The 72,089-nt window shown below is 44.6% G+C and overlaps 1 protein-coding gene across 1 annotated transcript; it reads right to left on the bottom strand.

The window, feature by feature from the left end:
- Positions 1 to 20,383: 20,383 nt before the first annotated feature.
- Positions 20,384 to 53,707, bottom strand: HIF1AN (hypoxia inducible factor 1 subunit alpha inhibitor). The gene is made up of 8 exons (XM_083148497.1): positions 53,410 to 53,707; positions 39,808 to 40,058; positions 33,112 to 33,260; positions 30,669 to 30,814; positions 29,085 to 29,191; positions 24,766 to 24,829; positions 24,460 to 24,570; positions 20,384 to 23,669 (listed from the first exon to the last, which is right to left on the bottom strand). Exons 1-8 carry the CDS (start codon positions 53,593 to 53,595, stop codon positions 23,625 to 23,627), a joined length of 1,059 nt encoding a protein of 352 aa, XP_083004623.1. The 5' UTR covers positions 53,596 to 53,707; the 3' UTR covers positions 20,384 to 23,624.
- Positions 53,708 to 72,089: the final 18,382 nt, after the last annotated feature.

The following is a 72,089-nucleotide window of genomic DNA, read 5'->3' as shown; positions in this document are numbered from 1 at the left end:
CAGCCACTGAACCACCTCAGGTAACAGAGACAGAGGCCAAATGGAACCCTGTTGTTGAGAAAATATCATTGCAGGACTTTGAGGGTGTGCCATATTTTGTGTTGAAAAATAATTTGTTATAGTGTGTTACCATTTTACAGGGGAAAAGAGTAGATCAGCTGTTCCCTGAAAATTCAAGCAGCTGGTATTGGGAGCTGCATATAAGCATTTGCGGAGGGGCCATTTAGGGCAGAAGAAAACCCTCCAATGTATACAGTTAAGATTTTTTTGGTCATGTATCTATCCCTCAGTCAAGAGGTATTTTTTTTGGTCATGTATCTAACCCTCAGAAGAAGGCACCTTGGCCAGAGTTTAGGGCTCCACTGATATCCATCCTTATCATTTCTGTGCCTTTTGAGCAAATTAGGGCTTGTAGAAAAATCTGCTCCAGGGCATCAATATATACTTGTGGATTATGCCACTGGATACCTAGAGGCTATACCTCTGCATAATATGAAATCTGCCACTATTTCCAGAGTGTTACTAACTCTAAATACCTTCTTCGAAATACCGAAGGAGGTTATAGTGGACCAAGGCACCCCTTTTGTTAAAAGAGGGGTGGGAAAAACAACCCTGCAAATGTAATTAATTTTGTGTCTAAGGCAGATTGCACCACTCCTGAACGAACACATGGAAAGGTCTCAACAATGTAAAAAACATAGCCATGATGTCAACACAGTCAACCAGTCCTTTAACCCAGGAGACAAGGTGCTAGTGTTTGTGCCCACTACTGAAAGCAAGATGTATGCTCAATGGTGGGGCCCTTATGAGATTATAGCCCTCTTTGGTTACAAAAATGGCTCCAGAATGCCAGGTACCCATTGATGTCACACTTAGTCCTAATCAGTAACAGGAAGTGGCTAATTTAAAGGCGCAGCACCAAGATGTGTTTTCTGCCATTCCGCAAAAGACTTACATCATACAACATGTTGTGACTCCACCCAGTGGTAATTAAACAAAGGATGTATCGCATATCCGAGGCAAACCGGGCAGCAGTAAATCAACCAAAGACCTCCCTCATCCGGAAATGCTGGACAAGGAAAGGGGTTGTTAATGATGCCCAGGGGCGCGCATTGTTAACAAAATCAAGCATACACACTAGAAGATAAAGTAAAAGATATCTTTCACTTTATCTGCAAGTGCAGGCATGTCCAACCTGCGGCCCTCCAGCTATTGTGAAACTACACGTCCCAGCATGCCTTATCATAGTTTTAGCTTTCCTTAATAGCAAAACTATGGTAAGGCATGCTGGGATGTGTAGTTTTACAACAGCTGGAGGGCCGTAGGTTGGACATGCCTATTATAGTGTGTTCGGGGTTTCAAGCATTTACACAACTGTGTACATTGTTCACTTTGTATCTATGTTTATCTTACTAATATGACGTTACAGAATCCTTGTGGCACCACACACAATAAATACAAATGAAACTGCTTGTGGCATCATATAAATAAAAAAAATTATAAAATTTCTAAGAATGTATTTGAATTCCAAATAATTGTCTAAATTATTATTATTGTAATTTTCCAGATTTCCTCCAGTTTTAGCATACATGCATTTTCTTGGTTCTTTCAGCTGGGCCCTTTGTAATGTACCATAGGACATCTTGCGATTTAAAATAGTATGCTTTGTGCAGACACAGCACAGTTGAAAAGGGGATTTTGGTCCTACCTGTAAAATCCTTTTTTCTGAATCCATGGTGGACACTGGGACAGTGGGGGTGTGGGTGGAGCTTCAGCTACAGGCACCAAGTAGAATAGAGTTCTTCAAGTGCAGCCCAGGCTCCTCCTCCTCCACGCCCCTACAGGCTTCAGTTTGTTCAACAGCTTACCCGCAAGGTACAGGAAAAGGAAGAGAAATAGGAAAGAAACCAGCAACCCAAAGGAAGAATAAGTTTCAGGAAGGTGTAAGCCGACCCCCATTACTGTAGATCAGTGTGCGAGGGCGGGCGCCCAGTGTCCACCATGGATTCAGAAAAAAGGATTTTACAGGTAGGACCAAAATCCCCTTTTTTCATTCATGCCAATGGTGGTCACTGGGACAGTGGGACGTCCCAAAGCTGTCCCTTTTACGGGAGGGAACGCACCTGAGCTGCACTGATGACGCGTTGCCCAAAAACAGAATCTGCCCTGGCGAACGTGTCAAAATGGTAAAATTTTAAAAAGGTGTGTGGAGAGGACCAAGTGGCCGCGCGACACAACTGTTCTGCTGAGGCTCCCTGATGAGCCGCCCAAGAGGCTGCTACCGAACGCGTGGAGTGGGCTCTGACAGAGGATGGAACTGGCTTATTAGAAGATACATAAGCCTGTTTTATTGTTAGCCGCAACCATCGAGCCAATGTCTGCTTCGTTGCCGGCCAACCTCTCTTGTTTGCATCATAGAGCACGAACAGGGCCTCTGTCTTGCGCAAGGATTGAGTCCTATTAACGTAAACTTTTAAAGCTCTTGAAACATCCAAAGAGCGTAACTCTGGGGAGTCCTCCAACTGGGAGAAGGCAGGGACAACAATATCCTGGTTTATGTGAAAACTGGAAATAACTTTGGGCAGGAACTCCTCTTTAGTTCTTAAGACTGCCCTGTCCGGGTGGAACACCAGATACGGAGATGCACTGGATAATGCTGACAGGTCGGAAACTCTTCTGGCTGAAGAAATAGCCAGTAGGAACACCGTTTTCCATGTTAGCCACCTGAGCTCTGCAGATTCTAGGGGCTCAAACGGTGGTTTTTGCAGTGCTGAGAGTACCACTGTGAGGTCCCAAGGCTGGATTGGGGGCACAAAGGGAGGTTGTATGTGAAGGACGCCTTGTAAAAAGGTCTGTATAGCCATCCTCTTCGCTAATTTCCGCTGAAACAAAATAGAGAGAGCGGAAACTTGGACCTTTAAGGAGGACAACCTAAGGCCCAAATCCAGGCCCGCCTGCAAGAAGGCCAGGATCCTGGAAAGACGAAACTCCCTAGGCGGAAAGTTTTTCTTTGCACACCAGGCGAAAAAGGCATTCCAGATTCTATAGTAGATCCGGGAAGAAGCCGGTTTCCTTGCTGCTATCATGGTTTTTATGACCGGTAAAGAAAAACCTTTCTCTCTTAAAACTTCCGTTTCAAGAGCCACGCCGTCAAAGCTAGCCTGCCTAGATTCGGATGAAGGCATGGTCCTTGTACTAGCAAGTCCGGACGAGCTGGCAGCCTCCAAGGTGGCTGCAGAGACATCTCCCGAAGGTCCGAGTACCAGGCTCTGCGGGGCCAGTCTGGGGCTAGAAGGATTGCTGTGGTTCCTTCTTGTTTGAGGCGCCTGAGGACTCTTGGAAGCAGTGCTACTGGGGGAAAGATGTAGACCAGGGAGAATGGCCATGGAGCCGACAGGGCGTCCACCAGATATGCCTGCGGGTCCCTTGAGCGAGCCCCGTAGCGGGGTAACTTTTTGTTGACGCTTGAGGCCATTAGGTCTATTTGCGGGAGACCCCATTTGTTGACTAGTTCCTGGAACACGTCCTCGTGGAGCCCCCATTCGCCTGACTGTACCTCCTGGCGGCTCAGAAAGTCGGCCTCCCAGTTCTGAACCCCTGGGATGTGTACCGCTGACAGAGCTAACAGGTGATGTTCTGCCCACTGCAGAATGGATGTTACCTCCCTCATGGCAGCTAGGCTCCTGGTCCCCCCCTGGTGGTTGACGTATGCCACCGCAGTGGCATTGTCCGATTGTATTTTCACCGGTTTGGAGTGAATCAGAGGGCCTGCCGACTTGAGGGCTAGCAGGATGGCTCTTAGCTCCAGTATGTTTATTGGGAGCAGCGCCTCCTCCCTTGACCAACGGCCTTGGAAGGAGTGTTCTGCCAGAACAGCTCCCCACCCTCGGAGGCTGGCGTCCGTCGTTAACATCACCCACTGAGGAATGATAAACTGGCGCCCTTTTTGAAGGTTTAGAGGACTGAGCCACCATGTGAGCGATAGACGTGTCTGCCTGGACAGGACAAAGGTCTGTGACTTTAGGCCTGGTTGGGAACGGTTCCAGTGACGCAGCATTTCCCTTTGCAGTGGCCTGGAATGGAACTGCGCAAATTCCGCCATGTCGTAACAAGAGACCATCTTGCCTAGGACTTTCATGCACAAGTGCACCGAGACTCTGTGCTGCTTCAGGAAGAGCTTGATGAGGTCTCTGAGAAGTATCCACTTGTCCTCCGGCAGGTAAACCCTGAGGGTTTTGGAGTCTATCACAGCTCCGAGATGCACCATCCGCTGTGACGGGGTTGTTGAGGACTTTTTCCAATTTATGAGCCAGCCGTGTGTCTGCAGGAGGGAAACCGTTAGCTCCAGATGCCCCTGGAGTGTCTGTGCGGATTGAGCCAGTATCAAAAGGTCGTCCAGATATGGTAGTAGACGAACGCCCTGGGCCCTCAGGGCCGCTGCCATGGTGGCCATAATCTTTGTAAAGATTCGTGGCGCGGTTGACAGCCCGAAGGGGAGGGCTATAAACTGGTAGTGGTTGCTCTTGACCGCAAACCTGAGGTAGCACTGGCTGTCCGTCCGAATTGGCACATGGAGGTAGGCATCCTGGATGTCCAGGGATGCCATGAAGTCCCCCGGCTCCAGAGCTTGCAGGATAGACCTGAGGGACTCCATCCTGAACTTGGGAATGCAGAGGTGTTTGTTCAGGCCTTTCAAGTTGAGGATGGGCCGGAATGACCCGTCCGGCTTTGTCACCAGGAACAGGCTTGAGTAGAAACCTGCTCCTCGCTGAGAAAGCGGGACAGGCACTATGACCCCTGCTGCCAGCAGGGAGTGAATGGAGCTGGTCAGAGCAGCCGCTCTGTCCTTCTCCCTGGGCATGCTTGTTGTGAAAAACCGAGATGGCGGACGTCCCTGAAAGGAGAGGGAGTAACCCTGGGTCACTATGGTGTTTACCCACCTGTCGGTGGTAGTGGCCTGCCAAACCCCGGCAAATGACAACAGGCGACCGCCCACCTGATGTGGTTGGTGGGCCGCCTGATCCTCATGCTGAGGGCTTGTCGGCCTGTTTTGGGGCCTGACGGCGACCCGCCCAGGACTGTTTGGTCTTGGGAGCGGATGGACGCCTTGTGGCGGGCTGCGCCCTTGATGAAGGCTGACCCCTGGGTCTCCCCTGTGGACGGAAGGTCCGAAAGGACTGAGATCTAGGCCTAGCTGGTGCCGAAGGCAGAAAAGCTGTCTTGGACGTTGCAATGGTGGCTACAATCTTGTCCAGCTCAGAGCCGAACAGTACCTCCCCTGAAAATGGAAGGGCCTCTAATGCCTTTTTGGAATCAGAATCTGCGTTCCAAGTGCGCAGCCACAGTGCACGTCGGGCAGCAATTGAAGAGGCAGAAATTTTTGAGGAGAGTGCCGCTGCATCTATCGCTGCCTCTTCCAGGTATGTGGCCCCTTCCCTAATGAGGTCCACCGTTGATAACAATTCAGAGCGACGTGTACCTGAGGATATCTGCTCCTGTAGGGAGTCAGCCCAAGCTGCAATCGCCTTTGCCACCCAGGCTGAAGCCATAGCCGGTCTTGCTGACACGCCAGCATTGGAAAACACAGACTTTAGGCAGTGCTCAATCTTCCTATCAGTAGGATCCTTAAGAGAGGCCACTGTAGGGATGGGAAGGGTAGTAGCCTTAACTAGGCGGGCCACGTGAGCATCAACCTGTGGAGGCTCCTCCCATTTCTTACGGTCCGCTGGCGCGAACGGAAAGAAGGAAATCAGGCGTTTGGACACTAAAAACTTTTTGTTAGGGTGTTGCCACGCTTCAGATAAAACCTCATTTAAGTCTGAATTTGAGGGAAAAAGAGCCAACTCCTTCTTTTTCTTTTTAAAAAGAAGTGTGTCAGGTGTTGTGGCCTGGGTGTCCTGAATATTGAGAGACATCCTAACAGCCTTAACTAAGGAGTCTACTCTGGACTGGGTCATCCTTTCCTCCTTGTCAGGTTCATCTATGTCGACATCATCTATGTCAGGATCATCGTCTGTGTCGACCCCCACCTGGTCGTCCAGGTCATCCCCAGCATCTGATTGATTAGAAGCTAAAGGGGCCTGTGCTTTGCGTTTAGGTGGAGCCCTCAATGCAGACTGCAGAGAAGCAGACACTTGGACTAAATCCTGAACAGAGGAGGATAAACCCTGTACCCAGGATGGCTCTGATGCAGCAACAGCAGGCTGAGCTGGCAATGGCTGCGCAGCAGACTCTCTGTTTGCAGCTAACTGAGTTGCTAACTCCTTCATGGCTGCTGAGAGAGTGGAAGCCCAACTGGGTTCCCCATGTGTTGGGACTGAGGGGCCCCCCAGGGAGTCCTGTGCAGAACAGCGTTCACACAAACCAGCTTGCTCCTGTATGGAGGAATAATTCTCCTTACAGTTAGCGCATGTATAAGCATGCAGTTTAGGTGTATCCCTAGCTGGCTTTGCTTTGGGGTTTTTCTGTGACATGTTAACACAGACAGGCCCTGTGTGCACTGAGTAACAATAATACAGTGGACAGTAACACCCTCTGAAACTATAAAGGTATACAGATGGATGACAGTAGAAAAGACACTATACTCTCTGACTCTCAGCTAAATACTGAGGTACAGAGGGCTGCTGAAAAACCTGTTCCTGTAGCGTGTAGAGGAGCAGGGATTCTGGTGCACTTCTCCCACCGTGTAGTCCCGCGTAATGGCGTCTTCAGTACGCTGCTGGGGCGTGGGGAAGCTAAGCTCAGGCGGGAAACCAGCGTTATGCCGCTCTGAGCGTGGAGGCGGGGAGCTGTGGATCAAGGTCCCGCCTCCCCTGGAACCATCAGTGCCCTGCGCCATTAACAAAAATGGCGCTCCACAGTACGGCTCCCTGATGGTCTAGTGGCCGCGCAGAAAGGACTGGGTGCCACTGCCAGGGTCACCCGGGCTGCACCCCGCCCGGTGACTCGACCGCTAGCGGTGCGCACTTAAAAGGTGTGCGCGTCACCTTCACATGGAGGGCCCGCTTACCTGTGGTGGAGCGCGGTGTCCTCCGTGTCATGAGGAGAGCGGCGGGTCTGGCTATGGAAGTCAGCGCGCCGCTGCCAGCCACAGGGGAGCAGCGTAACGCTGTCTCCGTGTAAAAATAGGAAAAAAAAAAAAAAAAAAAATAAAGATATCAGACAGGGCACGGAGCCCTGTCCCATGGTACCTGTGCCTTGAGGCACCAAGAAACAACTGAAGCCTGTAGGGGCGTGGAGGAGGAGGAGCCTGGGCTGCACTTGAAGAACTCTATTCTACTTGGTGCCTGTAGCTGAAGCTCCACCCACACCCCCACTGTCCCAGTGACCACCATTGGCATGAATGAAAAAGTGTCATAAGACCACTCAGGAACCACACTGGTGCGAACAAATAGAGCTCACTAATCATACCTTGCTCAACAGTATTTGTAAACTATGGTTCAATCATGTCTTTTTTTATGTATTGGAATCAGATATCAAAAAAAATATTGTCAATTTTAAGGCTTGTTAGTTGCTTAATCTTGCCAGGTTTTTTCATTAATTAGTTCCATTAACTGTTTTATACCTTGGAGATAGCGACATTTCTGGGTGAATTATATGAGTGGATAGGTTTTTCTCTTAATCTAAAAACATAATAAAAATGTGATAAATGGTTTAGGAAATATTATAAATCATCAGTGTACATTGTCTCAACAGAAGTAAAAGCAAAACGATCTAAGGTGATGGTAGGCGGTTGGCATTGCAAACCTAGGCAGTAATTCTGAGTACATACTAACAGTTTCACATAAGCTGTTTCTATATTTATATAAAGTTGTACTTTCTGTGATTTTCAATGTCCGGCATTGCAGAGTTGTATGGTTTTATTTACTAATACATGATGATTTAGTAAAACATTCACCAATTTCTTTCCGGCAGTTTGTATGGCAGATACATTGGCAGAAACATAAGTTATATTGCACTAGGAATTTGTACTTTTGTTGTCTATTTGTTCTTTTTTGGTTTCTTTGGAATATTTTTGGTGTTCTGTTTCTCTAATACTTCCATCCTCTTAACGAAGATTCAGATTAATGATCCCTCATTCCTAATTGTCAAATTTCTTTTACTTCATCCTGTGTCTAATCACCAGTGACAGAAACCATTACGCAAATGAGAGCAGACGACTTGCCACAACTGTTCTCTTTGGTAAAAACCTTGTAATTTAAAGCTCTGATTTGTAAAAAGAAAGCTGTGTTTCCCCAAGGCGTGTAGGCATCTGTTCCACATACACAACGACACCACGCACTTCCTTTCCTCTTCCTTTCACCCCCGCCACTACCGCTGCCAATTATTCCTCTGCTTGCAACAAATATTTGACTTTGCAAAGCAGTAATTAGAACTTACTTGACATGTGTTTATCAGGGTAGGATCAGATGTTTTCCAACCCATCATCGCCTATTACCAGTATTAAGGTGAAAGGTGTATTACCAACAAAGTTTGGGTTTGCATTTAAGTGCCCAATTATAGATTGATTTTATTACTGGTTATTAATGTGGCACTAACATATCATGCCGCACAGCACTTAGAGCGTTCTATCACATGGGAGCTCCACTGTATTTCTGCTACCATATGCACACACTTTCACTTCTTGGGTGGCAAAGCTTCAGATATTCCACACAAAAATGGGAGATGGAATAAAGCTGGAAATTTGGGGATTGGAATGAAAATACCTTTTGCTCTAGCTTGCTAGAGATAGGATTGAATGGCTGATAGTTTATAGATACTGAACCCATTTGCTTCCACCCGTAAGTCCATGATCATTATGTGCATGCAGATACAACTAGTAGATTTCGGGTTTACATGGCTCAAAATGGGATTAACCTCCCTACTGTGCAATCATTGATGCAGGTGCGGTTGTTCATACCACTACTTAATTTAGGACTAGGTTGTTTTATGATTATTTGATTGGTATATATGTCTCCCAGCCGAGTAGTCCCAGGCAGAATCAGCCTCTTATTTGGATCATATATCTGCTATCTCTAGCCTACCAGAAGTGATTTTTTTTTCTCCATTAAATCTTTCCCTGGTGGTAAGGCTCCTGTATTGATGGGCCTTTCTATTCACCTTTATTATACTTATCCCCTTTTTGTCACTAAGCTGACTGAAAAGCTTAGTAATTGGTCTGTGGTAGTTTTCAATCTCCTGTGTTGGAGACCCTGATAGTCCAGTAAAGTACGACTTGTCTGGTCGATCCTAGCTCTCTGCAGTCCACTGTCCAAACTTCTGTCTATTCATTTAATTAAATTGATACTGGAGATAATTCATCCTAAACCAACTGGTTTCATTCCTGGCAAATCTACGATAATTAATGTTTGACTTCTTCATTTATATCATTAGTTACAAAAAGTGGATGGAGTGAATGCCGTGGTGGTGGCTTTGGATTCCATCAAAGCATTTAACTCAGTTGAACAGTTGTTTTTATGGTCTGTATTATTTAGGTTTGGGATAAGCCATATTTTATCATTCAGAAAAAGCACAGTGCAGTAGATCTTGCTTAAGATATTTTAAATCTAGCGATTTCATTCAGTCTCTGGGGGAACCAGTCACAAGTGCAGATCAGGAGTTATAATGCATGATTCTTGCCACTGAGTTCATTTTTGCGTGTTTCTGGACATGTATTGATTGGGATTTCCCTCCCACACTTTTTTGCGGGTTGCGCTCTGTTCTGCTCAGTGGAGTTAATTTTTTTTTCTAAAATGGAAACTAGCAATATTTCTCCCAGTGGTATCAAGCTGGCCCATTCAGAAGACCTGCCCAGCATTTCTCTACAGTTCAATTGCCTGTATTATTTAGGATCCCAGAGCCCTGCTAGTATGTCTTCATGGTGCAACTAAGAGATTCTATTTAGAATATCTGCAAACTTTTTTTTTTACTATGTAATAACCTATGCTATTTGGGAGATCTGGGTAGTTATATATATATATATATATATATATATATATATATATATACAGTGCAGTTATTTATGCTATGCAATTGTTACCTGTCAGCACTACTGTGTAAACTACCTGTGCCATTTGGAAGATTGAATTATTGTATGCAGAAAACCGGTTAGCAGAGTTTATCAATAGTTAAATTATCTGTGCTATGAAGAAAACCTGTACAGTTTTAGTATTCCTATTTAGTTGACATATTTAGCTAGTGTATTTAGTGCTTAATATCATCCAACATTATGGTAAATTTAGCTAGTGCTTTTAGTGTCTTATGGTTTTGCTACTGACTCTTGGGCATTAGGCCAAGATAATGGTTAGGGCTGTCCGCTGTTCTGGTCACTGTTTGCGGTCACCATAGATCTAATGGCCTGTACTATTCATGCTTCTCCAAACATTTTGTCATTCTGGTGATGGCTTTGGAGTAGAAATTGTGGTATACAGCATGGGGATGATACACTTATACATTTGTAGCCCCCGAGGGGAGGATGGTTAGCATTTCCAGACATGCACTGCCAATATTTGGCTGCATAACTGATGTAACTACATGACTGGATGACTGTTCCAGAGGCTGGAGCTGCTCCATGGGCCTTACTTCAACAGGCTGGTTTGGCATTTACTCCCCTGCAGATTTACTTGAGGTGTCCATTCTCACAGGATGTCCTCCAATTACAGTCAAGGCACATACTGTTTGGTTGGTAGCCCATAATTGTGCTGATGGCTTAGAATAGGCCTGGCCCTTGGGGCATACTGCCTTCTCAGAGTTGCTTCCTTTATGTGTCTCATGGGGTGCCCACCATAGGTCATATTTATGGAGCAGCTATTTTTACTCATCTTGGTCTTTAGTTTGCACTCCCCAGGATATCTGTAGCTTTGGAATGCACTTGGTTGATTCAAGAAAAGTGTTTAATGTCTATATTCAGCCCTTAGGTCGGCCATTGATTTATGGATGTTACAGATGCTCTGGGCCAGGAGGGAAATTGATCCTGCTCTGTATTTGATGAAAAATAGCCTACTGTTCCTGGCTCTTCTCAGGTGACCAGGGTGTATGCCAGATTCCAGCAAATTCAGGTTTGTATCCTTCATAGGGTTTATTGGACACCACTGCATTTAGCAAAATTTGGGAGGCTGGCATCCGTATAATTCCCTAAATGCAGTGGCTCTGATGCTTTGTCCTGTGATTTCTTCCTTTCGAACTTGTGTACTAGATCATATAACTCATCCAGGAATACAGCTGCCAAGGTCTACTCCAAAGCTTTATATTTCTGGTTTTGGGATGCATTGAATCACTACCTACAAACCTTTGTTACACTTCTTACCACCAACTACATGTACACACACACAAACATACACTGAAAAGATCTTTAAAAAAATATGGCAAAGAACAGGGCTTGCTTACTGAGGTCATAGGGACATACACATTGATGCTCCATGCAGGCGTAGGGCCAGTTTCAATCCACATTCCATGAGTTACAAAATTCAACAGGAAAGGATGCCGCTTTTGAGAACAGAAATAGAGGGACCTCACCAGATATCAAGATCTCTGTTGCAGTCACCCCTTCTTATATCCAGGGGATACTTCATTTTTGATGGTTTTTCCCCTTAACATAGGTTTTCTGGTGATATCCACAAAAATGACTGTTGAATATGCCCCTTGGCAAACAGTATAAAAGTGCTATTGAATGTTTTGAAAACAAATACTAATTCTTTACTGAACAAATAGAAATTATAGCACAAATGTTTTTTGGGCAAAACAGGACAAGATGCAGAAAAATAAACAATAGTGGAAACCTGTGGATCTGCAAACACAATTGTTTTGGATTTGCATAGCAATGTACATCTGTGCTCTTACAGAGCAGCAATAGGACAACAGGAGCACTGAGGCAGAGAAACTGCTGAGTTCTCGGTTTCAGCCTGGAAAAACAGCAGACAGTGATGGCGACTCAAGTATTTCTTACTTGCTAGAACAAGAAGACAAGCTGTAAAAAAATTTTTTTAGGGTGAAGTTGATCCAGGCAATAGTTCATTAAGACCATTTAGGGATAAGAGCAGGGCAAGATTCACAGGATATTGTGTAGTATCCACATGTTCCTGTAAACGTAGTTTTCATGTTATCCCTTCATGTTATCAGTCACTTACTCACATTCACAGTCTCCACCGGTCCCCCATCCAGATCACTACAGCTCCTTCAATATCAAACCCCCTCATGAAATTACAAGGGAACCTTTATATATATATATATGCATGCACGCAAAAAAGGAGAGAGCACACAAGTGGAGAGAGCGCACAAGCTAGTTTTGTCACAAGCTACTGATAATTTTGCAAAAAAGGAGAGAGCGCACAAGTGAGTATTTCAAAGGTAAACAAATGTACTCGAAATATAAGCTCACATACATCATAGTTTAAAATAATCAGCTTGCCAGCACATCGATATCACATCGGAAACAGCGTGGAAGGACACAGGAACAGACACTGCTGGATACAGCGCCCACGCCAGGAAGTTCAGTCCCCACACTGATGTCGGATGGTAGATGCTGGAGGATCAGCAACAATGGTCACCCTACCTCTTTACCTCACCTGTCCTCCTGTCCTGTTCTTCCCTTCCTCTACTTCATCTTCAGTCTCCTCGACAATTTTGACACCTACTGAACTGATGCTGATTTTATTTCTACCAGCTATACCCCTATTCATACTGTATTTTTCAACACACCCTGTACGTTACCTTGTCATTTGTTTTTTGTTTGCTATGTACGGCGCTGCGGACACTTTGCGACGCCTTATAAATAAACGTACTACTACTACTACTATTGCAGATGGGATGTTGCCCATAGTAACCAATCATATTGTACTTATTTATTTATTTAGAACCTTGTAGCTTTGTGCAACATATCATCTTCAATAAAACTCCCATTAGTAAATTTACGCTATTGGGCCTGATTCAGCTTTGTTAGCAAAGCAAAAAAGCATACAAATGGGCAAAACCATGTTACACTGTAGGTGGGGCAGAAGTAACAATTTAGATTGTGTGTGTTCGAACTGAAATCTAAATTGCTGTGTAAAAATAAAGCCATCATCTTTGAGCGACATGCAAATGCAGTTATTTTCCCGATACAGAAACAACATAAATGTATTTGCTCCCCTTGCATAGCAACATGGTTTGTTTCAGGTGCAAAATTACTTGCTTTTTAGCTTCACTCAATTTGGCCGGTAAAAAAAGCTCCATCAGACTCCTCCCTCACTTAAGAGATCCCCAACACACACTACACTGTGCTCCTATGTATGTATGTATGTATGTTACTTACTTTGTTTTAGAACTATTTTTTTAATGATCCCATGTTACAGACATTAGCCCCAACATTGTCTATTTATATTATATCTGTCCATTAGTGTATATGTAGGACATAATCAATTTCTCAACTTCGCATTTATTTTCCTACATCCATTAGGAGTTCTGCTATCTACATTTAAAGGGTGCCCATAGAAAGCGATTTGCTCCAAGCATTTTGAACTATAACGCATTGCATCTACAGTAGTTCAAAATGTATGTAATCTGATACAGCAATGTGCCTTTTGTGCAATGCAATCTAGTACAAAAAGTACATGTGCTATGCGATTTACAGTATGTGGGAGTGCACATTGCAGGGGCAAAATGCACCATGTATGGGCCCCATAAGTGTTTATTACACACCCTACTTCTACCATCTTCGCTCACTTGCTACTTACTGCCTGAGGAAGCAGTTGAACTGTGAAACGCATTACAAGGTTCTACAAAGTAACACTTTATATTTTTGCTTCTAATTTATTTAAATTTATTTAATAATTTATTTACATTTTTACATGGTTTCATATTTTATCAACAGGCTAGTTCATTCTAATATTACTTTATTTACTTTTTTTGCATACATTAATCCATATAACCAGTACTTGTCCCATGCTCCAGGACATAATCAAGTTTTTATTTTATTTTTCCAGAAAATACTATTAAATGATTGTATTGGACTTTCACCCATGTACTTGTGTGCACAATGCTGATAAGAGGAAGCTTATCTTTAATGTTGGGTGGACACATAAGTGATGGGTCAAACAGCTGCCCGATGTGCGATTGATCCAACGAATACAACACTTGACATGTCTGGCCACAAGGACAGGTAGCAATCTCTGCCATTGTTAGTCGTTCCTGGGCAGTTTTGGGGGCGTAAGACAGCCAGATGTGTCAATAATCGCAAACAAAATATTTAACATACATTGTTGTATTGAATTCAAGTGCTAATATTGTATTTAGAAAAAAAACTAATGGAATGATTTTACATAGCAGTTGCAGCAGCCTAAAGTTAACAAAATACTACAAAACAGATTTTGTGCGTGACTGAAGTTTTGCAGTAAAAGCAGCTATGAATGGTTTCTGGAACCTAATAGGACCTACACCAAAAAGGTCCTTGGAGTTGAACAAATTTTTGCCTTTGCTCTTTTTTATTTTTTCATTTTTTACCCAAATGTTTTTATCTTTTTTGTATACATGTATTTGCATTGTACGTATCTGTAGTCCAATTATGGACTTTTTGTAAATTAAAAAAATTCTAGTCTACCCATCATTTTTCTCTTTGTTTTCCTGGGGTTACCAACACCCACATTGAGAGACTCTCTGTGGAAATAAAATACAAAGACCCTTTTTGATATTACAAAGAAACCTTGATGCGCCTGGCTCCAGTCTAAAACACCGTGAGTGTGGTACGCTATCCTCTTTAAGACTTCTACCTTGAATTATACATAAAAGATACCTTGATGTGCTTTTATTCACCATCTTGGATGTGAGTGGGGGTATGCCAATATATATTCATTCACCTGATATATAAGTTTTGGGATAACTTCCACAAAAGATACCCTGATGAGATTTAACCCACCGAGTAAACAGGGAGTGGGGGTACGCTTATCTATCCTTTCCGTCAGAAAATTGTGTTTGAAAAAGATACCTTTATGGGATTATAATATATAACATTTAAGTGAGTAGAGGTACGCCCCTGAAGTAAACTTCGTGACGAAATATAGAAGTCGGGAGAAAACCAATTCCTCTGCCAATATCTTGAACTTTATGATTTATCTGTATTGAATTTCATTTGTTCACACAATGTACATTTTCTTCATTTCATGCCCTTTTTGAGAAAAATACGAAAACACACGGATCTCACACTTTAAAAGAATTCCTTCAAGGGACCGATCCTCTTACCTCCCTCCCATTGAAACATATGAAAGGGAAGTACTCTTGATCTTGTGCACATTGATTTTGTTCACTTTATTTTTCACAATATTTTTGTATTTAGTTTGTTAGCGCTGTGTACTGTTTCTGGATCTTAAAACCAATTTTCCATTTGTTAACAAAATACTATTCTCATGAAATTCCAGAGGTGCTGGCATGGCATTTAAATAGACGTGTCTTGATTGTTATAACATTTAAATTACCAACAATATAAAATACAGATGTGTATTCATGCCAAACAACCCCACTTAGTGTTTTAGGTTATGAGAAACACTGTTAATGTCTTTGTGTCTTTTGTCCAGAAAACACTTTTTTGTCATAAATTGCCAACATGCCGATGTATACGGTGATATGACGAAAACAGATTTAAGTTTGTTGCACTGCCTTTAAAAAAGGACAGACGTTCAAGATGAGCAGCGATGCAGCCAGCCAAGCATACCCACCAAACCAGTTTTCGTGACATGATGCTACAGCAGGGGTGGCCAAACCTGTCCTCAAGATCTACCAACGGTGCATGTTTTCCAGGCAACCTGTGGATCTATAGTAGCAATGAATGCAGTTGTGATCCAGCTAGGTAACCTAGAAAACGTGGACCATTGGTAGATCTCGAGGACTGGTTTGGCCACCCCTGTGCTACAGTATCTGTGAATGTGCACTTTAGCCGTAGAACACCGACCACACTAATGCACCTCAGTGTTTGACCATGTTTGGCCAGCTCCACCATCTTACAGCTGATATTGGGACAGTATAAGTAACATGATGCATAGTCTAATGCAGTGGTAGCCAACTCCAGTCTTCCAGAGCTACCAACAGGTCACATTTTCCAGCTCACCTCACAGGTGCACTCATTACGCACTAACATTTTTAAAGATCCACAGATGGGGAGCTAATTACTTCACTTGTGATTCTGTGAGATCTGGAAAATATTAACTGTTGGTAGCGATCGAAGACTGGAGTTGGCTACCCAAGGTCTAATGTGAGTGAGGGAAAGCAGTGGTCCACTTTCTCTGGTCTGGTGGGAAATTAAATTCAAATCGAGAACATTACGAGAGGTCATGTCGCATTACTTCTTGATCAACCCTTGTACTTTATTCCCTAAAAAAAGCTTCTAATACTTCCATCCACTTTGCCTTCAGATAATTAACCTTGCAGAAGAATAAAAAAATACATTGTTACAATATAATAATCAATAAACAAGCTGATAATGTATATGGAGATATTTTAAAATATTAACGTATAGTTACCAAACTTAGATTAGAGGCTCTCATCCATATTAAACCTACTGTTAATGGGTTCATAAAGGCATTTATCCACATTTTTGTGCTTAATAATGCTCTTAACGATCAACTGCTAGGGCAGGTTCAAAAAAGTTAAATCTACTCTTTATTCTCCATATTAAAAATAGAGGTAAATCAATCTCATATGTGCAAGAATTACATACATTAACACTACATACAATTTAATCAGTATAAAATCTCTTGGCCTTGCAGGATTTCAGACACAGATTTGATGCAAAAACATCTTCTAGAATGACAGTACTACAAGCTCAACAATACACAGCCACAACAATATCAAGATCCTGTACCTTACACAGCACAGTGCTTTGGATGATGAACGACAAGCTTGCCATGCAAGTTTTAAATTAAGATTTGTAAAAGGGCTGCTTTTTTAATTTTATTAAAGCAAAGATCCCTAGTTTTTGTTCTGACATTCTACATCTGTAAGAGGTGTCACATAAGTACCTTCCCAATTAAATAATTCAAGTTGCATTCAAAATGGCCACCATTCTTGTGACCCTTTCCCCTACTTCAATATCATGTGTATGCCACTAAATAAGGTATGCGATGGGACCCGATTTGAGCCTTTCCCTGGGCTTGAGTATACAATTTTAGTATCGCATTGCATGCCATTATAATGGTTTGCGATGCGATGCATTCATGCCCGATTTGGGCTTATTCCCATGTTAAATACCCCTCCCGACCCGATTTTTTATTGTATACCCACCCTGATGGGTAATGACTATGTTAAATGCCCCCCCATTGTTAACACCACCCCTCTATCAACGCCAACCCAAAGCGTGGCGGTACGCGCCCTACGACCTTTTCATACCCCTGCTATCCACGTCAGCGTGGAGTTGAATGTATATAGTGTGGCGAGCGCAGCGAGCTACCGTGCCCAAAGCGTGGCGAGCACACCGAGCCCCGTGGAATATATGTGAAGTCATCCGCGTGTGCTCGCCACGCTTCCGGCTCTGTGGCTCGCCACACTATATAAAATCAACTCCACGCCGACGTGGATAGTGGGGGTATGAAAAGGTCGGAGGACGCGTACCGCCGCTAGCCACGCTTCGGGCTGGCGTTGATAGTGGGGTGGCGTTAACAATGGGGGGGCATTTAACAGTCATTACCCATCAGGGTGGGTGTACAATCAAAAATCAGGTCTGGGGAGCATTTAACATAGGAATCAGGAATCTGGGTGCCTGTACAATTAAAAATTGTGTCCAATCGCGTCGCATGCGATGCAACGCAAATTTTTGGGTTGTACAATGCCCTACGATGGAAAATGTGGGCGCCGTGATAATACACAAGTACCAAAATCTGCAAGACCGATAGTTGCACTAACTTGTGGGAGTGAGAATATTGCATATAACAGAATCAACATTATATGTTGAGGTTAGATTGTCCATTATATACAGCAATAAGTAGAAACCCATTTACTATGGGTGTGGTATATGGTCCTGACTGTCGGGATCCTAACAGTCATTAGCCCAACGTCGGGATCCCGACTAGCCGGACTCAGACAACGGGGCAATTGCAACAATGCACCTTGCGGGCTCGCCACGCTGCGGACACGGTGGCTCGCAACCTATTCTATTCTCCCTCTATGGGGGTCATGGACCCCCATGTGGGAGGATAGCCAGTGGCCGTCGGGAGCCCGAGTGTCGGCGTAATGACTGTGAGGACCCCGAGTGTTGGGGGAATGACTGCCGGGATAATGACTGTCCGGCACCCTTTACTACACCCATAAAATCCCATTACAAAGCATATTTATCATATTTAAAGAAAATGGTAATTAATGCAGTGTCATTTTAATAAATGGTATGCTTTATTTATATGGCTATTAGCAATCTACAGCACCCAATTCCAGAGTACATGAAGTACATGCTGTTGTTTGGAACTGACTATTTTTTGTTAGTTTGCAGAATACATCAAAATAAGTATAGGAGCCATTTGTTCTATTATACCTGCACTAAAAGGGCATATAGCCAATTACAAGTGGTATTGGCATTTTGCTAGTTATAATGCAACCAATAAATTGTCTTTTAATGTCCTTATTTTGAGTAAACAAAATGGTTCCATAATAATTACACTACTGGCTAAGATTCACGCAGTAAAACAAAAATATTAATCCTCACTTTTAAATGAATATTTAATGGAGATGTTTTTATAATTTGACTTGTATGAAACACAGGAGTACAGTTTTACTATAGCCAAGTACATAAATATAATTTTCAGAGCTTTAGTCATTCTAATTCTGCCCTCTGGTGGTAGCAAGAAGGCACTGTATATATATATATATTTTTTTTTTAAAAGCTGCTCAAGTGTTCTTTTATATCATTCTTTTTTAAAGTTTTTCACATTGTCGCTAAGTCACCTTCGGTCCTTTTGAGGACCCCGCCCACCTCAAGTACCTGCATTGCTGCAGATCACTCATTAATCAGTCAGCCTGGCAGTACCCCACACCTAGTGGCTGCAGACATTGCAGCTATTAGGAAATGTGAAAAAGCAAAGACCTTACCTTAGACTCCAGAGGCTGCGGAGAGAAACAGGTACCAAGAAAGTTTAACAAAAACTAGTTTTTTTTTTCTTTTTTAATATAAAATCATAATAGATATATTTTACAATCGATGTTCTTAACCAAATTCCGTAATTAACAAATAATACACAATTGCTTTTTGTAAAAAACATATTAGCCAGTGGTTAAACACATACCTAAATACTTAGAATTTCTTATAAACTTCATATATGTGTTCAATGGTGTAACTAGGGAAGTGTAGGGCGCACGGACCGCACACTGGGCCTTATTTTGGTTCATTCTTTCTGACAAAATCCTTCTTAGATAGGCAAAACCATGTGCACTGCAGGTGGGGCAGATGTTACTTGTGCAGAGAGAATTAGATTTGGGTGGGGTTTTACTTCAAAGTGAGATCTATATTGCAGTGTAAAAATAAAGCAGTCAGTATTTTCCCTGCACAGAAACAAAATTACTCACCCAATTCTAATTCTCTCTGCACATGTTACATCTGCCCCCCCTGCAGTGCACATGGTTTTGTCCATCTAAGAAGTATTTTGTCAGAAAGAATGAACCAAAATAAGGCCCACTGTGACATTAAATGCAGCATCTCCAGGAATAGTAAGTACGATCCGGAGTGAGGAAAACAGGGTCAGGCCACAAGGCAACATCAGAGTAATATACTATGTGCAAATCAGATGTTGTACATCACATAATTCCTTTCTGTGAAAGTCTATAAAATAAAGAGCCAGTCCAGTGGTTCCCAAATGGTGTGCTGTGGACCCCTGGGGTGCCTCAGAGCACTTGCAATGGTGCCACGGGTTGGTGGTTAAGGACCAATTCAAACTTTGTATGGTCAATGCAATAGGTAGAACCAGTGCTGGTGGCCTCCAATGATAAAATGTGTGGACAAACAGAAGTGAATCCTGTCCTTTGCCACATAAATGAACCTAAGGATCACATGAACACAATTAACTTAATAAAAAAAAAATTCTGGCATAAATTTTTTTCTAATACTATAGGGTGCCGTGATTCTAAAATGTAAGGGAACCATTGGAATAGACATGAGGACATCTATCCAATTCTAAAAACACATATATGGTTCATGTTTACTTAATTTATGTTGGTAACTGAAACAAAGTGGATAGAGCAGTAATTGCTAACCTTGACACTCCAGCTGTTGTTGAACTACACATCCCAGCATGGCCTGCATCAGTTTTAGCATGGCCAAATAGTAAAATTGTAGCAGGACATGCAGGGATGTGTAGTTGGCTGGAGTGTCAAGGTTAGCCATCATTGGGATAGAGGGTAATAAGAGTCATGTGTTCAGAACACAATTGGGAGCATGCAAACAAAAAAAAAAAAACACACGTTGGTTGCAAACATTTTATTACAGGAGGTAGAATGGCGTTCCAAACACATGGGTTAAAAAAAAAAGGCAACATAAAAAAGCTTCCCTCCAGTTACACACATTCAGGGTCATGGATTTATTTAATAAATCAAAAATACATTAAAAAAGCTGCTAATATTGAGGCCTGAAAATCTAACTACAAAACATACATAAAATAAATGTGCACATTAAACCAATGTCATTGGGAGGCAGAATGGAGGAAAGGAGACCAATCACACACAAGCTGCAGTAATTCGGGCATGATACAAGTGATTGTACTCTGCACCAATTCATTATCACTTTCATTGGCAGGGAGAAGGCTTTCTTGTACCAAAGCTTTACTTCGACTATATAGTATTTGATAAATAAGATGTAAAAGGCAAATGTCCATATGGCAAAAAGTAGTACCTGACTGACATTTATCCTTAATTGTGAAATATGAAGAGTTTTCTATAAAGTAGTTTTTAGTTGTGTATTTATTCTCCCCTTAGCAGCTAGAGCATTTCTAATGGCAGGTACAGTATATGTTGTCAGAGCCCATTAGACCGATTGAATAGATGCTGAATATATTAACAAAAAGATTAATAAAGCTGGTGTACTAGAGGTTCAGGAAAAAAATGGCACAATGGAGTGAGGAATGAGGCGTTAGCTACAATGCATTATCTCTGAACTTTGAAATATCAAGCAGACATTTAGGTTTTGTGTGGGAATAACCATTACATTTTCATTTCAGTTTGTTCAGAATTATAAACCAGCAAATCGTTACCCAAGTCATTCAAAGGGTTATTGATTAACTGCCAACAATAAAATAAATGTATGTATGTATGTATGTATGTATGTATGTATGTATGTATGTATGTACTGTATAAGCACTTATTTTCGCGCGGCTTTAATTTTCGCGATTTTCGCGAGCCTTCCGTAATCGCGAAAATTAAAGCCGCGCGAAATATTTCCCTCCCTAAAGGCCGCATTTATCATTCTATAGCGATCCCGGCGTGATGACAACGCCGGGCATCGCATTGCGGTATCATCTGATACCGCAGGGATTTATCATTCTGGGGGCGCAGGGACAGGGCTCCGATAGGAGCCCATCCCTGCGAAGCCCTAACCCGGAAGCCGGGGAGTCAGCGCATGCGCGGTTATGCGCTGACCCCTCTGACCGCACTGCCACGCTCGGCAGTGCGATGTGTAGCCATAGGCTACAATGGGCTATCGCCATATCAGAATGGCGATAGCCCAGGGGTGCGATGCCGGGCTGCCCGATGCTGATACATCGGGCAGCTTCGCATCCCCCATAGAAACCTATGGGGGATGCGACCGGTAATTATTCGCGAAATTTTCCACTCGCGAAAACGCAGATTCCTTCATTTTCGCGAAAATTACTACCCGCGAAATTAAGTGCTTATACAGTATGTATGTATGTATGTATGTATGTAGCCAATTCCGGGGCAGTTTTTCAATCCCAGGTTTCGAAATTGAAAAAACGCCTAATCCCAGGATTGGCTTCCCTTATTTAAAAACATGCACAGCCGGGAGGCAGGGTGTGTGGTGGAATCGGGAACAGCTGGGCGGCCAGTTGCGAGGGTGATGCCGGAAACCATCATACAGCCTGCACAGCATGACCTCTGTCCTTCACACTGCACAGAGCTGAATGCCAGGGAATTGGGAACAGTCGGGCAGTGTCCCCAATTTAGGGGCTAAGTCCCTGGATCCCATGATTGGCCACCTATATATGTATGTATCTTTAGTGCTGTCACCATACAAAAAACACTGGAGCATAGGAAGACAATTTGTTAACATAAGAAAACAATTATTGAGTTTCAAAAAAGGGAAAAATATTGGGCCAAGAGTCCAAACATTCATTCTGTACATGCCCCCGAAGGGGGCATGTAAAAGCAAATCCTGTAATTGCAGTGCCATCTTCTTTTGTATGGGCTGGAACAAAATTCAGAAGAATATTTCCTGTCAATTCATTAGAAACCATTGACCCCTCTAAAGCACTTCATGACTAAAAATGAATGTACCCTGGATTTTTAGTTGACTATCTTTGTTAACTCTGTAAACAGAAGCACTTTAATTCACAAAGCCCTCAAAAACTATTCATCCTTTAGCACACAGCATTCCTCACAAACAAACTAGGGGCTGGAAGTAATGAGGTGAAAATCTCGTGGCCTTGCAGGATGCCTGCTGGATGCTGAGCTTTTTTTAAAGGGGCATTCATTTACAAGGCAAAACTAGGTCTTGAAAATGACTGCCCCTTTAAGAAAATCTTAGTTTGTCCGCCATCATGCCAAACTCACGCTGCATTACATCCGGCCCTTGCTTTGTTCCAGGAAATTACAATCGTCACAATAGGGCCTAGTTGCTTGTCCTACAAATCATTACTTGCATGGCTACAGGCAGGTTCAAAAAAAGCATACCTTTTTTTTCTCTATTTGTCTGGTATAGGCACCTTGAAGGCCCCCAATTTGGTTTGTTCTGCTTGTATTTTGTGCTTTGAGATCTAAAAACACTTCACATGCAGCAATATTTACATCAACCCGGCTTTGGAAAAGAGCGTTTCTATTGTAGACCATAGAATTTCCCAGACAAGCAAAAATGGTCACAGTCCAAGACATTATGTGTGTGCTTGCAAACGGTAAAAATATCAAGATGTCTTGCCGAAATGCAATTGCCTGAGTAGTCGTTTTTTTCCTTTTGTTAAATAACCATTTATTTGCAAGTTGTTTTTATGGCATAAGTTATATTTTGAAAACAGAAACAAGTTCATATTCATGGACAATTTTATAAACAAAGAACTGGACACTTCATTATAATCGGAATCCAAGAGACTGCCTTGATTAAAGCAAAAAAGTTTATCATGGATATTGTAGTTGATGCAGTGAATGGATGCAGTAAACACTTTTTGCTTGTCGACGAGGTGGGTGATGAACAAAAGGTAGCCCTCACGTCCAGTCAGTATGGAGTGCAAAGTAGAATATTAGGCATTGCATTGTTTTGTTGTATTTTATTTTCCTCCTCATCTTTAGTAACCCAAATATATAAAAACACACAGAAGAATGCTAAACACAGTAGTGAGTGGTGCAAACCAATTGTATTGGATAACGGGTTGGCCAAATAAGTGCTTCCGATCGTCTGTATTTCTTGTCAGTCATTTCACAAGTGAATCAAGAAAGCGTCAGCAGTCTCACACACACATTGTCACTGCTTAACAAAGCCAGCATTAGTTGTATCGTCCCTTTATCATCGTGTTTAACAAAGGACCAACCTGGTAACAAGGAGAGTTATAGTTCAGAATGCAAAAAGTGCAAAAAAAAACACACACAAAATAGTAAAAAAGCATAAGCAGCACACTGCAATACAATGAGTTGCATACTATCAACATTTTCATTTAATTATACACTGATTTCGAACTGTGTAATTTAACGATGGTATGTGCAATTGTGAAAAACACCCATCACAAAGAACGAAAACAGCATTCAATAAACAATAGAGAAAAGAACATATTTCACAATTGTTTATACCAACAGGTTCCCAGACTGGGTGCCGTGGCACCCAGGGGTGCTGCAGGTTGTGGTCAAATCTAAAATTATTTATGGAGGATGTTATAGGCACAAATCAGTGCTGGTGGCTGCCATTAATAAAGTTATGGACAAACAAAATGCTAAATTCACATGGCTCCTTTTGCACATATAAGACCGTGTTTCCCAACTTCCATAGCCAAGGTACACAAATGCTCCAGGTTTTAGTAATATCCATCCAAAATGATAGTATGGCTATCCTTAAAACCTGAACTGCTAGTGTTCCTTGAGTATCATGGTGAGAATAAAAACTTCAGAGAAATACTTTGCTCATATAGAGTAATGTGTGAGGCTTTTAATGGTGCCTTGCAACACTAGGAATGCCTTATACAGTTGTGTCCTAATGCAGCTAGCCTCACTATGCCACGCAGCGTGAGAGTTATTACTAAGCAGATAGGCCCTGTGAAATACTCAGGAAAAAACAACCACTGAAATAATTGAGTCATCTAAAAGTAGTCCCAGAAGCAGGTCACATACCTCCTGTGGGTTTCCCAGGGCTTCTCCGAGCATCTTTTCAATATTTCTCATTATCGCCACCTTTTGATGTGCCTTCAGAGGGTATTCTATTCTTTTTGGAGTTGGGGCCCCCTATATAAAATAAAACACAATAAAATAATTTAAAACATTTTCAACAAAACCGAACAGAAATCAAATACAAACTCTGCATGTCATTACAATGGCAACTGATTTGCAAAAGGAAACCAATCAAGATGCAACCCCCAAAAAATTACCAATCATCACTGGTATACAACACAGCTGATGAATGTAACCCTGAAAACATACCTTGTACCAAAAATTTACTGTAATTGTTGTCCCGCCATCCAATAGTGACTCAATGTGGTGCCACCTGTAATAAAACAGTTGATACATATATCAAACTTTATTATAGATGCTAAAGGGACAAAAACCTCAAAATATGCGGTGCTTAATTGGGTCAAGCACAGATAGGTGTAAAAAGGAATAGTATACCGTAAAAGCTCTGCTAGCCAATGAACTGCAATGATGCAACAGAACCCTTGTGGCACCAAATAAATACCATTTAGAAACTAGTCCTGTTTAGAATATATGGTGTCAAAGTTCATGTATGCCAAGTCTTCTAACAGAGCGGTAGATGTATGAAGCAGTGATAAGGGAGGAGAAATGATAAAGTGCCTGGTACTTTGTCATCGGCCAATCAGCTCCTAACTGTCCCTTTTTAAACCCAGTCTGTATCTTACCAGTCAGGAGTTGATTGGCAAGTACCAGGCACTTTATCACTTCTCCTTCCTTATCACTGCTTCATACTACTCCAGAATCACAAGTGAATCAATTAAAAAAGTGTTTGAGAGAGATGTATCAAGCTTTAAAAAGTGATAAAGTGGAGTGTGATAAACAACTTACTCCTTTCTGTCTTGTTACTGACTGGTTTTGAAAAATACCAGTTAGGGGCCAATCGACTGGTTGTTTATCACTTTTTGAAGCTTGATACATGTGGCCCTTTGTGAGAAATGAGCACACCTGTGTTCCTGCAATGTGACCTGGAAAACATGAACTGTTTGAGGTCCTGAGAACTGAAGCAGAACCTTTGAACTACAAACGTACACATTGTTCCTATATATTTACACAATTTAAAATTTTAGAGAAAATAAAGAACAAAAATGAGAATGTTAAGAGTCCTTTTACAATGATTTCAGTATTTCTTGTTAAAAGGCCCTGCCAGTAAGAGGTGATAAACTAATGCTAACACAATTCTCATGGAAGAAGCAATTTTATTTTATTGTAGGTACAAAGCTAGTGGGTAGAGCCAGAAGTGTTAGACCTCTGTAAGATGCTGTAAGTGGCCACTCAGGCAGAGAACGTGCAGCCTTCACTGCCTCCTCACTGATCTACAGTGCAGCATTGCTATGTCCCACTCACTTGCACCTCTACCTCATCATCTGTTCTGTCTCTCACCAGGAGACTTCAATAAGTACACGAGTGCTCTGGGGGTAGACCTCTGCAGCACCTAAGTCCTCTAGCTCCCTCATGAACTTCATGAACGGCCTGGTATTCCTGGGGTCTACCCATGTTAGGATTATTTGTAATAAATAAATTAAATTAATAAATATGAACAGAAGGAGAAAAAGGATATTGAGTAAACAAAGAAATATGTAATTAAGCCAAAGTACACTGGTATGTCAATCAACCATAAAACATCCTCCTGGACCTATCCAGGGCAAGCATTGTGGCTGGAATCACAGTAAAGCTGTGTACACACGGGCACATAAATCGCTGGCAATATGGTCGCTGAGCGACCATATTGCCAGCGATTGGAGTGTGCACCGGCGATAAATCGCTGGGTGTGCGCTCCCGTTTTCAGACCCCTAATGGTCGCTGGTTGGAGGAGCATGCTCCTCCGACCAGTGCCTTCCCCTGCCTCTTCTCCCGGCAGTGTGACATTTTCATCAGCGACCATCTCTTGTCGCTGATGAAAACAGGACACTGAGCAATATGATTGCTGAGCAATATATTGCCATCGATCATATTGCTCCGTGTGTACGCACCTTAAAGCCTTATTAAATCAATCACCAGATAGCAACTACCCACCCTAGATTCAGACTCTACAGATTTTTATATACTTGTTTCCAACAAAGCTGTAAATGAAATGTAATACCCATGAGGTTAAAACATGGGGTGGGGTCATGGGAGACATAACCATTTCAGGATGTGAAACTTCACTTTAAAATTAGGCTGTGTTGCTATAAGACAGGGGTGGGGAACCTCCGGCCCCTAAGCCAGCTTGTGTGGACCGCCCACTTGCACGGGAGACATGTAAGGGAGTCTTGCGTGTGTCGCAGACGGTGCAAGATCATGCGACAGGCTTCCAGCAGCAGCCGGGTGCCGACAGCAGTTATGGAGCGGCAGCCGGAGTGTGGGAGGGGGTAATCAGGACACCTTTTAAAGAGGATCATTTCGATCCGGCCCCCGAAAGGATTTTATACATTACAAATGGCCCTTCTAAGAAAAAAGGTTCCCCATCCCTGCTATAAAAGATAATATGATGGGTGCCAATGTAATGGAGATTAAGATGTCCCAGAGCACAGCCTATGCTGAAAGCCATAGAAGATTAGACAATAAACCAGTGCCAAGCCTGTAAAGCTGAGATAAACCAGAGCAATACAGCAATTCACCAACATGCGAGACAATCAACAACACAGCCATGGTACCTCAGAGTTGATAATTATTATTATTCAAATTTTCCAATAAATTAGTACTAATAAATTCTGCAGAGCTGTACAATAAAAGGGACTATATATATATATATATATATATATATATATATATATATATATATATATATATATATATATATATATATATATATATATATATATATATACACACACATACATACATACATACACACACTGTACAACAAATTATGTCATATGATCATCCAAGGTAGTGGACGTGTCATCCTCTTGGGCCTTAGACCAGGGGCCAAATGTAATAAGGTGAGAGTTTCAGAAAGCGAGAGATTTTGGGAGAGTTTTCCCTTGTTTTTTAAAGCAGCAATCAATTACATGGCAAAATCAACCTGGTTTTGCAGTGTAATTGATTGCTGCTGCTTTAAAAAACAAGGGAAAACTCTCCCAAAATCTCTCACTTTCTGAAACTCTCACCCTATTACATTTGGCCCCAAGTGTCTTCAGCTGAGTGGTCCTCTGACTGGGATTCCTCTAGTGTCTTGCAAGAAGCAGATGGTCCTAGAGTCTGTTGCAGGGAATCAGACACCTGAACTAGACCCTTTACTGACTGGGTAAAACCCTGAAGTTTAGTGGGCTCTGGCGAAGGATGTAGGGCCTGAGCCACCAGCAGTGCCTGTTGTGCAGGTAGAGGATAGGCGAGAGGCAGCAAGTTCACTCATGGCTGAGAATAAAGAGGTGACCCATTCCGGTTCATATACGGCCAGCTCTTTGGCAGCTGATGCACTGAGAGCCCCCGTTGCACAGCGTTCATAGCCCCGTGTGATCCTGCACCAAACATGATACGATACATTTTCATTGCATGTTGGTGAAGTATATGTATGCAGCTCAAGAGCAGCCCCATCCCCATACTATAACACACTTATAAAAGAAAAAAGCTGCTGGTGCTGATGTGCGATTGTAACAGGCACAGTGTGCTTCAACTGTAAATGAACAGAGACGCTAACAAGCTTAACTAAACAGGTTTTGTTCCGAAAAATAACAAAAACCTAGCAGGCTGCTGCAGGAGCCAGTAAACTAAGCAGTATACACAATTTGTTCTGAAATATTACAAATAACCTAGAGGCTCTTTGCAAGAAGCAAGGGCCAGCAAACGGAACAGTATATCTATTCACCGAGCTAGGAGGCAGCATACAATGAATTATGAAAAAAAAATAGGAGAAGAACCAAGTATAGAGACATACAGTATTAGGAGGCACTTTATACCTGACACAGAGAAGTGAGGTGTGACAGAGAAAAACCTGGTAATAAGACAGTGGCGGTATAAGGGAGGCTGATAGTGTCTCCAGACCGCTAAATAGGCAGGAAGTATATGCAGCAAGTTGGCCTCTAAACTCAGGAGGGAGACCCAGGACAGGATGCAGAGGACAACAGAGCTCGGTGCTGCCCCCTCCTGGGACCTCCAGGGCCACCACTATAACAGCTCAGTTTTAGCGGTGGTCTAGAGGTGGAAACAATGCAGAGCTGATAGCTCTACAAAAATAAACCTAAAATAAGAGCTGAAAACAGCCCTTCATTAAAAAGGTGCCGTTACCTCAGGCACCAACAAAATACTGGTTCCTGAGGACAAGGTAGGGTATGAAGGAGGATGATCTATATGCTGCACTTCTCTAAAGAAGACAGATCAATAAAAAAAGTAACAAAAAATAAATTAAAAAAATTGTTATTGAGATGCTATTTTAGAAATAATAATAAAACTAAGGCTATAGTGTTCTTTAAACCGTATATAATAATTATTTAATAGTCACCGTACATGATAATTCTTTAATAATAGTCCCATATCTTGCTGTAGGCTATAAATGCGTGCTATGCCGCCTGTGGATAATGCCCAAGTAACAGAACTATCAGTAATATTGCCGTGTGAAGGAAACTGCTTACCAGTACATTGGAATATATAGAACATCCCCGGGGCCCACCACCGTTTCATAGCCAACCACATTCCTGTAATTGGGAAACCGTTGCAGATCAGGGTTATCAAAGTCCACCTATAAAAGTGAAGAAAGCATAATTTTTTTTTATTAAAAAATAAATAAATAAAATGTGTGTGTCAATATATTAGTCATGTCATGAGGCTAGGACAGCCACCACATTTATGATTACAACTTGCAGTGTTACTAGAACAATCCCATAAAGCCCCACCCCTTTTGTCAGTTTGTGCTAACCTTCTGTTACAATGCTGAGGTTTTAGTATAGTAGGAAGCTAACTATCAGTTCGTTCTTGCAGCATTGTAATCTGTATCTCACCATTATTAGCAGTTAAACCCAATGATGATTGTAGGTCACATATTTCAGAACCCAAACATGCTTTCCTTACATGAAAGGATGGACAACTCAACATACCGACTTCAGGTGATAAAATAGCAAAATTACTATATATTAAAAAAAAAAAAAATGTACTTGTTTCCTAGCACGCCACCCGTCGTTGGTGATCGCATACCCTAACTTAAGGAATGCGATGGACGCGACCGACGCAATTTCAGGGCTATTTTTAGCCTTTTCCCGACAATTAAAAAAATTGCATCCATCGCATGCCTTACGTTAAGGCATGCGATGCGACCGATGCGATGGATGCAGTTTTACATAGGGAACAATGTTAAATGGGCCAATGGACCCGATTTTTCATTGTATACCCACCCTTATGGGTATTTTACATGACAAATGCCCCCCCCCCATTGTTAACGCCACCCCACGATGAACGCCAACCCGAAGCGTGGCTAGCGCAGCGAGCCCGCGAGGGGCGGCAGTACACGTCCTCCGACCTTTTCACACCCCCACTATCCACATCGTCGTGGAGATGATTTCATATAGTGTGGGGAGCGCAGCGAGCTACCAAGCCCGAAGCGTGGCGAGCGCAGCGAGCCCCACGAGGGGATGCGTAATACCCGTGAAGTAATGCACGTCCGCTCGCCACGCTTTGGGCTCGGTGGCTCGCCACACTATATAAAATCAACTCCACGCCGACGTGGATAGTGGGGGTATGAAAAGGTCGGAGGACGTGTACCACCGCCGCCTCTCGGGCTCTCTGCGCTTGCCACGCTTCGGGTTGGCGTTGATCGTGGGGTGGCGTTAACAATGAGGGGGCATTTGACCCATCAGGGTTGGGAAACAATAAAAATTGGGGTCTGGAGGCCATTTAACATTGGGGCCAATGAAAAAAAAAAATAAAAAAAAAAAATAAAAAAATAAAAATCAGGTCTCAGGGACCATTTTACATCGATTCCAATGTAAAAATCACGTCGATAGCATTGCATACGATTTTTGGGGGTCCCGAAGGATACAATTTTTATCGCTGGCGCCGTGCTAGGAAACAAAGACCAAAAAAAAAAGAAAAGAAGAATGCACTATAGTTATGAAAAGAAGGTCTCCTGTTTACCATACCATAATGATACATGTACATGTAGAGCAAATGTGCCACCAATAATAAATATGAGGTTAGCAAGACAGCCAAAATGTGGTTCTCACCTGGCTCTGTCTGTCACAGGGATGATGAACAGGATAAGGATACAGGCATTCAAACTGTTCGGGTGGAAAGAGGATACAACGTTTGTATCCTTTAATCTGAGCAAAGAAATTTTGCTGCTCGTCATAATGTGCCGGAGTCACGTTCCCTGTACACAAACAGCAACATGAGTTTTGACACGTACACAGGAGAGCAGCACGATCGCGTTACAGGCATATGTAAAATATTCTCAGTTCACAGGCTTAAGTAAATATTTACAGAAAATATAGAATACATCATAAACATACTGTAAAACCTTATTCTGCGATAATAATTTCAGATAACTAGCGGTAAAGGCCCTCGCACATTCACTCTTTATGTGGGGCACACTCATATAGAGGGTACACACTGAGATATGCACTATTTTTCTATTCGATTTTGCTTATAGAAGCAAAATTGAATCGAAAAATCAAATGGTTTTTCTACATTTGATGAAGATTCAATCCCAATGCGTGCTACCATTTAGTGTAAATTGAATAGAAAATTAGTCTTGGCAGGCAAGACTATATAATTCAGATCCGTACTACATAGTCAAAATCAGAGGTGAAGACTAACCAACCCAGACACAGATCCATATCGATTAGAAAGTGAAATCTCACAGTGTGTGCGCACCATTACGGAAAACTATTTTCCTCTTTTATTTCACCATTTTATAGAATGCAACTCATTCGTTGCTTTAACCCAGGCCAAACTATGGCCCTCCAGCTGTTGCAAGACTACACATCCCAGCATGCATTGCAATAGTTTTAGCATTCCCTAATAGCAAAACTGTGGCAAGGCATGATGGGACTTGTAGTTCCACAACAGCTGGAGGGCCATAGTTTGGACATGCCTGCGGTACTTGTTTCTTATCACAGCCACAATCGCGGGCATCGTGTGCCTTAACTTTAAGGAACACGATGCCCGCGATTTCCTTTGAAAAAAAACAGTACTCGGGTACATTGCGTCGGTCGTGTGCCTTAAGAAGGCACACAACGCGACCGACGCGATGCCCACGATTTCCCCATAGGCTTCAATGTTAAAATATTTTAACATTGAAGCCTATGCGCGCCCGACGCGATGCCCCCGATTTCTCCATTGGCTTCAATGTTAAAATATTTTAACATTGAAACTGAGTCCATTTAACATAGTAAAAAATGGGAAAAGGCCGAATAAGGGCCATTTCTCATTGGCTATGGCCTCGTCATGTGTGTAAAAAAGAATGGCCCCCCATTGTGGCCGCCACCCCACTCCTCCGACCTTTTCATTCCCCTACTATCCACGTCGGCGTGGAGTTGAGAATAGATTAGTGTGGCGAGCGCAGCGAGCCCCGCGAGGGAACGCTGATACCTGTGAAGCCCGCAAGGGGACGCAGGGATCTGTGAAGGTATCAGCATCCGCTCGCCACGCTTCGGGCTCGGTGGCTCGCTGCGCTCGCCACACTAATCTATTCTCAACTCCACGCCGACGTGGATAGTAGGGGAATGAGAAGGTCGGAGGACGCGCACCGCTGCGCTCGCCACGCTACTGGTTCGCGACAATCGTGGGGGTGGCGGCCACAATGGGGGGCCATTATTTTTTACACACATGACGGGGCCATACCCAATGAGAAATGGCCCATATTGGCCCTTTTACCATTTTTTACTATGTTAAATGGACTCAGTTTCAATGTTAAAAATTTTTAACATTGAAGCCTATGGACACGATTTCTCCATAGGCTTCAATGTTAAAATAATTTAACATTGAAGCCTATGGACACGATGTACCAGATTTCTCCATAGGCTTCAATGTTAAATTATTTTAACATTGAAGCCTATGGAGAAATCGGGTACATAGCGTCGGTCGCGTTGTGTGCGTTTTGGTATGCACCCCAAGCGACCGACACGATTTTTTCCGACACGACCACCACGATAGAAATCGTGGTGGCCGTGCTAGGAAACAAGTACCATGCCTGCTTTAACCCCTTCACTGGTAATCCCAGGAATCTTCCGGGCTATGCTTCAGTGCCAACAGTGGCATTCCTGGAATTTTTTTGGGGATTGCCACTGTCTCTCCCTCCTTGGAGCCGGGCAAAGCTTCTGAGAGAACAAGAAGTTCAGCTTCAGCAGCTGCCCGGCTCCTTCCTCCTGGCTGTGTGTGGTGTTACCTTGCTATTGTCACACCGCGCACAGCCGGTGTGCTGGGGGCAGGGTCGGGCAGCGGCTGATATATTGCGCAACAGCGCTGCTTGGCCCCAGGACACGCAGCAGTGTTTTATTTTATCCCTAAAAATTTTTTTTTTTAAAAACCCACCACCACTGAAAGGGTTAATCAAACACCTCTAATAATGACAGGCCACATTATGTAGGGACGTCACAACCATTTACACCATGAGAACCGGTTTATGTGCACCAACTGTATACCACAAGGACAGGTCTGGTTCTTTACCTTCCATGCCGATCAGCAGTAAGTTGGAAGTCAGCTGGCCCCAGCCATGCTTTGCCTGTTGCTTATTAATCCAATTCCAGTTAAAACCCAAAAAATCCACCACAATTTTCCGGCCAACTGTATCATTCAGAGTTTGCTGTAGATATAACCTACATGATGGAATAAATATAACTCTTATTTATGCTGCTATCTAAACAAGACAAAGGATGTAACACATATTTGGGGAGAAATTCAATTAGCTTTTTGTATACCTTAAATAAATAAGCTTATTGAGCAATTTACTTCTCTTAAGGTCCATACACAATGGACATCTATGCCCAGCGTGTATGCTGACAGATGATGGGGTAAATACACTTTGGGTGTTTGCAATCTGGGATCACGGCTGTCAATCCCCGCCGACAGCCGTGATCCTGGCCCGTTTGCAGTCCGATCGACCCCATAAAGACAGACGGAATTCAATGTCCTGCCTGTCGATGGGCGCAAAGGGGGCGTGGCCGTGAAAACGGACGTGGATTGTCCATCTGCTGCCTGGATCACGTCAATCCACGGCCGTTATTGGCAGAACAAGCCCAACAGCTTCTGAAGTCGGGCCCGTTCTGCCGTGATCCCGCATAAATGCTGTCGTTAATGACAGCATTGAATAGGGAGCTGCCGCTTTTTCCCATGTCGGAAATAGCGGTGGCACATTGCATACCCCCCATTGAGCGTTTTTTGCCCGTTTTAGTGATATAACCTGGTGTGGACGACAGAGCAGGACACTATGGAAAGCCGTTCACCCGGTCGCTCATCTGCTGGTAATTCCAGCAGATGAGTGGCCAGGCCAGTGATAATGCGGGAGTGTGCATCGGCGCTCATCATTGCCTCGTACACACCGGGGGGCTTTCTAGCTGAAAGCAGCTCAAATGAGTAAACTGAGCTGCTTTCAGCTCAAAGTCACCCAGTGTGTATGGGCCTTTATCGCCACTATATAGGCCCCCACTTAAAAGCACAAATCAATGGAAAAAGGCTTTTCCCAGTGGTCAGTCATTTTTTAGATTAGCCCCATTAACAGCAAAAATCAGCCGGTACACCGAAACATTATTGGATAACAGTGTAGTCTTTGTATGTTGTAGGTCAAAAATAAAAATTGTGGACTCAAAAAGGTGTCAATGGATGTTTTTGCTTTTAATAAAATAAAAATTTATATTTTATCAAAAATATGTTCTAAATATAGAGTGGATAAAAATACCTGTAGTATACAGGGTTTTCAAAATGTGTTCAATATGTACTTATTGTCCAACTTAAGCTAATTCAAAATGTCTAAGTATCTCTTCAATCATGTAGTGGAGCAGGGGGAAGGGTGTCTTAGGGGTCCTGATCCAAGTCCATACATTATGGAGTTTATACACTAAGATGGGAGTTCTATTGAAGATGGGATGTTGCTACAGGTAACTAAGATTTTATTATCTTCTAGAAGGTGCTAAATAAGTACATTCTGATTGGTTGCCCAAAGCAACATCTCCTCTTCAATCAAACTGTAGTAAATAAACACCTATTACCTTAACTAAGCTATTCTGACAAACTTTTCACCTACATAGCGGCTGTGGAAAAAAAAAAAGTCTTATACAGATAGTTAGGGCAGTTTCACACGCTCCGGCTAACGCCGAATGGTCAAGAAGCCGTGCACAGAAGTTTACAATGGTCGCAATGGCCACAGCCCGGCAGCCGTCCTTTCCAGTGGTGAAATCCGGCTGCAACCGGGAGGACGGGCCGTGGCCGTCCGGTGTTAAAGGACACAATCCTGTCCATTATTAACTACTGTGTACGGCATGGCTTTTGTCCGTGCGGGGTTTCGCCGCCCAGCGTTAGCCGGAGCGTGTGAAACAGCCCTAACTGCAGCTTAATTTGTCTGGATACCTGAATAGTAAAAAAAAACACCTTGACCAGCCTCATTAAGTTGCATTCAGCCACGTAAAGCCCTGAAAACTGGTTATTATGCTAACTGAATTCCTCTTTTAGAGCTAAAGGTGAACTTACACTGGAAATCATTTTGAATATAAATTGAAAGGCATTAAGAAAATAAAGAAACACAGACAAATCTCAAAAACATGCAATCAAACATATAGGCAGATATACTAAGCCTTGCAAAGCTATCAAGTTGAGAAAGATAAAATACTGTATGTCCTGACACTAGGCATTCTCGAGCTTAGGATAACAGATGCCTACTGGGGCCTTTATACCGTTATGTAGGAATGCAGTGACTAAAACAGACTTCTATCTAAAATACATTTGAGTGGTATGTAAAACATTGAAAATAAACTAATCTTCAAGGATAGTTTAAAGCATTCTAAAAAGATACTCCTTTAAATTTGCCACTAAACTAAGATGTCAAGTATTCGTTTTATCTGTAGTTGTGCCAAATGTTAACTGCGATTCAGTTTCTGGACAAAAATGGTCACATTTTTATATACTTGGATTAGGAGTCGAATACACAAATCCCAATAAAAAGTCACCAGTGCTCATTTCATCAACACTGACTTTAGCCTTTGCTTCTCTTTGTGACCTTGCAGAGTATGGTACACCTTTGCCTTGCCAACTACTCCTGGGAAGAGTGACAGGGTTGTTTAATATACTCAAATGATGCCCAATCTGCTTGACATTGGAATGATGGAGACAGAAGTTTTATAACCCTTTGCAGCCTCACAGACATAAATAATGGTACCCTGAGAAGTGCTTTCTGACCATTATTCAGCTCCATAAACAGGTTTCTGTTAAAACATAGAACAAACAAAGTTTGGACTTTTAAAAGTAAACTACAAGTCATCTGATTGAAATACCCCAATATAGGAGTCACCATGCCTTACTTATGTACACAGCGACTGGGCGATCAATGTATTTACTGAAGTTATCAAAACTAAAATACGCTTGTATATGACCCAAAAAAATATTTGTAAAGTGTTGTGTGTGTAAAATATGGAGTTTCAGGTATTTAAAACTGATGCAATAAGTAATGAGAGAAAAAAAAAAGAAAGAAAACACAGAAAGCTCTAAGACCCCCCATATCATGGTTTCTTTATGAAAAGGTTTATGTTTAAACTACAAGGGGAAGAATCAATTCCTAGCAATTTGTACTTCAATGTATGTTATAGTAGATAAAAATTAGCAGTGATCCTGGTTGCAAACTGCACTTGCCCAACTTCTGATTGTGTGTATAATGTATAATATATATTTACAGTTTCTTATATAGCACACACATATTCCACAGCGCTTTACAGAGTATAGTTAAACAGTCACATCAGTCCCTGCCCCAGTGGAGCTTACAATCTATATTCCCTATCACATTCTAGGGTTAATTTTGTTGGGAGCCAACTGACCTACCAGTATATTTTTGGAATGTGGGAGGAAACCAGAGCACCCGGAGTAAACTCACGCAAGTACGGGGAAAATATACAAACTCCACACAGTTAGAACCATGGTGGGAATTGAATCCATGTCCTCCATGCTGTAAGACAGCAATGCTAACCATTACACCATCCGTACTACCTCACATTACACATATAACTGTTCATACTGCATTTTCAACCCTCCCAGCACCACAAATCTTCAATCATTGCTCCCTATTAACGATGTTGATGAGTGTCAAGTAACCAGCCAATTATTATTGTAGACACTTGCCAACTTCCACAACACAGACACAGGGTTGTCTCAATCCAGGGCGGATCTTAATCACTTTTGTGGTTCTCCACACCAGTGACATCAGTGCAGCTCAAATGAAGCAGTAAAAGTCACTGACAATTAATAATCTAATACTCTCTCAGTTGTATATAAAAAAAAAGTAAAACTAACAATAATATTTTTTCAGTTATCCCCATTGCCAATGAAACCATAAAAAAAGAAGCTAAGTAACAGCCAAAAGTTCAAACTTTTAGTTCAAAAAAGTATAGAAAGCATAAATAACATTTTGAATATTATAGGAACCAATACAGACTGAGTATCCCTTATCCAAATTATTCCACAAAACTATAGTTCCAGAATGTCCCATACTGGGGACATGATATGTAACTGGCACTACTGGGGACATGATATGTAACTGGCACTACTGGGGACAAGTTTTACAGTGTACAGGGAGATCCCAACCTTTTGAAGCCAGAGAAGGCTGTGCACTGATGCTCACAGCACTGTGGGACAATCCATCTAGTCCCCATCAAGAGCTTCACAGAACTAAAGACTGGATGAACTGTAATACTTTGTAATGTTGTAGCACAAATCAACCATGAACTATAATAAATAGAACAAATTCAGAAAATAAAAGTAAAATGAAACAAATTGAATGAGTATGTAAACTCTAAGCAAATATTCCTTATACCCCTTTCACACCAGAAATGCAGAGACAAACCCAGGAATTAAATTCCAGGGACAAGGAGGGACATTCCCGGGTTGGGACCCATTCACACATGCTTTTGAAGCAGGGACAACCCGAGTCGGCACCTTTCACACTGAACCCAGGATGACCCTGCATTTCTATGAGAATAGCATTGAAAATGGCCTTTTTTAGGCTCACATTAGATTATGGATTATTAATAATTATGACACAAAAAAAATTGTAGTGTTTCAGCCTCTGTTTACTTGTGTAAAACAAATTAAAAGGCATATGAAAGCATCTTCCCCTCTAATGATTATTAGCTCTCTCACCTCCTCATTTGTCCAAGACAGGGCACACATTGCAGGCTTTCAGGGGTTAAAATGAACTTCTGGGGTCTGTGGTGCTACAGAAAATGCACACTGTCTCCATGCACGCTGTATGCTGTCTATGGGTGTGTCTGAGTGTCCACCACAACAGGAAGTTGCCCTGCTAGCAAATCAGCACTAGCAGAGGCAACACGGGAAGCAGGGACATGTCCCTGCACCTTTCACACCAGCCAGTAACCCTGGAAGGACCCGGGAGCAACCCTGCTACCTAGCAGGGTTGAATAGCCGGCAAATTAACCCGGGAATTTGTCACTGGAACCTTTCACACCAGAGCTAGTCCCGGGTTGTTCCCGGACCCAACCCGGGAATTTAGGCTGGTGTGAAAGGGGTATTATTAAACTCCCTCTTGTTGCCAGATAGGTAATTGTTTGCATAAATTATAACTTAGAATCAGAGGTGTTGTTTTCATTAAACATATTATTGATGAAAGGTGATTTTAACCTTAGTGAAGAGTCTAGATAGAAAGATATAGTATATAGTGAGGAATAGATATGAATGTATTAGGATAGTGTTTGAATATGTCTGTACTGTATATAGATGCACATTTGTGTCTTACTGCAAGGTTAGGGATTTTTATGTAGGTATATGTCTACTGTATGCCTGGTTTACAGCAAATAAATAATTAGAACCTGGTAGAATAAAGTCAACAGGTCATCTGGTTGTTAGGCTACATAATATGCAAACAGATCCTGGTATGTTTAGGGGGATGTTAAGATGCAAAGTTACAGATCACAATCAAAGATCTGCATACCTTAAGAAGTGTAGAAGCCAGCTGACCAACTGTACTGTCCAGTTATGGTGCAGGCCAGAGGCAATGACAACACGAAAACAAACTACTACCAACAGGTTATAATTGTTCATGCCAATACCCTAGGCAAAACAGATCATTGACACATCAACACAACCAAGGGGAAGCCTCTGAAGATTAAAGAAATACTATGTTTTATGATCTTGGGATCATAAATACCCTACATGCTCACCACCTTGGGGCAGAATGAGCAGGGCATGGTTTATGACACTGTGGAATCTGGCAACCCCATAATTATCTCCCACACTGGGCACAATGGGAATAGGCCAGTTTGAATGGGCAAAATATGGGATAAAAGGAATGAGCTTATGGGTAGAAGTCAGTCAGCAGAGGAGCATAAGAAGGAAAGACATCAGGAGGAGAGGAGAAGGATGAGAGTAAGAAGGGGAAGATGAATAAAGCTTGGTGGAGATGTTCACACCTAAGGAATGGAACAATTAACTTGCAAGTATTCAATTAGTGTTAGTAATTGTCTAAGTTTGTTAATTTGTTTTATGTTCAATGTTTTATAAGGAAGTATAAATATAATTATAATTAGCATATATATCACTACTGTGCACAACTTATTCTGTATGATTTGTGTTTTTCCTGTAAATAAAATATCTTTGATCGGAGCGGCAAAACCAAGTTTGAACTCACTTTGGAATCATAATTTCATAATTCCTATATATGAGAATTGCATGTATGTATCAGCAGCCTAGGTTGTAAGTCTGACGCAATATATTTGCAGATATATGGGATAAACGTGTATTATAGAGTATACATAATTTATTATTATTGAAGAGTCCCCTTTTCAATAATTGGCACCCCAGGTATTAATATAATAGAAGATTCCCAGTCCACACTCTTCTGAAACTGGGATATGGAAGATCCATGTGTCCTCATATATCAAACCCTATTGGAATGGCAGATTCCGTGAGAATTTGTCATTTACAAATGAATCAACAGAGTTTCTTGGTGATCACAGGCAACAAATATGCATTTAGGGTAAATAGACCCAAACATTTAAAAACATTAAAACAACCTTCCCTAAGTGGTCATCAGAGCAAACTCCCTGCTCTCAAAAAGAATGTAATTCCAAGGAAGACCTGGTTAAGTGAAAACATATATAATTAACAAGTATCTAGTGATGTACATCAGGTTATAGTAAGCTCACTTACCTCTCTTCGCCCTCTCTCTGTTCTATGTCTCTTAGCTTCTCTACAAACTCTGGAAACTTCATCTCTTGTCTAATGGACTTTGGCTTAAAGGTCTTAAAGTTAACTATTTTCTTCTCATCATAATAGAGAAACTTGTGGCTGTTGGCACTGTACACAGAGAAGTCCCCATTTCCAATGTTTTCCTTCAGATAATCCAAGTCCCACTTTAGAGCTGAGTGCACCAGATTTGTATCAGTAAGTACCACTGGCTCCTGTTTTAGTAGGATAAAAAAATGTAAATAAAAAAGTTGGTCTGAGCCTGCATTTATAAAATCACTATACTTTAGGTCTGTACAATACAGGAAATTATAAGAGGACAGCATGCATTATGGAAAGGTATAGTGGGCATTATCCACATTACAACCAAAACAAAAGCCACAACCTTGAAGACTCATTTTTAAAAAAGGTACAAAGTTATGCAACATTAGTACGCAGTGTTTCAGATTATTAAAGTTTGTTGACTATAAGCAGTTTAATACCCTCTGCTTGGAATGGATTCCAACTAGCGACAGACAGTATAGTAAAAGAAAATATAAATGGTATAGTAAAAGAGAATATAAATGGTAAGCCAAAGAATATAGCCTACATTTGTTATTTAATACACATTCCAAAGTACACCACTTGCAGTGCTAACTAACAATGATTTAACATTGTATTAAGATGGACTAATAAATGTGTATATTATATACTTATAATGGCCCAGAGTTATATTTCCATTACGGCTGCATGTAACAAGTTTTAATAGTGTGGAAGTGCTGTATTGCATCTTTGCGTACTGCTGAACACTTCAGAGTCAGGGGCATCTTGGACATATCGCTCTGTCCATAAGATGGGTATTACGGGCAGCACAGATGTTGTAATGGTTATCATTACTGCCTCACAGCACTGAGGTCAAGGGTTAGATTGCCACCATGGCCCTAACTGTGTGGAGTTTGTATCTTCTCCCTGTGCTTGCTTGGGTTTTTTCCGGGTACTCTGGTTTCCTCCAACAACCCCAAAAAATATACTGGTAGGTTAATTGTATTGTACTATCCTTGCACATAGTGCCCCCTAAGCCCCAGCCTGATTGACCTGCTGAGGATGTTAGAGGGTGGCCAATGGGCACCAGAAGCTCCAATCTCTGTGTCGGGGGTGATCAATTAGCAGGGTTTGTATTTATTTATTAGCTACATTTTTCGTACTTTAAGAACTGCATGAAAAAAAGCCCTTACAATAGGCCAAATATTGCGGTACTTGGGTAGTTTCACGGCGCCGATATATTGGATGCGATATGCATCAACATGCCACCAGTATGAGAAATATACAGAAAACACATTAAAATACAATATTAAAGCCTTTTTGAGCAATTTTCAGAGTGCATACATGTCAATGAGACCTGACTGCTTGCTAAACATGATACACAAGTAATGGTTCATTAACTGGGACTGAAAAATGCCCTTTATCAGCAAAATCTACACTGCAATCTCTGCCTACCAGACACATGATCTCTGCTCAACATACATAACTACTAGGCGGCGCGTCATGGGAGGTTTGGTTTATTACACATTTACCACCACCCACCCCTCCCTACGGGTACCTACTGAATCTCTGCAAAGGATCTAAAGGCCCATACACACTCAGTTTTCTTGCCAGTGTGTACAGGGCAGCGTCGAGCGCTGCTGGGCGCTCCTGCATCATTGTTGATGGACGTCGCTCATCTGTTGGTATTACCAGATGAGCAGCTTTGTGGGCGGCTTTCCATAGCACTGCGCTACGGAAAGCTGTCCGCCCCCTGCTGACAGTGCGGGGCAGGGGGAAAGCCGCTCAGTGTGTATGCACTGAGCGGCTTTCCCAGCAGCAATGACAATGATCATCGCTGTCCATACATGCTGGGCAAAAATCGCTCAGTGTGTATGGACCTTAAGCCCTGCAAACAACACTGTACTATTCTAGTTTGCAGACACTAAGGGGAGGACCTAATTGCCATTGAAGGGTCCAGATTGCAATATATTCAAATGCCTGCAGCAGCCGATTTTGAACCCTTTGCTCGGACTCCTATTTGAACAAACACACACTGTTTGGAATGTATGCCTTATTTAAATTTACCCACTCATTATAGCAGTCCAAAAGGACATTTTCCCGAGACGCTTTTTACAAAGGGTCGTTTTACTTTTAAAAACAATATTTTAAATCTACTCTAGACTATTACTTCGGCAAGAAAGAACACTTTGCAATAAATAAATCTATAGCTTGGTACACTAGAAAATATTCTGCCCAATCCAGCAGATTGTGTGTATCTATGATATGTAGGTCCCTAGTGACACCCCCCATTGGTCCTGTAGCAGGGCAGGTGGGGGATTTCAGTAGCGATAACATGCTGCAGAATGTTTGCCACATCCCATCAGCAGCAGTAGGCAGTATTCAAAGCGGCCGGCGAGGAGGGTTTGTACCCTTTCCCTCGCCGAAATCAAGCCATCCTCAGCGTATTCAATGTAGGGGAGGACGGCGAGATTCCTCTTAAACGGCGAGGTTTGCCGCAAAAGTAGCAAATTTGCTGCCTTTTGTGGCGAGCCCCGCCATTTTAATGGCCACACGCTGTTTCTACCTCGTCTCAGGGAACCAGCAGAGTGGAAACGGCAAGTGAAGGGGAGGGGGGAGAATACCCTTACAGCGAGCTATCGGCACTGCTCGCCGTCATACCATTGCTCGCCATCAGGGACATGGAATACCCCTCATAGGTTGGGTTTGGTCTACATTGTGTGCCAAGCTTAAACATTATAAAAACATCCATGAGATATGGTATTTACCAGAAATTCAATAACTGAAACATATTAAAGTCTCTACAGGGTAAGACCAGCTGAATGGTCTGCAAAATGGTTAGCACAGCTGTCTATGCACACTGAGGCCATGAGTTCATTTCCTGACCGTTTTGTGGGTGTAGAGTTTGTGTTTCCCCAATATATGTGATTGGGAACACCAGAAAACAACCACTCTCCAAGACAAGGCAGCGGACAAATACGAACCTTTGTGTGCATGCATGTGTGCCCATGTGATATAGAATAAACATTGTAAGCTCCAGAGAGACAGATAAAGGTCCGCACACAAGGAGCAATCTGATTGCTGAGCAATATATTGCTCAGTGTCCCGTTTTCATCAGCGACCAGAGATGGTCGCTGATGAAAATGAGTCACTTTGCCTGCAGAAGCATGCTCCACCCCAGGGGCTCTCGGCCACCTGTACACACGGGGATATGGTCACTCAGCGACATTATCTAGAATCACTCCATGTGTACAGGGCTTAAGTGTGAATAAAATATTCTCTGTCAAGTTCTACATGTATTGAGTGCACTATATAAACAACTTAATAAATAGAAACCAGCAGCTGGAACCACAGAGGTAAGAAACACCATGTATGGCCAGGCTGTTTTGTACAATACAACACAGAACTATTCCCACTACACTGCTGCTATTAGAAAGTTATTGCATATCCCACGGAACATGGGGTAACAAAGCCAGAAGGTACACTCCTAGGGAGCTTAAAAGACAGCGGTAAAACTGTAGAGCCACTATAAAAAAAAAAAAAAAAAAAAAATCTGTGGTATATTTTCTAAAGCATGTTTTTAAGATAAAAAAAAAAAAATCTTAAGACATGTATTTTAGATAATGAAAATTAACAGGTCAAGTTGTCATAAATGCAAACCTTTCAATGGAAAGGTTAAACAAATTGTACACAGCTAGAATGGAAAAGGAGTAGGTTTGCATACTTCTTTTCCAATCGATATATCAGCACAATAGGATTTCTCTTCAACTCCATGGTATTCATACATACATGAGAATATATTATATAATAATCTGTGAGATAATTCTAATAATGATGTTTTAACTTCCTATAGTGAATATTTTTTTATATAGATTGTAAGCTCCAATGGGCCAGGTACTGTGAAGTGTTCCCTGCAAAGCTCTGCGGAATATATTGCAAAATATTGCTCAGTGTCTCGTTTCATCAGCGACCAGAGATGGTCGCTGATGAAAAGGAGACTCAGCCGTGGAAGCTGCATGGGAGACAGCTGATCACAGGAGCATGCTCCTGCGACCATTAGGTGCTGAACACTGGAGCACACACCCGGCGATTTATCGCCCCCACAGCACATTCAAATCACTGGCAATATGGTCGCTCAGCGATTTTGGTTTTAAGTTAAGTTGCAGGTTTTGAACTTTAGACCTAATACCTAACTTTGAGACCTTTGACGAACCCTGGCTTACCAACTGGTATTTTTCTCTTATTGTTTAAAATAAAACAATCACATTTTAAACAGCTGTGAAGTTCTTCAATTTCCTACATTACTGCTCTTCTGTACAATAAAGCCATAAAGAGCCATGTTAATGCATTCTTTCCATGATTTGTATAGATTCTGTCTACTTAGACACAGGGATGGGCCATTGAGCTATATAAAGACATGACAGTGTTTAACACAGAAGGAAAGCTAGAAGTTTGCTGTACTCCGCAGCATATGAAAAACCCATGCAGAATAAATAAAATAAGCTATAAACAGAAGCTTGTAGGTAACAAATCAAAATACAAAGGACACATATAGAAAATGCAGTGACCCTTAAACCAAATCACACACCACCAGAACCACTAACCCAGGAGACACTCAATGCCAAACAGCAAATGGGCAACATCATCCTTCGCCTCTGACAAATAGGAAAGACTCTGGCACTGAACAGACTGATCTCGGTTTGCTATATTAGCAGGGAAGTTTAGTTTAACATAGCAAAGTCTCTCCAGAGCCAATTTCTCTTTACATAAGCTAGTCTCATGCGATCCATCTGGTTGCCCATATATGTTCTGGTCAACATATTGGAAGCACTGTAATGCAATCCCACTCCTGGGGGGGGGGGGGGACCCATCTTGATGACAGATCACCTTAAAAGAAATGAAATCTATGATTTCTAAAGGCCCATACACACTGGGCAATTTTAAGCTGAAAGCAGCTCATGTTTACCGTTGGAGCCCAGCATGTATGGCCTTGGTGATTGGCGCTGGTGTGCGCTCCCGCACCATCACCGGCGGCTGCCATTCATCTGCTGGTATTACCAGCCGAGAGGACGGCTTTCTATAGCATCCTGCTAAGGAAAGCCATCCACCCCTGCGAAAATCACACAAACAGGCGGAAATTGTTCAATATGTATGCACTGAGGGCCTTACTCAGATCTGAGCTCAGTACAAATTTGTTTGGAAAAATGGACAAACTCATGCACACTGCAGGTGGGGCAAATGTAACATGTATAGAGAGAGTTAGATTTGTGTGAGTTATATTGTTTCTGTGCAGGGTAAATACTGGCTGCATTATTTTTACACTGCATTTTAGATTTCAGTTTCAGCACACCCCACCCAAATTTAACTCTCTCTATATATGTTACATCTGCCCCACCTGCAGTGCACATGGTTTTGCCCATTTTGCAAACAAATTTGTACTGACCTCAGATCTGAATAAGGCCCTGAGTGATTTTCATCCCAGCTATTTTTCATTATCATCGCAGAGCATACACACTGGGCAAAAATGCACACACCTTCAGTCTTTTTTTATTTTTTTTTGCTTTTCTTATCAACTAATTTCTGTAAATAAACCTTTTTTTAAAGGTTTAATAAACTAATTAAAAAAAATATATATTTTTAGCTACATTTACAAGGGATCCTGATGATACAGGGGATCATTCTGGCAAAAGACTGCATTCCATTTCTCCAGCTTTGTTCTGTTCATATTGTACAGTGAACTGTGGCTACTGTCCTGCATTCTCTGGGAGATGAAGCAACAGACCACATACTGTAATGCTGCCCATACACTTGTGAGATATTGTATACAATCATTCAAATTCGACCAATTCATCGAATGATTGTATGCATTTTTAAGGGACTTTTTGACGCGATGCGCGGGCACGCCGTCGAATGCCGCGTCGACAGATATTATGTGCTGCACATAATATCTATCGAATTGTAGGAGCAGTCGCATGTGGTTTTTAACCACATGCGATCGCTCAAATATAATCTGTGGGTGGGGGGCGGAGGGGACGCATTCAGCGGAGTGGGGTTTGGGGAGAGGGGGCCCTAGGGACCGCTGGCGGCGTACCTGCGTCTCGTATCAGGGGGCGGTGGTGTAGTGTAGCGCTAGCAGTTGCAGGCGGCAGGAGTTAGTGGTGGCGGGAGAATTGTTTAAAGCACCGAGATGCCCTGTGATTGGTTGAGAGAGCTCAGCCAATCACAGGGCAGCCCAGTATTTTAAACAAATCTGCCACCACCGCTGACTCCCCCAGCCTGCAAGCGCTACTGCTAGCATACACTACTCCGCCGACCCCTGCCAGCACCCGATGTGCCATCGGAAGGTGGCATGCGACATCGGGTGCTGACTTTTGCACCCAAAAATGTAATCGGATTCGATGGACATCATACTTCGATGTCGCATCGAATCCTATTGCATAAGTGTATGGGCACCATAAATAGACTTCATATACAGTAGACCCTTGGCCAACGTTTGAAGCATTAGGTGTTATACCTCATTAGTACAAGTTCACTATTCATAGCTAATCTACAGTACTTACTAAAATTGGAAGGGAATAACCATAGATGGCTGTATAATGCTGGGTACACACCAGGACGACTAGGGCACGATTCTGTCAATTTAGATCCAATTCCGACCGGTTGTATGCAGATTGTATGTACTATCGTGTGTTTTTGACATTTATTTGATCCGATTCCGATCAAATGCGCGTTCACGCCGCTCGTTTGGTCGCATCTTTGGTCCTACGTGCTGCAGGTAGGATCTGTCAATCCCAGGCCGACCGACCGTCAATCGTATGCAGATCGTGAGTGTTTTTTGCCGCCTCCGTCGTCCGTCCGTCGGTGCGTCCGTCGTTTGATCCAGCCTATTTGAGTGGCATTTCCTAAACACTCCCCCGGCGCCATGTTTTTCCACATAGCAAACAGCGCTGGCGCAGCAGTTGGACTCTCCTTCTTGTCTCATCTCCCAGAACAACAACCTGGTATGTTTGCACTCCCAATGCTCTTCTATGCATGCCCACTGTTGCCACCAATGTATATAGTGTGTATAAAGCACTGGTTTGGCAACCGTGCACCCGACCATGTCACTGTTTTTTTTGGGTGGGCCCCATGTCTGTGTGTATACATATAACCAATGTCCACCATTGCAGTATTCAAAGCACTCCTCTCTGCTAGGCCCCATTCACCTGTGTGTGTGTGTTTGTGTATATATAGATATATATACATAAACCATTGTCCACCATTGCAGTATTCCAAGCACTCCTCTCTGCTAGGCCCCATTCACCTGTGTGTGTGTGTTTGTGTATATATAGATATATATACATAAACCATTGTCCACCATTGCAGTATTCCAAGCACTCCTCTCTGCTAGGCCCCATTCACCTGTGTGTGTGTGTTTGTGTATATATAGATATATATACATAAACCATTGTCCACCATTGCAGTATTCCAAGCACTCCTCTCTGCTAGGCCCCATTCACCTGTGTGTGTGAATAGCAATCTGCACAATAAAATGTATAGTGGTTTTCATAAAAGTTTATTAACATTTTAAATACTTAAAACATAAGAACTAGGTAAACTGGTAACTATAACTATAAAAATTTAAATATGAAACAAAACATGGGTATAACTATAACAACTAAAATGGTTTTATCTTTTTACAGTCCCAATGTCCAACGCAAAGGAACAAGAGTTTTTGGAAGGGTTTATTGAAAAATATCGTACACACGAATGCCTGTGGAGAACCAAATCCAAGGAGTATTCAAACAAAATGAAAAGAAACCAAGCCTTGGAGGAGTTGGCACGCTACAGTCTTCCATTTCACCCAGAGGCCAATGTTGAATGGGTGAGGAAACGCATCCAGAATATGCGCACGGTGTTCTTAAAGGAACACAAGAAGATGGAGGCTGCAAAGAAGTCTGGTGCTGGAGTCGACGAGATGTATCAAACATCGCTCTGGTACTATGACCGGTTGACATTCACCCTCAGCCAGGAGTCGATGAGGACAGGAGTAGTCCTTATGGTCGAACAGGAAAACCAAGAAGTCGCGGCGCAGGAGGAGGAGGAGAATTCGCAGTCTGCATCGGTGAGTCTATTTTTTTGGCTATCTAATTGATTCCTCCTGCCAATCCACAGCGCCCTCCCCATTAAAGTAGGCCATGTACTCTTCCCTCACCTGTTTGGCTCGTGCACTCCCTGTGTAGCGTTGTGTTGGGGTTTGCAAGGAGGATATCTGCACTACCTCCTCTGGCAGTTCTTGGTCTTCTTGGAGTGCTGTGCCTGTAGCCCTTTGCTGTGTGGCTTTTCTGCGGAGCAAATTGTGCAGGACACAGCACGCCGTGACAACCCAGTCAATTTTGTCCACCCTCAGGTTAATGGCAGTGTGAAAAATGCGAAACCGGCTTGCCAGGATGCCAAAAGCATTTTCCACAACACGCCGTGCCCTGGATAGCCTGTAGTTAAAGATCCTTTTGTCATGGTTCAGGCCCCTTTGCGCATATGGCTTCATGACATGCTCGTGCAGGCCAAAAGCCTCGTCAGCCACAAAAACAAAGTTAAGCCCCTGTTTAGTTTCCTGGACAGACGGCAAGTGAAGGGTGTTCGCTATGAGCCTTTCGTAGAACTTTGTGTCCTTGAAAGTGCCACCATCCGATGCACGGCCATTCCTTCCTACATCCAGGAAGATAAACTCATAGTTGGCATTCACCACAGCCATTAGTACAATGCTAAAATAGCCCTTGTAATTAAAATAGTAGGAACCACTATTGATAGGCTGGGCTATGCGGACATGTTTGCCATCAATGGCTCCACCGCAATTTGGGAAGTTCCATCGCTGTTCAAACTCCTCTGCGATGACTTTCCATTCATTCACGCTGGTAGGGAACTGAAATTAGAAGTAAATAGAATTGATTAGTAAACATGTTCAATTTTTTTACAGCTTGGTGACTACCCACCTGCAACCCCAGACCTATCTGTCCTATCTGATAATGCATGCACATCTAACGAAGTTCCTACTCCGGCACGCACTCCGCCACCCACCCTGGAACCCACTCCACCACTCCCCCGTGCCAAAAAAATGCGTGGCAAAGGAAAAAAAGGAGAAGCAGCGGCACATGAAGAATTTATGATGCGGGCACATCAAGTCCTGCAAAGAAACCCGGACAAACATGACAACTACTTCACTTATGTGGCAGAGTGTGTTCGCAACATGGCTCCTGACCAGCAACTTACTTTTGAAAAGTTATGCATGGAGTTGGTGTATAATGGCAGTTTAGGGTATCTCAACAGTGGCACTAAAATAGTTGGCATTGGTAGTGCACCAGACACACCACTGTCATTAGAATCACCAGTGCCTACTCCGCCTGCCACCGTAGCAGGCCAGTCGAGCACAATTCCAACACATACCCAGTCAACACCTACACAGCCTTCTCAACCCCCCCAGTACCGTCAATTCTACAGTTCTTTACTGATAGAAGATCCAGAGTGTCCTGTTTTTGAGGATCTGTCTTAAAAAATAGGCTACTTTATCATTTACCATCGACATGGTCTCAGCTGCAGGTATGTGATGGCCACTGCTCACATGGCGTATGGCGCACATCAATGTGGCCGGGACCATTGCATCTGCGCCATGCGCCATGTGGGCCGCAGCCTTTACATATCTGCAGCAGACATCCTCTGCCACACAAGGGCCACAGTGTGTATTTTTGTTTATTTATATGCTGCTACCTGTACCTGCATTACCAGAGGGAGAACAGGATTCTCCTCAATCTGGATAGCAAACTCCATTTATTGCCCTTTTGTCTTTACCAATAGTATGGGGTACTGTGCGGCAGACATGGTCTCGGCTGCAGGTATGTGATGGCCACTGCTCACATGGCGTATGGCGCACATCAATGGGGCGGGGGCCATTGCATCTGCGCCATGCGCCATGTGGGCCGCAGCCTTTACATATCTGCAGCAGACATCCTCTGCCGCACAGTACCTTATCCCTACTGTTGTAAGGGCATGTTCCAGAAGTTACCAGAGTGTCTTTTGTCTTGGTTTTCTACATATATGCTGCTACCTGTACCTGCATTACCAGAGGGAGAACAGGATTCTCCTCAATCTGGATAGCAAACTCCATTTATTGCCCTTTTTTCTTTGCCAATAGTATGGGGTACTGTGCCGAAGACATGGTCTCAGCTGCAGGTATGTGATGGCCACTGCTCACATGGTGTATGGCGCACATCAATGGGGCGGGGGCCATTGCATCTGCGCCATGCGCCATGTGGGCCGCAGCCTTTACATATCTGCAGCAGACATCCTCTGCCACACAGTACCTTATCCCTACTGTTGTAAGTGCCTGTTCCAGAAGTTACCAGAGTGTGTTTTTTGTTTTTTTATATGCTGCTACCTGTACCTGCATTACCAGAGGGAGAACAGGATTCTCCTCAATCTGGATAGCAAACTCCATTTATTGCCCTTTTGTCTTTACCAATAGTATGGGGTACTGTGCGGCAGACATGGTCTCAGCTGCAGGTATGTGATGGCCACTGCTCACATGGCGTATGGCGCACATCAATGTGGCCGGGACCATTGCATCTGCGCCATGCGCCATGTGGGCCGCAGCCTTTACTTATCTGCGGCAGACATCCTCTGCCACACAGTAGCCCGTACTTATTGGGAAAGTTTAAACTGGGTCATACATACTTAAATCTTTATATATAGTGTGTGTTTTTGTACAATATCTTTTATATATGGTATTATAATATATTTTTGTTGACACAATCTATTTACTATTTTACATGTTTTAACCATGAAAGGCCTAAAAAACCTGTTTCTGTCCTAGGCCTAAATTATAAATAAAAATATTTTGTTTGCACAATAAAGTGTACAGTGTATATTTCATCCTTACCTTGCAATACTGGTACTGCAGCACCTTCACAATGGCTTTGCAGGTCTCCGGGATGATGAGGCCCAAAGCTTGCGGGGAGATGAGGGATCCAAACTTTAGGTCAGCAAGAGACCGTCCTGTCGCCAGAAACCTCAGGGTGACCACCAGCCGTTCCTCAGCAGGGATAGCCATGCGATACTTGGTATCCTGCTTCTCGATGTGGGGAGTCACCAGACGCAGCAATTCCTGGAATGTGGCATCATCCATCCTCAAGAAGTTACGGAAATCGTCTGGGTTATTCTCCCTGATGTCCCTGAGCAGTGGCATGTGCGAACGAGTCTGACGCTGAAGTAGCCACTGCTTTGTCCAGCATGATCTTTCTCTCCTGCGCTGGGCTCTCTGACGCCTGAGCTTCAAAACTGCATAATAGAGCAGGTACTGTTGCTGGTGACTACCCATCACTGCATTCTCCATAGTGCAGGGTTAAAAGACACTTTGTAATGGCAGGCAAAACAAAGTAATGTGTAAATAGCTATGTCCAGCGTTCAGCAGGTATAAACCAAGCCTCACTAGTAACAAAGCAGAAATACACTGGTTTAAAATGGCTGCTGCTATTCCTATCCCCCTCTGCTAGTCCTCCCCCTCTGCTAGTCCAGCCCCTTCATTCAAATTTCAAAGGCCCATCTGACGACGGTCGCATGTGTTCTTGCAAAAAAAACAAAAACCAGCGATCCGACCGTCTTAACGACCATCGCGGGCGCATCGGGATCGGATCTAGATCGTTCCGCAAAAAAACACAATTTTTGCTAATCGTTTGCTGGGGACTGCCTGGGAGCTCCCGGGAAGTCCAAGGGAAATCGTTCCATGGTCGTCTATCGGTCGTGCACGACGGTGGTCGTCCTGGTGTGTACCCCACATAACTCCACATAAATACCTATTATCTCTCCCGTCCTCAAGGACCATTAAATGTAAGAAATTTCAAATCATGTGATAATTCGAATCATAAACCCTCAAGTGGTTGTCAGCATGAGTAAAAAGCAAATACCATGCAAGCATATATGAATAGTGATTACTTGTATTTTTACTAGTAAGCATATAAGAGGCATCTCATTGCAGAAGACAAAACAAATGAAAAATGACCCAAATAAAATAAATACCTATTGCAAGAAAATGCCTTTGGTTTACAGTATAACATCAATGCCAATGGTTTATAACATCATATAGGTTTACAATAAAGATACCAATTATACCCCTTTTCCACTATACAAGCCGGGTTGCACCTGGGGTTATGTATCAGGAAGCGACCCGGCTTGCAATCCCTTTCCCACTAGCATCCCGACACGGCATAATGCTGAGCGGCTGATGTCATCAGGAGGTGGGGCTGGGAAATGAGAGGCAGTCCAGGAACAATCCAAATTATAGTATGATGACTTTAATAGGCAAATTCATGTATGGTGGCTGCCAATCTTGGCCCTCACCATATAGGATTGCCTCATGGCGCGATGCGCAGCTGTAAGGCATCATGGGGGGGGGGGGGGTGATGCAGCCGCCGTGTCGCTGGGAGGGGGAGAGGAGTGACAGCTACTCACCTCCACCCTGCGGGGTCCTGGCTCCCAACTACCGCCCTCCAGTGGCCGGCACCCTAGGAAAATGACTAGAGCTGACTAGTGGTGGCGCCGGCCCTGCCTAGAGGTGCCATGAAAAAACTATAATGCTTTAAGACGCCAAAAAAAAGCTTGGGAACCATTGGTGTAGGGCAGTGGTTCTCAACCTCAAGTACCCCTTGCAGGTTTTCCAGGTCACCCAGCAGGTGCACAGGTGTACTCATTATTCACTGACACATTTTAAAAGATCCTCAGGTGGAGCTAATTATTTCATTTGCAATTCTGTGTGGTGACCTGGAAAACATGCACTGTTGGGTGTACTTGAGGACCGAGGTTGAGAACCACTGGTGTAGAGCTATTTATTTATAGTTTCTTCCTCCAGCACTGTGCTTGCCTGCTCAAACCCTTTTCCTACAGCCCTGCTTCCAGTTGATCACATCACCCTCCTTCAGCTCTGTGCCCCATACTGTATGTTCACACATGCTCCCTACACACATTCCACCTTTAGTCCTGCTCACGCTCCATCATGCAGCCCTGTGCCAACTGCTCAAGCTCCATCCTACAGCCTCCCATCCCATAGCTCTGTGCCCACCTGCTCATGCTCCATCCTACAGCCTTATGCCCACCTGCTCATGCACTATCCTACAGCCCAGTGCCCACCTGCTCACGCTCCACCCTACAGCCTAGTGCCCACCTGCTCACGCTCCACCGCACCCTACAGCCCCATGCCCACTCTCCATCACATAGATCTGCGCTCACCTACTCACACTCCATCCTACAGCCCTATGCCCACCTACTCATGCTTCCCCCTACAGCCCCGTGCCCACCTGCTTACCCTCCATCCCGTAGATCCGTGTCCACCTGCTCACACCCCATCCTACAGCTCAGTACCCAGCTGAACAGATTACCCTCCTTCCCTCTGTACGCCTGGTGCACTACTTCCCCGACCCTGTGCCCATCGCCGCGCTAATGATTAATTCTACTTCCAATACCACAATCACATGAGCTAATTGTCCCTAACAGGAGCTCTCCCACCTCTAGTGGCCTCACCTCATTATCAATTAACTCTTCTGCCCTGGGGTCGGAGTGCTGCAGCCGAGGGATCTGACGGGTCTGGAACTGGTATGAACGGAACTGAGACTCGCTCCAGCCGGGGCTCTGGAGCTCGGCTTCTCCGGCGCCGGCTCTGTTCGTTTCAGCCACCACTTCGGCCGCAGATGCCCCGGCCTCCGCCATCCCCGGGCGGCGCGTACCTAGCAGCTCCCTCTCAGTAACTATACCGATAAGGACAACGTCCCGGCCCGAAGAGCAGCAGCGAGCTGAGCCCAGGCAGGAGCGTCGGCGGACGCTTATCGGACGCCACAGTGACCCCCAGCGGACACCATAGGAACATGCACTTGTGCGCTTTTCACTTACAGTATATTGCAATATTATACTTGTATTGTCTCAGGCTCCCACAATCGCAGATTATAAAAGGAAAATTTACTGTTGAAGGATAGGGTGTTGCCCATAGCAACCAATCACTACTTATTTCTTAAACACCTCTAGAAGATAATAGAACCTGATTGGTTGCTTTGCACAACATCCCATTTTAACTCTCAACTCTAATCTCATCTTAATCTCATGTTACATGCATCTAAAAACATAAAAATGTGTCTGTATTTTGTCCAAGACACTGCAAAAACTCTGATCCATGCACACATTATCTCATGCATTGATTTTTGGAACAGCCTCCTAAGAAAAGACTATCACGACTACAATCCATTTTGAATGCAGCTGTGAGCAGTGGCAACTCTTACATCTGTTGAGATGGTGGGGTCCGCTGCTGGACCCCACCACTGGTGCCCAGGGACAGCAACAGAAATTTTGGGCATACGCCTCACCTGCTCCCTGCTTGGATTAATTCCATCCTGCTGCTGCTTCTTCCTTCTTTCCTCAGCGGCTCATTACCGCCCTCCAGTGGCCGGCGCCCTAGGCAGATGCCTAAAGCTGCCTAGTGGTGGCGCCGTCCCTGATCATACTGATGCATTCTCTCACCCTGTGCTCTGCGCTTTAGCAAACTGGTGCACTCCCTCGCCCTGCGTCCTGCATTCTATCACTCTGACACACTGCCTTACCCAGCAGCCTGCGCTCTATCAATTGACGTGCTCCCTCACACCACGGCCTGTGCTCTATCACACTGACGCACTCCCTCACCCTGCGTTCTGCGTTCTATCACACTGACGCACTTCCTCACCCTGCAGCCTGCGTTCTATCACACTGATGCACTCCCTCATCCTGCGTCCTGCGTTCTATCACACTGATGCACTCCCTCATCCTGCGTCCTGCATTCTATCACACTGATGTGCTCCCTCACCACAGAGCTCTTGCTCTCATACATACGCAGTCCCTCATGCCCCGGCCTGTGCTCTATTACATGACATGCTCCATAACCCCCCCTGCAGCCTAATCCTCACTAGTGCCTACCCAGGTATGCTGTAACCCAGAGGTTCCCAAATGCGGTCCTCAAAGCACCCCAACGGTCCAGGTTTTAGGTATATCCATTGCTCAGCAAAAAAAAAAGGTTAAATCAGACTGACTGAGTTACTAATTAAGTCACCTGTGGCCAAGCATGGATATATTTAATACCTGGACCATTGGAGTGCCTTGAGGACCGCGTTTGGGAACCTCTGCTGTAACCTAACTCTTACCTCCCCCACCCCCTAACCATAACCCACCCCACCCCACATGTATGCACAGAGCCGGCCCTAGGCATAGGCAGACTAGGCAAATGCCTAGGGCATATGGAATGCCTAGGGGCATCTCAAGCCTAGCCTAGGGCATGGCAGGCAGGCTGAGAGGTTTGGGGCAACGTTTGCCCTGGTGATAGTTGCTTTTTGTTACCTACGGTGGCTTGGCATCCTGACTCCCGAAGTTTTGCCTCACAGCCGTGTTAAGCTCCGCCCCAGTCCCCGATAAGCTCCGCCTTCGGCCAGCAGTGCAGAACCCCACTGCCAACACAAAGCCGCGCCCATGGCTTAGCTCCTCCCCTCCATAGAGCCCAGCAGCAGCTTAGGTAATGAATATGGAGTGGCTGCTGAAAAAAATCTGGTCTGTGCTGTGACAAATATGGGTGAGTCATTGCTGACTGCTATTGATCTAATGTACATGTGTGCGTTTGTGTATAAAATATATATAGGCTGAGGGGGAAGGCTTTGGGTAGGGAGGGTTAGAGTTAGACACTTAAAAGGAGGTGTTCAGGTCAGACTGCGGGACAGGGGGTTAGCTTTAGGTGGTAGGGTACGGGGGTTAGGGTTAGGCACTAGTGGGTTGGGGGTGGACAAGTAAGTACTCACCAGCCCCCTGTCCAGATTATCTCTTTCAATGATATTCTGAATGCCAGCATCCTCGTTGGCAGCACAACCACTTACAGCGGTTCACACTGGAGTAACCTGTTCACCACAATATATCCCATGTATATGTATATATATATATACATATATATATATATATATATATATATATATATATACACATACATGCTGTCACCCTCTGCCTCCCCTTCCACCACTACCATTCCTCCAAATACTTCTTACAGCCATTGCCATAAGTAAAAGCTTCTAAAATGTGGAAATTAACAGAGGGCTGTGGTCCGTGTGTTCTTATACTGCTCAGTCCAGTTTGGCACTAATATATATATATATCTGTGTGAATTCTTTATGATTCTTGAGCGGTTGAGTGTAAGTTTTGTAAAAGTGTTTAAATTCAGCTCGGCATGTATGAGCGAGGGATGCTGAGGTGACTTCTGTGAGTGATGCTGGTGTGATGTGCTGACCAATTGAGGGGTGATGGGTGTTTCTGGCTGCTGCTGTGATTTGTGCTGCTGTGTGATGGATGCTGTGCTGTCAGAGGCAGAGGAAGTGGTGTTGCAGCTGGTGCATTGCACTGGCACCTGCTGCAATGAAGGGTTCCACAGCAGACGGCAGTATAATAACACTAAGCTTAGTGGTGAAATTATCTGCAAAAGGGCACCAACAAAATTTTGCCTAGGGCTTTACATTTGCTAGGGCCGACTCTGTGTATGCACACACACACCACTTACTCTTACCTCAGAAACACCAGCAGGGTGCAGTCTTACTAGCAGCAGCCTCTCTTCCTGCTCAGGCAGCAGCACCAGCATCTGTGTGAGTGCCCTGTAGCCCCGCCCCCATTGAGCCTGTGTAGCTCCGCCCCATTGAACCTGTGTAGCCCCACCCAACCCACATCCCTCCAAGTTGGGGGGTCCCGAGCCGCACACCGTAGTGTGGCTATCTGAGCTGCTGCCAGCTGCAAGTCTTGACACTGCGAAGATCGTATTGCTCTGTGGCCCCTCAAATCGTCGGGGTCCGGGTCAACTGTCCCCTTTGACCCCCCGTCGCCGGGCCTGCAGGTGCCCGCTGGTCCCTGCCACTGCCGCCGGTGCCTGCTGGGCCACGCTGTTGGTCCTTACCCCATCATGGTCATGTGACCAGCACATGCGCAGTAGTTTCTGGTATTGCGCATGCATTTGGCCCCCGGCCTCTGTGCAGGGCCGGATTAAGGTCTGTGGGAGCCCCCCCCCCTCCCTGGATGGAGGCAACCCCCCCAGACGGAGAAACCCAACCCCCCCCCCCCGATGGAGGCAGCCAACCCCACGCCCACCCCTAGATGGAGGCAGGTCGGCACACCCCCTGGATTGAGGCAGGTCCCCCCCTCTCCTGGTACCTGGCCAGCGTGGGGATCCGGGCAGCAGGGTCCATGCAGCACTGGGGAGGCATCGGGGTCCTGTGGTGGATGGGAACTAGTCGCGCAGGGATCCCGCCACTGACTTCCCATCTGCCGCAGGGACTACGTTGCCTCCCCAGCGCTGCATGGACCATGCTGCCCAGATCCCGGTGCTGGCCAGGTACCAGGGGAGGGGGGGACCGGTGTGGTGGCCCTGGATGTGTGTGGGCCCCGGGGCAACTGCCCCTGTCACACCATGTATAATCCACCACTGCCTCTGTGGCTGCTTCGGCAGCAGTCCATAGAAGCATATTCACAGTACTGGGTCCGGCGCATGCGCAGTATCATCCTCAGTACTGCGCATGCGCAGAACCTGTTTTTATGGGCTGCTGTTGAAGCAGCCCTTAGAGCAAGGCTTGACAAATCTATTTAAAATGTAGGAGCCAGGATGAAAATGTCGGAGCCACACAAACTAAGACTAAAGCTGTGTACACACAGAGCAATATGATCGCTGGCAATATATTACTCAGCAATCATATTGCTCAGTGTTCCGTTTTCATCAGCGACCACTTCCGGGAGAAAAGGCAGGGGAAGTCGTTGGTCGGAGAAGCATGCTCCTCTGTCCAGCGACCATTAGGGGACTGAAAACAGAGTGTGCACATTGCCTGCGCTACTGACATCCAGCCGGAGGGCTCAGTGCGCTGCTGCTGTTTTATTGGAAGGGGGGCCGGGTTAGGAAATGCTGCCGCTGACCTGCCCACGACCAGATTCTGCTTCCTCCCTCCCAAAAAATCTGGTCGCCAGGAAACAGAATCTGGTCGACATGGCGACCTGGCTCCCGGTATTTGTCGAGCCCTGCTGTCACAAACCGCAGATCTCACCATCGGAAACATCGGTCACTGCCATCTCGATGGTCTGTGCTGCATGAGAGGTCTGTCATCCGCATGGCTTCTGATGTGTGGTGTGATGTCCCCAGTGTCCCCGTGGTCCGTTGCCATAGCTCCCTGCCCGGTGCACGCCGCTCCCGGGCAGCATGGGTGCCGCCATGACACTCTCAGTCAGCTGATTCCCCAGACCAATCCCCGCTCTCCAATCGCTTCACCTCTGACCCACACACCTGTACCTGGATCAAGGTGTGTGCTTCTTTCCCCAGCATTGATTGGTGCTGCAGCCGGCAGCCAATCACAGACAAGCAAGGGGGATAAAGCCGGCCTGCGGCCTTCCTTCCTTGTCTTGAACAACTGCTTACCTGCTCTCAGTATTCTCCTGTGGCAGAGAAGTTCCCAAGACTCCGAGATCTCCAGGCTCCCCTGCGTCTCACTCCAGCGTTACCTGCACCCGCTATACCCACCTGGTTCTTACCATCTCCAGAAGACTCCTGCCTTTTCCACCTCTGCAGTCGAGTACAGGTGCCTCGCCATTACCATCTTCGGCTTCCAAGCCTTTCAGCGACATTCTCCATCTTGTCCTGAACTACCGACAGGCTCCGTCGACTCCAGCGTCGACATTTCTCTGCTGTGCTCTATAGAGACTTTACCATCCACGTCCTATTGCTCCAGCATATACCTGAGCCATCCACCAGCCGTCGGCACCATTGTCGGCACCACAGTCTACCTCAGTTGTCGACATCCAGTGCAGTCCTCTGCAGTCTCCAGATTGCCTCATCCTCATTATTACCTCCAGTACCATCTCTCTTGCCTGCGTCCAGAGGACCAGGGCAGGGGGCCGCGACCTGCCTGTCAGACGCAGCTAAGTCCAAAGTTCCTTGCGGGGCTCCCTGGTGAATACCGCTGGCAGGTTAGACTCCGCGCCCCTGTTCCTGGTCTCCGTCAACTCTCTGGTTCGCTGTGCCCTGATCTCCCCGTGTATGTCCTACATCAAACCTTCTGCCTTTGGCTCTCCAGCGCCCTCCACTGGTCCACCACGGTCACAGCCGGGAACACAGAACCCGCCTGCGCTGACAGTTTGTTCAAGACCGATGGACTCGGCTCAAGACCCCAGTGTGGGACCAGCGGTCATCCAAAATGTTACCGCTCGAATAGAGACTCAGGAAGCCACTCAGCAGCGAGTGATAAAATTCCTTCAAGAGGTATCCAATCGATTGGACACATTACAGCAATCATTGCCGACTCCTGTGTCAACCGCCCAGGGGAATCTGTCTTCACCCGCTGCTTCACCTTCTCGTCTCCTGCTACCAGTTCCCAGCAAATATGACGGCGACCCAAAACTCTGCCGGGGGTTTATCAACCAATGTCAGATCCAGTTTGAACTTCTTCCACACAATTTCCCTACCGCCAGAATCAAGATAGCCTACATTGTCTCCCTGCTAACTGGCTCCGCCCTCAATTGGGTATCACCGTTATGGGAGAGATCTGATCCCCTGTTGTCAGACTATGGCAAGTTCTTACAGACTTTCCGCCGTATATTTGATGTACCTGGACGCTCTACTTCAGCATCCACAGATTTACTACGGGTCAAACAAGGGTCCCGATCCATGGGACAATATGTGATCCAGTTCCAGACTTTGGCCTCTGAGTTACAATGGAATAACGAAGCCCTGACAGCCGCGTTCTGGTTAGGGGTATCAGACCGCATTAAAGACGAACTGGCCACCCGCGATCTTCCTGATTCCTTGGAAGACTTAATCTCCTTGTGTGTAAAGATTGATCTCCGCCTCCGAGAAAGAGGTCTAGAGAAACAAAAGAAGTTAATTCCCAAGTTTTCTCCCCGAGTACGCTCAGAGTCCCCTGCGAGTGAAGAACCAATGCAAATAGGTAGATCACGCCTGACTCCTGAGGAACGTTCCCGTCGACAGCGCAACAAACTATGCATCTATTGTGCTGCTCCCAGTCACTTCATCAATGATTGTCCCGAGCGGTCGGGAAACTTCAAGGCCTAACCTGTAACGGAGGAGTTAGGTTAGGTCATGTTTCGAAGTCTCCTCCCTGTACTGACTTTACCCTCCCAGTGTCCCTAGAGACCCCTGCTGGACTTAGATCAAGCTCCGCCTTGGTCGACTCCGGGTCGGCAGGGAATTTCATTTCTCAACACCTTGTTACCAAGTTACAAATTCCCGTGATGCCTCTACATCCTCATCTCATTGTCACAGCAGTGGATGGCAGTAAAATTCCGGGCAGTGAGGTACATGCCTGTACCAAACCGGTTCTGCTAAAAGTGGGCACATTACATCAAGAGCACATTCAATTTTTTGTCATTCCTAAAGCGTCTTATGATATTGTGTTGGGTCTTCCTTGGCTCAGGCTCCACAACCCCACCATCAACTGGTCGCTTTTACATTAGAGCAATGGAGTCATCATTGTCATCAGCATTGCATTAATCCTGTGATACCTGTGCGCTCTGCCGTTGCCACCTCTTTGCCTGGTCTCCCCGAAGTTTACAGAGACTTTGCTGATGTGTTCTGCGAACAATCAGCCGACACACTGCCGCCCCACCGTCAGTGGGATTGTCCAATTGACCTCCTCCCCGGGAAGTCCCCTCCCAAGGGACGCACGTACCCATTATCGGTCCCTGAGACTCAAGCCATGTCAACATATATTCGTGAGAACTTACAGAAAGGCTTCATCAGGCCCTCAAAGTCTCCAGCGGGCGCAGGATTCTTTTTTGTAAGAAAAAAAGATGGTGGTCTGCGACCTTGTATTGATTACAGAGGGCTAAATAACATTACAGTCAAAAACAGCTATCCACTCCCCTTGATTACAGAATTATTCGATCGAGTGAAAGGTGCCACTGTCTTCACCAAGCTGGACCTCCGTGGGGCATACAACCTGATACGTATCCGCAAGGGTGATGAGTGGAAGACTGCATTCAATACGAGGGATGGTCACTACGAGTATTTAGTGATGCCCTTCGGCCTCTGCAATGCCCCAGCTGTCTTTCAACAATTCGTTAATGAGGTCTTCCGGGACATGCTGTACGTCTGTCTTGTGGTCTATTTGGACGACATTCTAATATTCTCCAGAGATTTACATTCACATCGTTCCCAAGTCAAAGAGGTCCTCCTCCGTCTCAGAAAAAATCAACTCTACGGCAAGATTTCCAAATGTACATTTGAGGTATCCTCTGTCCCATTTCTAGGATACATAATTTCCGGGTCACAACTGAGCATGGATCCTAAGAAATTGGAAGCCATCACTGGGTGGTCTCAACCCACCACGTTGAAAGCCGTCCAACGCTTTATCGGCTTCGCCAACTATTACCGAAAATTCATTCGGGGTTTCTCCACTCTGATTGCTCCTATTACTGCTCTCACCCGCAAGGGTGTCAACCCGTCTGTCTGGTCCCCAGAGGCCTTGTCTGCATTCCAGTTACTGAAACAGTCATTCATCTCTGCACCCATCCTGTCCCAGCCCGATATGGAACGACCTTTCTCTTTAGAAGTCAATGCCTCTAACATAGGGGTAGGTGCAGTATTGTCCCAGACATCCGAGGATGGGAAGCAGCATCCCTGCGGTTTTTTCTCACGCAAATTCTTACCAGCAGAGAGAAACTACTCCATAGGCGACCAGGAGTTACTGGCTATCAAATTAGCACTCGAAGAATGGAGGTATCTCCTGGAAGGAGCCAAGTTTCCAGTTATCATATACACTGATCATAAGAATCTCCTGTACTTACAATCGGCTCAGTGTATGAATCCTCGTCAGGCCCGGTGGTCTTTATTCTTCTCCAGGTTTTCTTTTAAGATCTTGTACCGTCCTGGTTCTCAAAACGTGAAGGCTGATGCCTTATCCCGCTCCATGGAAGAGGATCCTCTGGTACCAGAAAATCATTCTATCATTGATCCCATCGCATTTGCTCCCACGCAACTTTCTCCTGTACCCCCTCCTGGCAAAACTCTCGTACCCCCTGAGCTCCGCCAAAGACTGCTGTCCTGGGCCCACAAGTCCTTGTTCTCCGGACACCCTGGCGTCCAGGGCACGCTTGAAATCCTTCAACGATCTTACTGGTGGCCCCAGATAAGAAAAGACGTCAAAGACTTTGTGGCATCGTGTACTGTTTGTACCCAGCATAAAACCCCTCGTCAAATCCCTGCTGGGAAACTTTGCCCCTTATCCATCCCAACGCGTCCATGGACGCACATCTCAATGGACTTCATCACAGAGTTACCCAAGTCCCAAGAATACAACACCGTCTGGGTGGTAGTTGACCGTTTTTCAAAGATGGCCCGATTCATACCCCTCTCCGGGTTACCCTCCGCTCCTAGTTTGGCGCAGTTATTTGTACAGCACATCTTCAAAAGCCATGGCCAGGGCCGAAACTAGGGTTTCCGGCGCCTGGGGCAAGGCAGTCCTTTGGTGCCCCCCCCCTCCTAGTGATGCGGCGGCGCGCCGAAATTTTCGGGGGGCGTGGCCTAATTTGGGGGCGTGGCCTATAATCGCTGCTCTCCCGCGAGGCCACGCCCCCATTTTGCCGCTATGGGGCATGACCCAGAGGCTCTGTGAGCCTCTAGCCATGCCCCCAGCCCCCTGGCTGCGGGAATAGACGCTGTGCGCATGCGCACAGCGTTTATTCCCCGCTGCTTAGTTAGCAGCTGACAGGGGGACCGAACAACTGACGCCTTGTCCCTGGCGCCGGAGACCCCCCCCTCCCCGCACAGTCCGCTCACCCCGCAGCCGCATCTTCGTCCGTCTCCTACTAGCGCTGCGGCGGGAAGCGCTGATGACTTCAAAAAGACTTGCCGGACGCTGATTGGCTGAATTCAGCCAATCAGCGTCCGGCAAGTCTTTTCGAAGTCATCAGCGCTTCCTGCAGCCGCGCTAGTAGGAGATGGACATACCTGTCAGCGCGCCCCTCACCTCCAGCGCCCGGTGCGCGTGACCCCCCAGCCCCCCCCTAGTTACGGCCCTGCCATGGCCTGCCTACAGAAATCGTCTCTGACCGAGGAGTGCAATTTGTGGCACGCTTTTGGAGAGCACTGTCTTCAGCCCTTCAAATTAAACTGAAGTTTTCATCTGCCTACCATCCTCAGTCCAATGGCCAGACAGAAAGAGTCAATCAGGACCTTGAGACATTCCTGCGGCTGTACGTCTCATCTTCCCAAGATGATTGGGCCAAGCTACTCCATTGGGCTGAGTTTGCCCATAATTACAGGTACCATTCATCCACAGGTCACTCCCCCTTCTTCATTGTTTATGGCCAACATCCCAGGCCACCCAGCTTTGAGGCGTTAACAACCACCGAAGTTCCAGCAGCTACCGCAGCCCTGAGACATTTTTCACAAATTTGGAAAAAAGTGCACTTCAACCTGAAAAAAGCTTCCGCTCGTTACAAGTTCTTTGCTGATCGTAAGAGGCGTGCAGTACCGGAATTCCGTCCTGGGGACAAAGTATGGCTTTCTACCCGAAACATACGGCTGAGGGTACCCTCGATGAAATTTGCACCTCGATTCATAGGTCCCTATGTCATCGAACAGAAGATCAATCCGGTAGCATACAAAATAAAATTGCCTAAGTCTTTGCGCATTCCCAATTCATTTCATGTCTCCTTGCTACGACCTCTAATCCTAAATCGCTTCCAGTCCTCATCTCCAGTATCACCGCAAGTCAGAACTGAGCGAGGAGTTGAATTTGAGATAAAAAAGATCGTGGATTCCCGCCATCGTTATGGACGCCTTCAGTATCTCATTGACTGGAAGGGATATGGTCCTGAGGAGAGAAGTTGGACTAATGCTGAAGACGTTCATGCTTCTCGCCTAAGGGAAAAATTCCATCTAGAGAATCCTTCCAAACCAAAAGGGTGTTCGGTGCCCACCCTAAAAGGAGGGGGTACTGTCACAAACCACAGATCTCACCATCGGAAACATCGGTCACTGCCATCTCGATGGTCTGTGCTGCGTGAGAGGTCTGTCATCCGCATGGCTTCTGATGTGTGGCGTGATGTCCCCAGTGTCCCCGTGGTCCGTTGCCATAGCTCCCTGCCGGGTGCACGCCGCTCCCGGGCAGCATGGGTGCCGCCATGACACTCTCAGTCAGCTGATTCCCCAGACCAATCCCCGCTCTCCAATCGCTTCACCTGTACCTGGATCAAGGTGTGTGCTCCTTTCCCCAGCATTGATTGGTGCTGCAGCCGGCAGCCAATCACAGACAAGCAAGGGGGATAAAGCCGGCCTGCGGCCTTCCTTCCTTGTCTTGAACAACTGCTTACCTGCTCTCAGTATTCTCCTGTGGCAGAGAAGTTCCCAAGACTCCGAGATCTCCAGGCTCCCCTGCGTCTCACTCCAGCGTTACCTGCACCCGCTATACCCACCTGGTTCTTACCATCTCCAGAAGACTCCTGCCTTTTCCACCTCTGCAGTCGAGTACAGGTGCCTCGCCATTACCATCTTCGGCTTCCAAGCCTTTCAGCGACATTCTCCATCTTGTCCTGAACTACCGACAGGCTCCGTCGACTCCAGCGTTGACATTTCTCTGCTGTGCTCTATAGAGACTTTACCATCCACGTCCTATTGCTCCAGCATATACCTGAGCCATCCACCAGCCGTCGGCACCATTGTCGGCACCACAGTCTACCTCAGTTGTCGACATCCAGTGCAGTCCTCTGCAGTCTCCAGATTGCCTCATCCTCATTATTACCTCCAGTACCATCTCTCTTGCCTGCGTCCAGAGGACCAGGGCAGGGGGCCGCGACCTGCCTGTCAGACGCAGCTAAGTCCAAAGTTCCTTGCGGGGCTCCCTGGTGAATACCGCTGGCAGGTTAGACTCCGCGCCCCTGTTCCTGGTCTCCGTCAACTCTCTGGTTCGCTGTGCCCTGATCTCCCCGTGTATGTCCTACATCAAACCTTCTGCCTTTGGCTCTCCAGCGCCCTCCACTGGTCCACCACGGTCACAGCCGGGAACACAGAACCCGCCTGCGCTGACACCTGCCTTAGAGGCATCTGAATAGGGAGGGAACGCCATGTGAAACTGGCAGGTCGGACTTCCAATAAGAAGGTACTGCCAGTCACAGTGACAGACTGCATCTGGCTTCACACAGTGGCAGATTTTTACCTGGGGGCTGCAGCAAATAGGTAAAAATCGCCACTGGTAGACAGACATTTCTCAATTCTGGGCATTCAAAAATAATATAATAGGAACTGTCCCGGTTTTCACTCGTAAATCCCATGTCCCAGCCAAACCCATCCCTGGACGCAGAAAGTCCCGGTTTTAAGTAACTCGAAATGTTGGTGGATTCAGGCATGGCATGGTTGGTGGAATCAGGCATGGCATGGTTGGTGGGAGGGGAAGCTGTTACGCGGCGGGCGCCTCCCCACCATTGGTTAGTGCGGCCACTGAATGACCGTGTCCCCTCCCACACTCCCAGTAATGCTGCGCAGGAAATGTTTTCTCCGCACTAAGGTTGGGAAGGCTGCTGGTGCAGATGGCATACAAGGCAAGGTTTTGAAAAAGTGCGCTGCCCAGCTTGCAGGAATTTTCACATTTATTTTTAATTTATCCCTTAGAGCTTGTTACGTGCCCAAATGTTTTAAATTTACTACTATTGTACCAGTCCCTAAGAAAGGCAAAACCGAAAGTCTTAATGACTTTCGACCAATTGCCTTGACGTCATTGATTATGAAAAGTTTTGAGAGATTGGTTCATGTTAAGCATTCCCCCTGGCTTCGACTCCTTTCAGTTTGCTTATAAAGCAAATAGATCGACAGATGATGCAATGCTCATGTTAGTTCATGAGCTTTCTGCCCACCTAGAATCCAAGGGTTCGTCTGCCCGGATTTTGTTTGTCGATTATAGCTCGGCGTTTAACACCGTGCCGCCATTACTATTGGTAAAAAAACTTTCTGGTATAGGTCTGAGTGGGTCCATCTGTGGTTGGATTCTGGATTTCCTGTCGGATAGGCCTCAGGCCGTCAAGATAGGTAATCAGGTCTCCACTACACTTGTAGTTAATACTGGAGTCCCTCAAGGGTGCGTTTTGAGTCCTCTATTGTATTCATTATTTACGTTTGACTGTTTCTCCAGCTCAGATTCTGTCCGTCTTATTAAATTTGCAGACGACATCGCCATTGTGGGTCTTATCACCAATGACGATGAGTCGGCTTATAGATCAGAAGTTTCGAAATTAGAGTCCTGGAGCAGAGGGAATTGTTTGGTCCTTAACGTGAGCAAGACAAAAGAAATGATTTTAGATTTTAGGAGGTATAAAAAGACTGTGTGTTGTCCGTTGGTTTTAAATGGTCAACCGGTGGAGATTGTTGATACTTTCAAGTTTTTGGGTATCAATATTGTTAATGACCTTTCATGGAATACCCATATTAACATCATTATTAAGAAGGCCAACCAGCGCATGTATTTCTTGAGGAAACTGCGACTGGCTGGTCTAAATGAGAAGACCCTGATTAATTTTTATTCTTGTGTAATTGAGAGTATCCTCTCTTATGGGTTATTGGCTTGGTTTGGTCCCTGCTCGGTTACGGATCGAAAGTCCCTTCAGAGGGTTGTGTCAACTGCGGGTAAGGCAGTGGGTGTTGTTCTGCCGAACCTGCATGACATCTTTTTGAAGACAAAATGTATTCTGAGTGACTTAACCCACCCATATAATGATTTTTTCTCCTTACTTCCATCTCATAGGTGTTATCGATCAGTTTTATGTAAGACAAAGAGATTTAGAGAGACTCGAGAGCTTTTTTCCAACAGCTGTTCGGATTTTAAATAATTGTAAATCCTAGGGTTAAATAATGTAGGCATGTATGATTTGGCTGTTTGTTATCACTGTCTTTTTATGCTTTTGCTGTATATATGTGCTGTATGCTATTTATTTTCGTTTAATGTTCACTGCGTGTGGCAATTTCATGACAAATAAAGATTCTGATTCTGATTCTGAAACATTGTTCCTTTCTGAACACAACTAGGCTACCAACACAGAGGCTTGGTGAGATGTCCTTAAATACCTTAAACACTGCCTGGCAGTATTTTATGAAGCAGCTCTATTGCTCCTCATTTGTTTCTCTCTGAGCATGTACACTGACACCACTAACACACACACACACCGCCCCCCGGTCATTTTCTCCTGGATACGCCCCTGGTTCCTACAAAACCTCAACGAAAGTGTCCAACCTGCCTTACTCAGCACTCAGTGGCAGTAAATTGTGACTGCAGGTTCCAGACACAACAATTTGTTTGTGACAAGCAGTGACAAGAATGGGTGTCTGGCCATGGCTGTTATCTATATATAACCTGAGAAGAACCTTTCTACACAGCAGACCTAGTCTCTGCGTCTCTCATCCACACTCATTACTCGCTCCCATTCCCGACTGCAGGACTTTCTTCGGGCTGCACCTACTCTGTGGAATGCCCTCCCAAGCACAATAAGACTCTCCTCCAGTCTCCAAACCTATAAGCATTCCCTAAAAAAAACTAATCTCTTCAGGCAAGCTTATCAAATTCCAGAACCAGTCATAGAACCTTGCATTCTGGTGGAATCGATTCAATAAAGAATACAATATCTATCCTTATGTATCAATACCTATTTCCCTATAGATTGTAAGCTTGCGAGCAGGGCCCTCCTACATTTTGACTGTCTGTAAATACCCTGTTTGTTGTATCACTGTCTCCATTGTAAAGCGCTGCGGAATATGCTGCGCTATATAAGAAACTGTTAATAAATAAATAATAAATAAATATAGGGCATACATATTTCACACCTATTAACCTTCTTTGATATGATATATTTTGCACAATTGTTTAGGTTTGCCAGTAACTGTTGTGTACAAGGATGGTTCATTAAATAAGGTAATAAGACCTCTCGATTTGTAAAATTATTCAACAGAATAGAATAGTCTTGGTACATTTTATATCAGGATTTGGTTTTGGTTTCCTCCGGGTACTCAGATTTCCTCTCGCAATCCAAAAATATACTGGTAAGTTAATTATCTCTTAACACAAATGAACCCTAGTGTGTAAGTGTGTGCGTGTACACAGGTTGTAAGGCCAAGTGGTTCTCATCTTCCATCAAACTGCCCCCTGGGACTGTGCACACCTCTCATTTCCCTGGCTGCTGCATTCTGGTTTGGTGGCTCCCTTTGGACGCTACCTACTCAGTGTTCCATAGCTGTTTGTTGCAGACTTCCACCCCTCTCCACCCCACCCTGATGCTACTGAATTATAACACAGCTGCTGTAAACTGCTCCCTCTCTGCCACCCCCATCCCACCTCTGCCAACTCACGGACTTACTGCTCCACATCTGCTTATTGCACGCTGCAACCCCTCTCCTGATCCCACCCCCCTGCTGCCCTCAATGCCCCATAGCTGCTCATTACAGACTGCAAACTCTCTCCAACTCTCCCCACCCTTCACCGCAGCCTACTCTGTCACAACTGGGGATTGGTGGACCCAGGCGTGACCTAGTTGGATAGCAATGTTAGCTGAATACCAATAGACAGAGTATACAGATGCAATAGGATAAGATGAAGAAATTTTATTCACTTTAAACTTTATTGCTAGACTAATGAGGGAGAGAGGGAGATTGCTGCTATTTCAGGGAGTCTCCTGCAGAATGCAGGAGGGTAGGCAACTATGACACACACACACACACACACACACACACACACATACACACACATACAGTACCTCTGCCATGAGTGACACTCACCATTTAAGGTGGCTCAGGCTGGTGCTGGAGGTCTCCACTCTCCTCCCCTGCTCATGCTGCTGGCTGGCCTAGCACAGGCTGTACACTGTACAGGAGTACAGTGCTGTGTAGCTCCGCCCCCTTTTTGGACCTCTGGCTGGTAAAACACTTGTGAGCATGACAGGGGGTGGGCGGAGGTAACTTACCCCCTGTGCTCCCAATTCCCTCTGTCTTCATTATTTGCTCCGCTGTAGGGATGGCCATCGACCAAGTTGAATACTTTTGCCATCGATGGGGAGAACCAAATGGTTTCCCTACATTGATGGCACAGCAAACCGATGTTTTGCTTTTTTATTTTTTTTAAAGTGCCGGGACACGGAGCATAGCTCCACCCCCCAGCACCCGTGAAGCCCCAGACCCTTGTTTTAATTGGCCCACAGGTCAGTCAGTCAACCAAAATGGATGACCATCGATAGGTAAAAATATCGACTCTCACCCATAGCATATTTTGACACCATCGATGGCCAGTTGCACTATTGCCATCGTTGGCAACCATCGATGGCAATGGCAACGATGGCCATCCCTACTCCGCTGTTATGTCCGCCCCCTACACGTGCGTCACGACCGCATTACCATACGTACGCCCAGCGTTTGCATGGGAACGCCCATGAAACGCGGGGCGTATGCATATGGTAATGAGCCCAAATAGCCCTTCACGCCCCTCTCCACCCCCTGTTCGTAGTGTTCACATTTCATGCGGGATTTGGCCGTACGCCCCGCTCGCACATGCGCAGAGACGCCTCTGCACATGCGCAGACACAAAACATCGGCGGCACGAACGCACGCGGATATTACCGCACCAACCAGAATAAGGGCCCTTGTGTTTCCCTCCCCTATCCCTATAGATTTGTAAGCTTGCAGCAGGGCTCTCCTTCCTCCAAGTCTGTCTGTTGTTACCCAGTTTGTTTTATCACTGTCTACTATTGTAAAGCGCATCAGAATCTGCTGAGCTATATAAGAAACTGTAAATAAATAATGTTGGAACTAGGTTTAGACCGTGCTAGGGGGCATAGGTTTAGGAAATATAGGGGAGGGTAGGGTTCAGCTGTTTTTGTGGGGGGTTACAGATCCGGGGAGGGGGAGTTAGAGTTAGGCACTAAGAAGGGCAGGTTAGATAGGAATTAAGGGGGTATGGTTAGGGTTAGGCTGTGGGGTGGTGGTAAGGGTTATAGTGTGTACAGATGGTAAGACATGGCTTCCGATGTTGCCGATACAGTGAACATCGGAAGCCATATCGCATGCAGATCGCATGCTTTAGGGCTTGCTAGCTTGCGAGTCCGATACGCTGCCAATGCGCGCTCCCGTGTGAGCGCAAACCGGCAGTGAAATAGGACAGTTAAATAGGGCTGCCAAGACTATATAGTGCAGATCTGCACTATATAGTCTAAATTGTGCCACTCCATGCATGCCGTGTGATGCGAGTCCCGATGCGATCTGATCGCATCGTGACTCGCATAGCACGGCATATCGCCCCCCCCTGTGTGTACACACCATTAGGCACTACAGGTGCCCACACACGTTACAATTATTGTATACAATATTGTATACAATATCGCATCTCATCGCATCTTGGTTTTGCGATGAGATGAGATCTAGTACAAAAAGTATGTGCAGCACATACTTTTTGTACTAGATCTCATCTCATCTCAAAACCGAGATGCGATATTGTATACAATAATTGTAACGTGTATGGGCACCTTAAGGGTGAGTTAGGGTTAGACTGCATTGGGTGGAGGGTAAGGCTGCAGATAGGGAAGATTTGGGTTAGGAGAGAAGAGTTAGAAGACTTACCATCCGCTTCGGGATGTTACTGTCTTCTGACGGCCAGAATCTCATCTACATACTCTCGTTACTTCTTACTAATGAACCCATGGACAAAAAGACACTGGAATGGTCTACACACAGACTCATCCCAACACTGTTTATTTTTTAACATTCATCTATTTATTTATTTAATAATTCTCCATTGCTGTTCATTATCTTTTATTATTAAACGTATCACTTTATTCTTCATTATTTTTATTTACTACCAGTTCTGTTGGGCTCACACATGTGTGCCTCAACAGTCACGGTCATTTTCATTTGTTGAATTACTTATTAACAAATTACACTTATAATTTAGGTGGGGCACTTAACCATGAATAAACCCCATAAATACACTCAATAAATAGACCACATCATTTAGACCCGCATCTTACTCTGCTTCTTCATTGCACCAGGGGGTATGGAGTTTCTGTGTTACTCTCAATGTCACTTGACGCCATGTTGTTTTTTCTACAATATATTAAGCGGCTCTAATTCAATAATTTATCATATTTGGATTGGTGCTTACTTTTGTACATTCACTAACACCAGAGTATCTTTTAAAATATTATTCTATTAAGTGAGTTTTTCTCAGTATTGATTTTGTCTTATACATTAGTACATTTGAACAGGTATAAGGATAATTGATGGAAATTACCATTTTTCAAACAAATAGGAGCGTGTAATGGAAAATCAGATCAATACTACATAAGGATATTCTAATAGCTCTCTCTGTTATGTAAATTGCCTTCTCTATGTTACCATCAATATTGAGGTTAATACTTAGACTCAATTTAGACTCTATAATCCTGAAAGTTTGACGGTGATAATAAAATAGAAGGGAAATATGTAACTCCCTATTACTCTTATTATTCAAACGTATACAATATATTTTCGTAAACTAGATCAATATTTGTCCTAACAGTTTCTATGGCAAGGCTGATTATATAAAATGCATATATGTAATTTTGTGTTTAACATAACTTTATATCAGTCTCTCTCAAAAGCAGTAAAATATAATGTATTCATAATGATATTCATAACTTTTTTAGATCAAAGATATTAAAGTTTATGTTTTCTTAAAATCTATTTGACTGTTATTTTTCTTTTAATTGATGAATTTGTTCTTTGTATATTAGCTTAATGAAAATAATTATGGCTAACATAAATGTATTAGAATCTTTTTTAAGGCTTAATACATCTGCCCCCATGTTTTTAGCTATTAACTCTTCAGTTATTGAAAGGTAACCTTGACCTTGCTGACAAGGGATTATTCACTGGTACACTCAGAATCGTCTGGAGGCATGTTCCTTAAGGTGCCCATACACGGTGTGGTGATTGTTTACAATTTGGACTAGATTGCATTGTATCACATAGGTTTTGCAATGCAATGAGATGCAATGAGATGAGATCTAGTACAAAATGTACTACTTTGTAGTAAGTAGTACTAAAAGTACTTGTATGTGGATGTTACTCAAATCTATCTATCAACCCCAGAGCTGGTTTTGGGCCGAGTCTCTGAATGTCTCTCTGTCATCTCATCTTGGATATCTTCTCGCCACCT

The sequence above is a fragment of the Crinia signifera genome, chromosome 6 (genome assembly GCF_055691185.1).
Source record: "Crinia signifera chromosome 6, ASM5569118v1, whole genome shotgun sequence".
Taxonomy (NCBI): domain Eukaryota; kingdom Metazoa; phylum Chordata; class Amphibia; order Anura; family Myobatrachidae; genus Crinia; species Crinia signifera.
This window is presented reverse-complemented; position numbering and strand designations above follow the sequence as displayed.

Bases quoted from the DNA above. Each gene is read 5' to 3' on its own strand.
- HIF1AN (XM_083148497.1), bottom strand. From the start codon at position 53,595: ATGGCGGAGGCCGGGGCATCTGCGGCCGAAGTGGTGGCTGAAACGAAC. The intron at 30,815-33,111 runs GTAAAGAACCAG...GTTTGTGTACAG, and splicing joins ACTGCTGATCGGCATGGAAG to GGAACGTGACTCCGGCACAT. The intron at 23,670-24,459 runs GTATGTGACCTG...CCTTGTTACCAG, and splicing joins CCCTGGGAAACCCACAGGAG to GTTGGTCCTTTGTTAAACAC.